At 69.7% G+C, this 53374-nt stretch overlaps 7 pseudogenes; all 7 read right to left on the bottom strand.

The window, feature by feature from the left end:
- Positions 1 to 4650: 4650 nt before the first annotated feature.
- LOC141569863 (5S ribosomal RNA) lies at positions 4651 to 4769 on the bottom strand (annotated as a pseudogene).
- Positions 4770 to 16427: 11658 nt separating this feature from the next.
- On the bottom strand, positions 16428 to 16547 carry LOC141569865 (5S ribosomal RNA; annotated as a pseudogene).
- A 1317-nt stretch (positions 16548 to 17864) lies between these two features.
- On the bottom strand, positions 17865 to 17982 carry LOC141569866 (5S ribosomal RNA; annotated as a pseudogene).
- Positions 17983 to 21996: 4014 nt separating this feature from the next.
- On the bottom strand, positions 21997 to 22116 carry LOC141569862 (5S ribosomal RNA; annotated as a pseudogene).
- A 10446-nt stretch (positions 22117 to 32562) lies between these two features.
- On the bottom strand, positions 32563 to 32685 carry LOC141569861 (5S ribosomal RNA; annotated as a pseudogene).
- Positions 32686 to 38523: 5838 nt separating this feature from the next.
- LOC141569860 (5S ribosomal RNA) lies at positions 38524 to 38643 on the bottom strand (annotated as a pseudogene).
- An 11710-nt stretch (positions 38644 to 50353) lies between these two features.
- On the bottom strand, positions 50354 to 50472 carry LOC141569864 (5S ribosomal RNA; annotated as a pseudogene).
- Positions 50473 to 53374: the final 2902 nt, after the last annotated feature.

Below are 53374 nucleotides of genomic sequence, written 5' to 3'. Positions count from 1 at the left end.
CGAGACGGGCGACGGGGTGGGGGCGGCCTGGGGAACTGGGGACCGGGGACCAGGAGATGGGGACCCGGGAGACGGGGTGGGGGACGGGGGGGGACCAGGCGAAGGAGGGATGGGGACGGGAGATGCTGGGACTGGGGACTGGGGACAGGTGGACTCAGAGGGAGGACCGGGAGACGGGGAAGGGGGTCGGGGACAGGGGGGGACCGGGAGACGAGGGAATGGGGCAACCAGGGGCTGGGGGGACTGGGGGACGGGGAGCGGGGGACGGGGATGGGGCACTGGGGGACGGGGCACCGGGGGACGGGTGGACTGGGAGAGGGTGGATGGGGGTATGGGGGAACAGGGGGTTCAGGGGACGGGGGGAACAGGGGACGGGGGGGGGACCGGAATAGGGGGGATGGTGGAACGTGGGGACGGGGGACCCGGGAGACGGGGGACAGGAAGACGGGGAACCGGGGGAACGGAGACAGGGGTGACGGGGAGACGGGGGTACCGGGGGACGGGGGTGCTGCGTGGGGCTGCACTGACATCAGCTGTTACCGCTTGGCCTTCACCTGTTGCCAGTTGGCCATTGGACACCGGCAGAGGTGGCCAAGCTAGGAAGGGATGGTGGACTGCAAATTGCAGAGGGCGCGGACTGCAGTGGGCCGGCTCGGTGGGTGTGCTGGTTGGCAGAGAATCGGCCAGCAGGTGGGGATCGGGCGGCGCGCCGTGCTGCCAGCCTGTGAGACATGGTGAGCCCCTATCCGTGGCTCTGTGGTGTTCCCTCTGGCCTCGCCAAATCCTGCGTTCTTGCGGGCAGAGGGACTAGAGTCCCCTGCAGGACAGACAGACAGAACGGGAGGAGGAGTAAGAGGGAGCGAGATGGAAATATACACGTATATGTACATGTATGTGTCTAGACATACAGAGAGACATGGACAGAGACAGAGAAAGAGGGGCTGGCACCCGGGGAGAGAGCTCCTGAGCCAGAGCCAGAGCCCAACAGGCACGTCACAGAGCCAGACAGACATGGGGTGGGGAGGGTGGAGGGACGCACATTCGGGCACACGGACTGGGACAGACGCACTGAGGCTGTGTTGAAGTGGTGGCTCCACCGGAGTGTGGTCGTGCCCGGGCTGGGCTCCGCCAAGGAGGCATTGCCCTGGCGTTGGCAGTCACCATTGAAGCCTCGGGCGGGCCGCCAGGGTCTGGAGGGCCAGTGGCTCTGAGCCTGCCCAGGGACCTGCCTGGGAGGAGAGTGGCAGCCCCAGGCACCCTGGTTGTGAGGATTGTGCCTGCGTGCCTGCCCTTGTGGTGGTCTCCTGGAGTCGATGGCGTGGTGTGTTGGGGTGCTGCTGCCCCTGGTTTGTCCCGGCTCTTGTGCCCTGTGTCGGGGACACCGTGGCTGCGGGAAGGGAGGGCTCCTGGCTCTTGTGGGAGACGGAGGACGCGGGGTGGGGAGGTGCCTGCCAGCGGAGACAGAAGACTGGGGCGGGCGGTGGGCGTCCTGTTGCCCGAGGACACGCCGATCTGTGTCGGGGCCCAGGGGCAGGGGACAGGGAGACTGTTGGAACTGGGAGAACTGGGGACGGGGGTCTGGGAGACGGGGCATGGGGACGGGGGAAGGGGTGACCGGAAGATGGGGGACGGGAGCACGAGAGGCGGGGGACGGGGGACTGGGGATGGGGACAAGGGGACCGGGGACCGGGGACAGGGGACTGGGTACTGGGAGACAGTGGACCAGGGGACGGGGGACCGGGAGATGGGGGACACGGTACCAGGGAAAGGGAGACCGGGGAATTGGGGGACAGGGAGACTGGGGACTGGGGGATTGGGGAATGAGAGTGGGACTGGCGGACGGTGGGACGGAGGGACCAGGAGACCGTGGATGGAGGGACAGGAGCACGAGGGTACTGGGGACGAGGGACATGGGGAGGGGGGACCGGGGAACGGGGACCGTGAGACGGGGGACCGGGAGATGGGGACCTGGGGCGGGGGACGGGGTGACGGGGGACCGGGAGACAGAGGGACGAGGTCGGGGACTGGGGACGGGGGGCGGGGGAGGGGACGGGCAACGGAGACGGGGGGACCGGGGAACGGCGGATGGGGGACCAGGGGACCGGACCGGGGACCGGAGGTTGGGGGGCGGGGCAGGGACGGGTGACCAGGGGCATGAGGACTGGGGGACGGGGTACCAGTGGACCGGGAGATGGGGGCCTGGGGACCGGGGTGGGGCGGGGACCGGGGTTGGGGGACTGGGGATGAGGGGACCGGGAGACGGGGGGGACGGGGGGAGACGGGGACGAGCGGGGACTGGGACGGGTGACCGGGAGATGGGACACCGGGAGACGGGAGACTGGGGACGGGAGGACCGAAGACGGGCGAACGGAGAACTGGGGATGGTAGACGGGGCCAGGGCGATGGGGAACTGGGGACTGGGGACTGGGGACCAGGGACCGGGGTTGGGGGTCCAGGGATGAGGGGACCGGGAGACCTGGGGACCGGGCGACCGGGAGACGGGGACCGGGAGACGGGGATGGGTGCGGACCGGGAGACAGAGGGACAGGGAGATGGGGGACCGGGGACCGGGGAAGGGGTAACACTGGACGGAGGACTGGGGACCGGAAGACCGGCGACCGGGAGACAGGGGACCGGGAGACTGGGGACCGGGAGACGGGCGACCGGGGGACTGGTAGAAGGGCGCTGGGCGCTGGGGAACTGGGGACTGGGGACCAGGAGACGGGGACCGGGAACGGGAGACCGGGGTAGGGGGACGGGGGACCAGGCGAAGGAGGGACGGGGGATGGGGAGACGTGGGACTGGGGGACTGGGGACAGGTGGACGCGAGACGGAGGACCGGGAGACGGGGAACGGGGTCGGGGACCCGGGAGGGGGGGACCGGGAGACGAGGGAATGGGGACGGTGGACCAGGGGCGGGGGACTGGGGGACGGGGAGCGGGGACGGGGATGGGGCACTGGGGGGGGGCACGGGGGACGGGTGGACTGGGAGAGGGTGGATGGGGTGGGGAACAGGGGATCAGGGGACGGGGGAACAGGGGACGGGGGACCGGAATAGGGGGATGGTGGAACGGGGGGACGGGAGACGGGGACAGGAAGACGGGGAACCGGGGAACGGAGACAGGGGTGACGGGGAGACGGGGCGGGGTACTGCGTGGGGCTGCACTGACATCAGCTGTTACCGCTTGGCCTTCAGCTGTTGCCAGTTGGCCATTGGACACCGGCAGAGCTGCGGTGGCCAAGCTAGGAAGCGCGGATGGTGGACTGCAAATTGCAGAGGGGCGCGGACTGCAGTGGGCCGGCTTGGTGGGTCTGTTGGTTGGCAGAGAATCGGCCAGCAGGTGGGGGATCGGGCGGCTCCGGCTTGCCGTGTCTCCAAGCCAGCCGCCCGTGAGACATGGTGCTATGAGCCCCCTATCCGTGGCTCTGTGGGTGTCCCTTCTTGGCCTCGCCAAATCCTGCGTTCTTGTGCGGGCAGAGGGACTAGAGTCCCCGCAGGACAGGGACAGACAGACAGAACGGGAGGAGGAGTAAGAGGGAGCGAGATGGAAATATACACGTATATGTACATGTATGTGTCTAGACATACAGAGAGACATGGACAGAGACAGAGAAAGAGGGGCTGGCACGCGGGAGAGAGCTCCTGAGCCAGAGCCAGAACCCAACAGGCACGTCACAGAGCCAGACAGACATGGGGTGGGGAGGGGAGGGACGCACATTCGGGCACACGGACTGGGACAGACGCACTGAGGCTGTGTTGAAGTGGTGGCTTCCACCGGAGTGTGGTCGTGCCTGGGCTGGGCTCCAAGGAGGCATTGCCCTGGCGTTGGCAGTCACCATTGAAGCCCCGGGCGGGCCGCCAGGGTCTCCGGAGTGGGCTCTGAGCCCCGCCCAGGGACCCGCCCGCGGGAGGAGAGTGGCAGCCCCCAGGCACCCTGGTTGTGAGGATTGTGTGCCTGCGTGCCTGCTCTTCCCTTGTGGCGGTCTCCCCTGGAGTCGATGGCGCGTGGTGTGTTGGGGTGCTGCTCCCCCCCTCCCCCGGTTTGTCCCGCCTTCTTGTGCCCTTTGTGTCGGGGACACCGTGGCCGGCGGGAAGGGAGGGCTCTGGCTCTTGTGGGAGACGGGAGGGGACGCGGGGTGGGGAGAGGTGCCTGCCCGCGGAGACAGAAGACCTGGTGGGCGGGGCGGTGGGCGTCCTGTTGCCCGAGGACACGCCGATCCTGTGGCCCAGGGGCAGGCGCAGGGATGGGCCCCTGCTGCCGAGGTGCAAAGGACCGCACGTCCTGGGATGGAGAGAGCCTGGTGGAAGCCTGCGCCGCAGGCAGCCCTGGGCTTGGGCGTGGGGGGGCGGCAGGGTCGGGAGCGAGAGGGAGCCCTGCGATGGCGGTGGCGGCGGCGGCGACCCAGACGCGGCTGACTGCTGCAGGCTGACGGCCTGCCTCGGCGAAGAGCACTAAGAAGAGGGAGGGGGGGGGAGCCCTGGCCGACAGGCCTGGTGTGCGGCCGGGGATGCGAGCTTGTAGTGCTGGGCGGCTGTCCCTCCTCTGGCCAGGGGGACCTTCGGCTGGCTGGGCGGCTGCAGGCAGAGGGCAAGGGGCGGCAGGGGTTCGGAGGGAGCCACGCCGGGGCGGCGGCGCCAAAGGAGAGGCGAGCAAAACCCTACAGGTATTCCCAGGCGGTCTCCCATCCAAGTACTAACCAGGCCCCTCCCTGCTTAGCTCCCGAGATCAGAGGAGATCGGGCGCATTCAGGGTGGTATGGCGGTAGACGCTGGGACCCGGCTCCCGCGCCCAAGAGCCTGCTCCCGGCCTGTCGTGAGCGCCCGCCATGCAGATGAGCCGCCCGTGGCGAGCATCGACCTGCGGGCCGGCTGCCAGCACCGCCCCCCAGTCCGCCCGCCTTCCAATGCCCCTGGCGTGGGCGGCGGGCTACCCTGGCCGACAGCGAGGCCCTTCGCGCCACCCGAGGCTCCATGGGACACTGCCACTTCTGATGGTGCCAGAAGTCGTGGAACTCTGGCATCCTGGGACTCCGCACCCAGACCCACAACCCCGCCCCTACCGCCACCAGGTTTACCTCAACCGCAGCCCTGCTGGTGGAGGCCTGCACCAGCAGGCAACCCTGCCTGGGAGTTGGGAGGACCCGCGGGGCGGCGGGGGGCGGCTGCGGCGGCGGTGGCGGCGGGAGGCAGGGGAGGGGAGGTAGGCGATGGCAACTGCGTGGATGGCGCCAGGGCGGCGATGGCGGCGGCGACAATGGGGCTTTGACGGTGGGCGCTGGGACACGGGGCCGATGGCGGCGGCGGTGGCGGCGGGGGCTGGGGAGGGCGTGAGGGCGGTGCTGGCGGCGGAGGCCGGGAGAGCAGAGGCGGGAGACTGAGGAGTATGGCATTGGTGGCGGGGGCTGGGGGGGGCGGGAAGATGGCGGTGCTGGAGGCGGGGAGAGCAGAGGAGGGAATTGAGGGAGTGCGGCAATGGCGGCAGCGGGGCGGGGAGGGCGTGAGGGCGGTGCTGGCGGCGGAGGCCGGGAGAGCAGAGGCGGGAGACTGAGGGAGTATGGCGATGGTGGCTGGGTCTGGGGCGGGGGAGATGGCGGTGCTGGAGGCGGGAGAGCGGAGGAGGGAATTGAGGGAGTACGGATATGGCGGCGGCGGGGGGGGTGGGGGAGAGGGCAGCACTGGTGGCGGAGATGGGGAGCGCGGTGCTGGCGGCCGAGGTGGGGAGAGCACAGGAGGGAGTTTGAGGGAGTTTGGCGGTGGCGGCGGGGGACAGGGCGGGGCGAGGGCAGCGCTGGCGGGGGTGGGGGGTGGGGAGCCCGGTGGTGGCGGTGGCTTTGGCGCAGGCGGCGGTGGCGGCGACGCCGGCGAAGGATTCGCGATGACGGCCTGCGGGACCGAAGAGGACTGAGAGGAGGGTGTGGGGGAGCCCTGGCCCACGGGCCTGGTGTGCGGCCGGGCTGCCAGCTTGTAGTGCCGGGCGGCTGACCCTCTGCTGGTCAGGGGACCTGCGGCTGGCTGGGAGGCTGCAGAGGGCAAGGGGCGGCAGGGGTTCGAGGGAGCCACGCCGAGCGGCGATGCAAAAGGAGACGCTAGCAAAGCCAACAGGTATTCCCAGGCGGTCTCCCATCCAAGTACTAACCAGGACAGACCCTGTGCTTCCGAGATCAGACGAGATCTGCTGCGCTCAGGGTGGTATGGCCTTAGGCACTGGGACCCGCCCCGCACTCCAAGAGCCTGCTCCCGACTTGCCTCCTGAGCGCACGCGCCATGCTGCTGGGCCGCCGGGTGGCGAGCATGTCTGCCCGAGTGCCTGCCGCCCCCCGCCTCGTCGCCGCTGGTGTGGGCGACGGGCTACCCTGGCCCGCAGCGAGGCCCTTCGCGCCCCCAGTGGCTCCACAGGCCTCTGTCACTTCCCTGACTGTGACATATGTCTGGGCGCCCTGGCATCCTGGGACCCCACGCCCGAATGGACACGCCCCTACCCCAACCCCTTCATCCCCCGCCCCACAACCGCACACCCCTTTGCTGTGCTGTCCCCACCACTCAGGGCCACCGAGGGGGTCTCAGTCCCCTCCACCCTAGGGACGTGCAACCCAGGCCCTGGCCCTGGCCGGCCCCACCCACTGGCCCAAAGCCAGGGAGAGCCACCCGCGACCAGGGGGCAGCACCTCCAGACTGCCGCCACCCTTCGTCACACAGCCTTCTGTCTGGGCCCTCGCCCCTCATCAGCGACCGGCGTCCCGCCTGATCACTGGTCACTGCTGGCTACACATCACCTCTCCTGACCCAGGGTGTTGAGAGAGAGGATGAGAGAAGGCCAGAGACGGAGCAAGAGGTAGGCGGAGAGAGACAGACGGGGACTGTGGGGACAGACTTGCAGAGAGCACTTTCCAGGCTCTGGGCCTCGCGTGGAGGGGTGCTGCGTGGGGCTGCACGGACATCAGCTGTTACCGCTGGCCATCAGCTGTTGCCAGTTGGCCATTGGCCACTGGCAGAGCTGCGTGGCCAAGCTAGGAAGCGCGGATGGTGGACTGCAAATTGCAGAGGGCGGACTGCAGTGGGCCGGCTTGGTGGGTCTGTTGGTTGGCAGAGAATCGGCCGGCAGGTTGGGGATCGGGCGGCGCTTGCCGTGTCTCCAAGCCAGCTGCCCGTGAGACATGGGCGAGCCCCTATCCGTGGCTCTGTTGGTGTTCCTTCTGGCCTCGCCAAATCCTGCTCTTGTGCGGCAGAGGGACCAGAGTCCCTGCAGGACAGGGACCGACAGACAGAACGGGGGGACAGGGGACCGGGGACGGGAGGACCGGGGACAGGGGACCGGGAGACGGGTGGGGGGGACAGGGAGAATGGTGGGACTGTAGGAACTAGGGGGGTACTGGGGACGGGGTACCAGGAGATGGGGAAGGGGGGCAGGGGGACAGGGAGACTGTTGGAACTGGGAGAACTGGGGACGGGGGTCTGGGAGACGGGGCATGGGGACGGGGGAAGGTGACCGGAAGATGGGGGACGGGAGTACGAGAGGGCCGGGGGACGGGGGACTGGGGATGGGGACAAGGGGACCGGGGACCGGGGGACAGGGGACTGGGTACTGGGAGACAGTGGACCAGGGGACGGGGGACCGGGAGATGGGGGACACGGTACCAGGGAAAGGGAGACCGGGAATTGGGGGACAGGGAGACTGGGGACTGGGGATTGGGGAATGAGAGGACGGTGGGACTGGCGGACGGACGGAGGGACCAGGAGACCGGTGGATGGAGGGACAGGAGCACGAGGGTACTGGGGACGAGGGACATGGGGAGGGGGGACCGGGGAACGGGGGACCGTGGAGACGGGGGACCGGGAGATGGGGACCTGGGGGCGGACGGGGGGGCGGGAGACAGGGACAGGGGGACTGAGGGTGGACGGGGGACGGGGGACTGGGGACGGGGACCGGGCAACGGAGACGGGGGACCGGGGAACGGCGGATGGGGGACCAGGGGACCTGGACCGGGGACCGGAGGTTGGGGGACCGGGGATGGGGACCGGACGGGTGACCAGGGCATGAATGGACTGGGGGACGGGGTACCAGTGGACCGGGAGATGGGGGCCTGGGGACTGGGGACGGGGACCGGGGACCGGGGTTGGGGGACTGGGGATGAGGGGACCGGGAGACGGGCCGGGGACGGGGGACCGGAGGGGGACGGGGACGGGTGACCGGGAGATGGGACACCGGGAGACGGGAGACTGGGGACGGGAGGACCGAAGACGGGCGAACGGAGAACTGGGGATCGGTAGACGGGGCCAGGGCGAACTGGGGACTGGGGACTGGGGACCAGGGACCGGGGTTGGGGGTCCAGGGATGAGGGGACCGGGAGACGGGGACGGGGAGACGGGGACCGGGAGACGGGGATGGGTGCCGGGAGACAGAGGGACAGGGAGATGGGGGCTGGGGACCGGGGAAGGGGTAACACTGGACGGAGGACTGGGGACCGGAAGACCGGCCGGGAGACAGGGGACCGGGAGACTGGGGACCGGGAGACGGGCGACCGGGGACTGGTAGAAGGGCGCCTGGGCGCTGGGGAACTGGGGACTGGGGACCAGGAGACGGGGGACCGGGGAACGGGAGACCGGGGTATGGGGGGACGGGGGACCAGGCGAAGGAGGGACGGGGGATGGGGAGACGTGGGACTGGGGGACTGGGGACAGGTGGACTGCACGGAGGACCGGGAGACGGGGAACGGGGTCGGGGGACCCGGGAGGGGGGACCGGGAGACGAGGGAATGGGGACGGTGGACCAGGGGCGGGGGGACTGGGGGACGGGGAGCGGGGACGGGGATGGGGCACTGGGGACGGGGCACTGGGGACGGGTGGACTGGGAGAGGGTGGATGGGGTATGGGGAACAGGGGATCAGGGGACGGGGGAACAGGGACGGGGGACCGGAATAGGGGGATGGTGGAACGTGGGGACGGGGACCCGGGAGACGGGGACAGGAAGACGGGGAACCGGGGAACGGAGACAGGGGTGACGGGGAGACGGGGTACTGGGGACGGGGTACTGGGGCTGCACTGACATCAGCTGTTACCGCTTGGCCTTCAGCTGTTGCCAGTTGGCCATTGGACACCGGCAGAGCTGCGGTGGCCAAGCTAGGAAGCGCGGATGGTGGACTGCAAATTGCAGAGGGGCGGACTGCAGTGGGCCGGCTTGGTGGGTCTGTTGGTTGGCAGAGAATCGGCCAGCAGGTGGGGATCGGGCGGCTTGCCGTGTTCCAAGCCAGCCGCCCGTGAGACATGGTGCCATGAGCCCCTATCCGTGGCTCTGTGGGTGTTCCTTCTGGCCTCGCCAAATCCTGCGTTCTTGTGCGGGCAGAGGGACTAGAGTCCCTGCAGGACAGGGACAGACAGACAGAACGGGAGGAGGAGTAAGAGGGAGCGAGATGGAAATATACACGTATATGTACATGTATGTGTCTAGACATACAGAGAGACATGGACAGAGACAGAGAAAGAGGGGCTGGCACGCGGGGAGAGAGCTCCTGAGCCAGAGCCAGAACCCAACAGGCACGTCACAGAGCCAGACAGACATGGGGTGGGGAGGGTGGGAGGGACGCACATTCGGGCACACGGACTGGGACAGACGCACTGAGGCTGTGTTGAAGTGGTGGCTTCCACCGGAGTGTGGTCGTGCCTGGGCTGGGCTCCGCCAAGGAGGCATTGCCCTGGCGTTGGCAGTCACCATTGAAGCCCCGGGCGGGCCGCCAGGGTCTCCGGAGGGCCAGTGGGCTCTGAGCCCTGCCCAGGGACCTGCCTGGAGGAGAGTGGCAGCCCCAGGCACCCTGGTTGTGAGGATTGTGTGCCTGCGTGCCTGTTTTCCCTTGTGGCCCCTGGAGTCGATGGCGCGTGGTGTGTTGGGGTGCTGCCCGCCGCCCCTGGTTTGTCCCTCTTGTGCCCTTTGTGTCGGGGACACCGTGGCCGGCGGGAAGGGAGGGCTCTGGCTCTTGTGGGAGACGGGAGGACGCGCGGGGTGTGGGGAGAGGTGCCTGCCCGCGGAGACAGAAGACCTGGTGGGCGGGGCGGGTGGGCGTCCTGCTTGCCCGAGGACACGCCGATCCTGTGTCTCGGGGCCCAGGGGCAGGCGCAGGGATGGGCGTCCCCTGCTCGGGCCGAGGTGCAAAGGACCGGCACGTCCTGGGATGGAGAGAGCCTGGTGGAAGCCTGCCGGCAGGCAGCCCTGGGCTTGGGCGTGGCGGCGGCGGCAGGGTCGGGAGCGAGAGGGAGCCCTGCGATGGCGGTGGCGGCGGCGGCGACCCAGACGCGGCTGACTGCTGCAGGCTGACGGCCTGCCTCGGCGAAGAGCACTAAGAAGAGGGAGGGGGGGAGCCCTGGCCGACAGGCCTGGTGTGCGGCCGGGATGCGAGCTTGTAGTGCTGGGCGGCTGTCCTCCTCTGGCCAGGGGGACCTTCGCTGGCTGGGCGGCTGCAGGGGTTGCAGAGGGCAAGGGGCGGCAGGGATTCGAGGGAGGCACGCCGGGCGGCGGCGCAAAAGGAGAGGCGAGCAAAGCCTACAGGTATTCCCAGGCGGTCTCCCATCCATTAACCAGGCCCTCCCTGCTTAGCTCCCGAGATCAGAGGAGATCGGGCGCGTTCAGGGTGGTATGGCGGCAGACGCTGGGACCTGCCTCGCGCCCAAGAGCCTGCTCCGCCTGCCTCGTGAGCGCCCGCCATGCAGATGAGCCGCCCGTGGCGAGCATCGACCTGCGCGCTGCCAGCACCGCGCCCAGTCCGCTGCCCCTGGCGTGGGCGGCGGGCTACCCTGGCCGACAGCGAGGCCCTTCGCGCCACCCGAGGCTCCATGGGACACTGCCACTTCTGATGGTGCCAGAAGTCGTGGAACTCTGGCATCCTGGGACTCCGCACCCAGACCGGCATAACCGCCCCTACCGCCACCAGGTTTACCTCAACCGCAGCCCTGCTGGTGGAGGCCTGCACCAGCAGGCAACCCTGCCTGGGAGTTGGGGAGGACCGCGGCGGCGGTGGCGGCTGGGCGGGCGGGCGGGCGGCGGCGGAGGCAGGGGAGGGTGGCGAGGTAGGCGATGGCAACGGATGGCGCCAGGGCGGCGATGGCGGCGGCGACAATGGGGCTTTGACGGTGGGCGCTGGGGCGATGGCGGCGGCGGTGGCGGCGGGGGCTGGGGAGGGCGTGAGGGCGGTGCTGGCGGCGGAGGCCGGGAGAGCAGAGGCGGGAGACTGAGGAGTATGGCATTGGTGGCGGCGGGGCTGGGGCTGGGGCGGGGAAGATGGCGGTGCTGGAGGCGGGAGAGCAGAGGAGGGAATTGAGGGAGTGCAATGGCGGCAGCGGGGCGGGGAGGGCGTGAGGGCGGTGCTGGCGGCGGAGGCCGGGAGAGCAGAGGCGGGAGACTGAGGGAGTATGGCGATGGTGGCTGCGGGGGGCTGGGGCGGGGGGGGGGGAGATGGGGGTGGGGGGGGGGGGGAGAGGGGAGGAGGGAATGGAGGGAGTGGGGATAGGGCGGGGGGGGGGGGGGGGGTGGGGGAGAGGGCAGCACTGGTGGCGGAGATGGGGAGCGCGGTGCTGGCGGCCGAGGTGGGGAGAGCACAGGAGGGAGTTTGAGGGAGTTTGGCGGTGGCGGCGGCGGGGGCGGGGACAGGGGCGGGGGCGAGGGCAGCGCTGGCGGGGGGTGGGGGGGGTGTGGGGAGCCCGGTGGTGGCGGTGGCTTTGGCGCAGGCGGCGGTGGCGGGACGCGCCGGGCGAAGGATTCGCGATGACGGCCTGCGGGACCGAAGAGGACTGAGAGGAGGGTGTGTGGGGGGAGCCCTGGCCCACGGGCCTGGTGTGCGGCCGGGGCTGCCAGCTTGTAGTGCCGGGCGGCTGACCCTCTGCTGGTCAGGGGGACCTGCGGCTGGCTGGGAGGCTGCAGAGGGGCAAGGGGCGGCAGGGGTTCGGAGGGAGCCACGCCGGAGCGGCGATACAAAAGGAGACGCTAGCAAAGCCAACAGGTATTCCCAGGCGGTCTCCCATCCAAGTACTAACCAGGACAGACCCTGCTTAGCTTCCGAGATCAGACGAGATCTGCTGCGTCAGGGTGGTATGGCCTTAGGCACTGGGACCCGCCCGCACTCCAAGAGCCTGCTCCGACTTGCCTGAGCGCACGCGCCATGCTGCTGGGCCGCCGGGTGGCGAGCATGTCTGCCCGAGTGCCTCCCCGCCCGCCTCCCGGTCGCCGCTGGTGTGGGCGACGGGCTACCCTGGCCCGCAGCGAGGCCCTTCGCGCCCCCAGTGGCTCCACAGGCCTCTGTCACTTCCCTGACTGTGACATATGTCTGGGCGCCTGGCATCCTGGGACCCCACGCCGAACACGCCCACCCCAACCCTCATCCCCCAGCCCCACAACCGCACACCCCTTGTTGCTGTGCTGTCCCCACCACTCAGGGCCACCGAGGGGTCGCAGGGTCTCTCAGTCCCTCCACCCTAGGGACGTGCAACCCAGGCCCTGGCCCTGGCCGGCCCCACCCACTGGCCCAAAGCCAGGAGAGCCACCAACCAGGGGCAGCACCTCCAGACTGCCGCCACCCTTCGTCACACAGCCTTCTGTCTGGGCCTCGCCTCATCAGCGCCGCCCGATCACTGGTCACTGGCTACACATCACCTCTCCTGACCCAGGGTGTTGAGAGAGAGGATGAGAGAAGGCCAGAGACGGAGCAAGAGGTAGGCGGAGAGAGACAGACGGGGACTGTGGGGACAGACTTGCAGAGAGCACTTTCCAGGCTCTGGGCCTCGCGTGGAGGGGTGCTGCGTGGGGCTGCACGGACATCAGCTGTTACCGCTGGCCATCAGCTGTTGCTGTTGGCCATTGGCCACTGGCAGAGCTGCGGTGGCCAAGCTAGGAAGCGCGGATGGTGGACTGCAAATTGCAGAGGGCGCGGACTGCAGTGGGCCGGCTTGGTGGGTCTGTTGGTTGGCAGAGAATCGGCCGGCAGGTTGGGGATCGGGCGGCGCTTGCCGTGTCCAAGCCAGCTGCCCGTGAGACATGGGCGAGCCCCTATCCGTGGCTCTGTTGGTGTTCCTTGGCCTCGCCAAATCCTGCTTCTGTGCGGGCAGAGGGACCAGAGTCCCTGCAGGACAGGGACCGACAGACAGAACGGGGGACAGGGGACCGGGGACGGGAGGACCGGGGACAGGGGACCGGGAGACGGGTGTGGGGGGGACAGGGAGAATGGTGGGACTGTAGGAACTGGGGTACTGGGGACGGGGTACCAGGAGATGGGGAAGGGGGGCAGGGGACAGGGAGACTGTTGGAACTGGGAGAACTGGGGACGGGGGTCTGGGAGACGGGGCATGGGGACGGGGGAAGGGGTGACCGGAAGATGGGGGACGGGAGTACGAGAGGGCCGGGGGACGGGGGACTGGGGATGGGGACAAGGGGACCGGGGACCGGGGGACAGGGGACTGGGTACTGGGAGACAGTGGACCAGGGGACGGGGGACCGGGAGAGGGGGACACGGTACCAGGAAAGGGAGACCGGGGAATTGGGGGACAGGGAGACTGGGGACTGGGGATTGGGGAATGAGAGGACGGTGGGACTGGCGGACGGTGGGACGGAGGGACCAGGAGACCGTGGATGGAGGGACAGGAGCACGAGGGTACTGGGGACGAGGGACATGGGGAGGGGGGGACCGGGAAACGGGGGGACCGTGAGACGGGGGACCGGGAGATGGGGGACCTGGGGCGGGGACGGGGTGACGGGGGACCGGGAGACAGAGGGACAGGGGACTGGAGGGTGGGGGACCGGGGACGGGGACCGGGGACGGGGGACCGGGCAACGGAGACGGGGGACCGGGGAACGGCGGATGGGGGGACCGGGGACCAGGGACCGGAGGTTGGGGGACCGGGGATAGGGGACGACGGGTGACCAGGGCATGAATGGACTGGGGGACGGGGGACCAGGACCGGGAGATGGGGGCCGGGGACCGGGTGGGGGGACTGGGGACCGGGGTTGGGGGACTGGGGAGGGAGAGGGACCGGCGGGGCGGGAGACGGGGACTGCGAGACGGGGACTGGGACGGGTGACCGGGAGATGGGACACCGGGAGACGGGAGTGGGACGGGAGGACCGAAGACGGGCGAACGGAGAACTGGGGGATCGGTAGACGGGGGCCAGGGCGATGGGGGAACCGGGGGACTGGGGGACCGGGGGACCAGGGACCGGGGGTTGGGGGTCCAGGGGATGAGGGGACCGGGAGACGGGGGACCTGGGAGACGGGGGGATGGGTGTGCGCCTGGACCGGGAGACAGAGGGACAGGGAGATGGGGGGACCGGGGGACGGGGGGAAGGGGGTAACACTGGACGGAGGACTGGGGACCGACCGGCCGAGACAGGGGACCGGGAGACTGGGGACCGGGAGACGGGCGACTGGGGACGGGGACTGGTAGAAGGGCGCCGCTGGGGAACTGGGGACTGGGGACCAGGAGACGGGGACCGGGAACGGGAGACCGGGGTGGGGGACGGGGGACCAGGCGAAGGAGGGACGGGGGATGGGGAGACGGGGACTGGGGGACTGGGGACAGGTGGACTGCGACGGAGGACCGGGAGACGGGGAACGGGGTCGGGGACCCGGGAGGGGGGGACCGGGAGACGAGGGAATGGGGACGGTGGACCAGGGGCGGGGGGACTGGGGGACGGGGAGCGGGGAACGGGGGATGGGGCACTGGGGGGAACGGGGGCACCGGGGGACGGGTGGACTGGGAGAGGGTGGATGGGGGTATGGGGGAACAGGGGGATCAGGGGACGGGGGGAACAGGGGACGGGGGGGACCGGAATAGGGGGGATGGTGGAACGTGGGGACGGGGGACCCGGGAGACGGGGGACAGGAAGACGGGGAACCGGGGAACGGAGACAGGGGTGAGGGGGAGACGGGGTACTGGGGACGGGGGTACTGCGTGGGGCTGCACTGACATCAGCTGTTACCGCTTGGCCTTCAGCTGTTGCCAGTTGGCCATTGGACACCGGCAGAGCTGCGGTGGCCAAGCTAGGAAGCGCGGATGGTGGACTGCAAATTGCAGTGGGCCGGCTTGGTGGGTCTGTTGGTTGGCAGAGAATCGGCCAGCAGGTGGGGGATCGGGCGGCTCCGGCTTGCCGTGTCTCCAAGCCAGCCGCCCGTGAGACATGGTGCCATGAGCCCCCTATCCGTGGCTCTGTGGGTGTTCCTCCTTGGCCTCGCCAAATCCTGCGTTCTTGTGCGGGCAGAGGGACTAGAGTCCCCGCAGGACAGGGACAGACAGACAGAACGGGAGGAGGAGTAAGAGGGAGCGAGATGGAAATATACACGTATATGTACATGTATGTGTCTAGACATACAGAGAGACATGGACAGAGACAGAGAAAGAGGGGGCTGGCACGCGGGGAGAGAGCTCCTGAGCCAGAGCCAGAACCCAACAGGCACGTCACAGAGCCAGACAGACATGGGGTGGGGGAGGGTGGGAGGGACGCACATTCGGGCACACGGACTGGGACAGACGCACTGAGGCTGTGTTGAAGTGGTGGCTTCTCCACCGGAGTGTGGTCGTGCCCGGGGCTGGGCTCCGCCAAGGAGGCATTGCCCTGGCAGTCACCATTGAAGCCCCGGGCGGGCCGCCAGGGTCTCCGGAGGGCCAGTGGGCTCTGAGCCCTGCCCAGGGACCTGCCTGCGGGAGGAGAGTGGCAGCCCCAGGCACCCTGGTTGTGAGGATTGTGTGCCTGCGTGCCTGCCCTTGTGGCGGTCCCCTGGAGTCGATGGCGCGTGGTGTGTTGGGGTGCTGCCCCGCCGCCCCTGGTTTGTCCCGGCTCTTGTGCCCTTTGTGTCGGGGACACCGTGGCCGGCGGGAAGGGAGGGCTCTGGCTCTTGTGGGAGACGGGAGGGGACGCGGGGGTGTGGGGAGAGGTGCCTGCCCGCGGAGACAGAAGACCTGGTGGGCGGGGCGGTGGGCGTCCTGCTTGCCCGAGGACACGCCGATCCTGTGTCTCGGGGCCCAGGGGCAGGCGCAGGGATGGGCGCCCTGCTCGGGCCGAGGTGCAAAGGACCGCACGTCCTGGGATGGAGAGAGCCTGGTGGAAGCCTGCGCCGCAGGCAGCCCTGGGCTTGGGCGTTGGGGGGGCGGCGGCAGGGTCGGGAGCGAGAGGGAGCCCTGCGATGGCGGTGGCGGCGGCGGCGACCCAGACGCGGCTGACTGCTGCAGGCTGACGGCCTGCCTCGGCGAAGAGCACTAAGAAGAGGGAGGGGGGGGAGCCCTGGCCGACAGGCCTGGTGTGCGGCCGGGGATGCGAGCTTGTAGTGCTGGGCGGCTGTCCCTCCTCTGGCCAGGGGGACCTTCGGCTGGCTGGGCGGCTGCAGGGGTTGCAGAGGGGCAAGGGGCGGCAGGGATTCGGAGGGAGGCACGCCGGGCGGCGGCGCAAAAGGAGAGGCGAGCAAAAGCCTACAGGTATACCCAGGCGGTCTCCCATCCAAGTACTAACCAGGCCCCTCCCTGCTTAGCTCCCGAGAACAGAGGAGATCGGGCGCGTTCAGGGTGGTATGGCCGTAGACGCTGGGACCCGCCCCAAGAGCCTGCTCCGCCTGTCTCGTGAGCGCCCGCCATGCAGATGAGCCGCCCGTGGCGAGCATCGACCTGCGGGCTTCCAGCACCGCGCCCCCAGTCCGCCCTAATGCCCCTGGCGTGGGCGGCGGGCTACCCTGGCCGACAGCGAGGCCCTTCGCGCCACCCGAGGCTCCATGGGACACTGCCACTTCTGATGGTGCCAGAAGTCGTGGAACTCTGGCATCCTGGGACTCGCACCCAGACCGGATACACCGCCTACCGCCACCAGGTTTACCTCAACCGCAGCCCTGCTGGTGGAGGCCTGCACCAGCAGGCAACCCTGCCTGGGAGTTGGGGAGGACCCGCGGCGGCGGCGGGCGGCTGCGGGCGGGCGGGCGGCGGAGGCAGGGGAGGGTGGCGAGGTAGGCGATGGCAACTGCGTGGATGGCGCCAGGGCGGCGATGGCGGCGGCGACAATGGGGCTTTGACGGTGGGCGCTGGGACACGGGGCCGATGGCGGCGGCGGTGGCGGCGGGGGCTGGGGAGGGCGTGAGGGCGGTGCTGGCGGCGGAGGCCGGGAGAGCAGAGGCGGGAGACTGAGGAGTATGGCATTGGGCTGGGGCTGGGGCGGGGAAGATGGCGGTGCTGGAGGCGGGGAGAGCAGAGGAGGGAATTGAGGGAGTGCGGCAATGGCGGCAGCGGGGGCGGGGAGGGCGTGAGGGCGGTGCTGGCGGCGGAGGCCGGGAGAGCAGAGGCGGGAGACTGAGGGAGTATGGCGATGGTGGCTGCGGGGGTCTGGGGCGGGGGCGGGGGAGATGGCGGTGCTGGAGGCGGGGAGAGCGGAGGAGGGAATTGAGGGAGTACGGATATGGCGGCGGCGGGGGCGGGGGTGGGGGAGAGGGCAGCACTGGTGGCGGAGATGGGGAGCGCGGTGCTGGCGGCCGAGGTGGGGAGAGCACAGGAGGGAGTTTGAGGGAGTTTGGCGGTGGCGGCGGGGGGACAGGGCGGGGCGAGGGCAGCGCTGGCGGGGGTGGGGGGTGGGGAGCCCGGTGGTGGCGGTGGCTTTGGCGCAGGCGGCGGTGGCGGCGACGCGCGCCGGGCGAAGGATTCGCGATGACGGCCTGCGGGACCGAAGAGGACTGAGAGGAGGGTGTGGGGGAGCCCTGGCCCACGGGCCTGGTGTGCGGCCGGGCTGCCAGCTTGTAGTGCCGGGCGGCTGACCCTCTGCTGGTCAGGGACCTGCGGCTGGCTGGGAGGCTGCAGAGGGCAAGGGGCGGCAGGGGTTCGAGGGAGCCACGCCGAGCGGCGATGCAAAAGGAGACGCTAGCAAAGCCAACAGGTATTCCCAGGCGGTCTCCCATCCAAGTACTAACCAGGACAGACCCTGCTTAGCTTCCGAGATCAGACGAGATCTGCTGCGCTCAGGGTGGTATGGCCTTAGGCACTGGGACCCGCCCGCACTCCAAGAGCCTGCTCCGACTTGCCTCCTGAGCGCACGCGCCATGCTGCTGGGCCGCTGGGTGGCGAGCATGTCTGCCCGTGCGCCCGCCCGCCCCGCCTCCGTCGCCGCTGGTGTGGGCGACGGGCTACCCTGGCCCGCAGCGCCTTCGCGCCCCCAGTGGCTCCACAGGCCTCTGTCACTTCCCTGACTGTGACATATGTCTGGGCGCCTGGCATCCTGGGACCCCCGAATGGCACACGCCTCCCAACCCTCATCCCCAGCCCCACAACCCCCCTTGCTGTGCTGTCCCCACCACTCAGGGCCACCGAGGGGTCGCAGGGTCCTCAGTCCCTCCACCCTAGGGACGTGCAACCCAGGCCCTGGCCCTGGCCGGCCCCACCCACTGGCCCAAAGCCAGGAGAGCCACCACCAGGGGCAGCACCTCCAGACTGCCGCCACCCTCACACAGCCTTCTGTCTGGGCCTCGCCTCATCAGCGACTGCCCGATCACTGGTCACTTCACTGGCTACACATCACCTCTCCTGACCCAGGGTGTTGAGAGAGAGGATGAGAGAAGGCCAGAGACGGAGCAAGAGGTAGGCGGAGAGAGACAGACGGGGACTGTGGGGACAGACTTGCAGAGAGCACTTTCCAGGCTCTGGGCCTCGCGTGGAGGGGTGCTGCGTGGGGCTGCACGGACATCAGCTGTTACCGCTGGCCATCAGCTGTTGCTGGCCATTGGCCACTGGCAGAGCTGCGTGGCCAAGCTAGGAAGCGCGGATGGTGGACTGCAAATTGCAGAGGGGCGCGGACTGCAGTGGGCCGGCTTGGTGGGTCTGTTGGTTGGCAGAGAATCGGCCGGCAGGTTGGGGATCGGGCGGCCTGCTTGCGGTTCCAAGCCAGCTGCCCGTGAGACATGGCATGAGCCCCTATCCGTGGCTCTGTTGGTGTTCCTTCTGGCCTCGCCAAATCCTGGTCTTGTGCGGAGAGGGACCAGAGTCCCTGCAGGACAGGGACCCACAGACAGAACGGGGGACAGGGGGACCGGGGACGGGAGGACCGGGGACAGGGGACCGGGAGACGGGTGTAAGGGGGGGACAGGGAGAATGGTGGGACTGTAGGAACTGGGGGGTACTGGGGACGGGGTACCAGGAGATGGGGGAGGGGGGGGGACAGGGAGACTGTTGGAACTGGGAGAACTGGGGACGGGGGTCTGGGAGACGGGGCATGGGACGGGGGAAGGGGACCGGAAGATGGGGGACGGGAGTACGAGAGGGACGGGGGACTGGGGATGGGGACAAGGGGACCGGGGGGACAGGGGACTGGGTACTGGGAGACAGTGGACCAGGGGACGGGGGACCGGGAGATGGGGGACACGGTACCAGGGAAAGGGAGACCGGGAATTGGGGGACAGGGAGACTGGGGACTGGGGGATTGGGGAATGAGAGGACGGTGGGACTGGCGGACGGTGGGACGGAGGGACCAGGAGACCGTGGATGGAGGGACAGGAGCACGAGGGTACTGGGGACGAGGGACATGGGGAGGGGGGACCGGGAAACGGGGAACGGGGACCGTGAGACGGGGGACCGGGAGATGGGGACCTGGGGACGGGGGACGGGGGGACCGGGAGACAGAGGGACAGGGGGACTGAGGGTCGGGGGACCGGGGGACGGGGGACTGGGGACGGGGACCGCAACGGAGACGGGGGGGGACGGCGGATGGGGGACCAGGGGACCTGGACCGGGGACCGGAGGTTGGGGGACCGGGGACGGCGACGGGTGACCAGGGGCATGAATGGGACTGGGGTACCAGTGGACCGGGAGATGGGGGGGCTGGGACCGGGGACGGGGACCGGGGTTGGGGGACTGGGGATGAGGGGACCGAGCGGGCGGGCAGGAGACGGGGAGGAGACGGGGACTGGGACGGGTGACCGGGAGATGGGACACCGGGAGACGGGAGACTGGGGACGGGAGGACCGAAGACGGGCGAACGGAGAACTGGGGACGGTAGACGGGGCCAGGGCGATGGGGAACTGGGGACTGGGGACTGGGGACCAGGGACCGGGGTTGGGGGTCAGGGATGAGGGGACCGGGAGACGGGGACTGGGGACCGGGCCGGGAGACGGGGACCGGGAGACGGGGATGGGCGGCACCGGGAGACAGAGGGACAGGGAGATGGGGGACTGGGGACCGGGGAAGGGGGTAACACTGGACGGAGGACTGGGGACTGGAAGACCGGCGACCGGGAGACAGGGGACCGGGAGACTGGGGACCGGGAGACGGGCGACTGGGGAACGGGGACTGGTAGAAGGGCCTGGGCGCCGGGGAACTGGGGACTGGGGACCAGGAGACGGGGACCGGGGAACGGGAGACCTGGGGGGACGGGGGACCAGGCGAAGGAGGGACGGGGGATGGGGAGACGGGACTGGGGGACTGGGGACAGGTGGACTGCAGACGGAGGACCGGGAGACGGGGAACGGGGTCGGGGGGGAGGGGGGACCGGGAGACGAGGGAATGGGGACGGTGGACCAGGGGCGGGGGACTGGGGGACGGGGAGCGGGGACGGGGATGGGGCACTGGGGGACGGGGCACCGGGGACGGGTGGACTGGGAGAGGGTGGATGGGGGTGGGGAACAGGGGATCAGGGGACGGGGGAACAGGGACGGGGGACCGGAATAGGGGGATGGTGGAACGTGGGGACGGGGACCCGGGAGACGGGGACAGGAAGACGGGGAACCGGGGAACGGAGACAGGGGTGACGGGGAGACGGGGTACCGGGGACGGGGTACTGCGTGGGGCTGCACTGACATCAGCTGTTACCGCTTGGCCTTCAGCTGTTGCCAGTTGGCCATTGGACACCGGCAGAGCTGCGGTGGCCAAGCTAGGAAGCGCGGATGGTGGACTGCAAATTGCAGAGGGCGCGGACTGCAGTGGGCCGGCTTGGTGGGTCTGTTGGTTGGCAGAGAATCGGCCAGCAGGTGGGGATCGGGCCCGCTTGCCGTGTCCAAGCCAGCCGCCCGTGAGACATGGTGCTATGAGCCCCTATCCGTGGCTCTGTGGGTGTTCCTTCTGGCCTCGCCAAATCCTGCGTTCTTGTGCGGGCAGAGGGACTAGAGTCCCTGCAGGACAGGGACAGACAGACAGAACGGGAGGAGGAGTAAGAGGGAGCGAGATGGAAATATACACGTATATGTACATGTATGTGTCTAGACATACAGAGAGACATGGACAGAGACAGAGAAAGAGGGGCTGGCACGCGGGAGAGAGCTCCTGAGCCAGAGCCAGAACCCAACAGGCACGTCACAGAGCCAGACAGACATGGGGTGGGGAGGGTGGAGGGACGCACATTCGGGCACACGGACTGGGACAGACGCACTGAGGCTGTGTTGAAGTGGTGGCTTCCACCGGAGTGTGGTCGTGCCTGGGCTGGGCTCCGCCAAGGAGGCATTGCCCTGGCGTTGGCAGTCACCATTGAAGCCCCGGGCGGGCCGCCAGGGTCTCCGGAGGGCCAGTGGGCTCTGAGCCCTGCCCAGGGACCTGCCTGCGGGAGGAGAGTGGCAGCCCCAGGCACCCTGGTTGTGAGGATTGTGTGCCTGCGTGCCTGTTTTCCCTTGTGGCGGTCCCCCTGGAGTCGATGGCGCGTGGTGTGTTGGGCTGCTGCCCCCGGCCTGTCCCTGCTCTTGTGCCCTTTGTGTCGGGGACACCGTGGCCGGCGGGAAGGGAGGGCTCTGGCTCGAGAGGGAGCCCTGCGATGGCGGTGGCGGCGGCGGCGACCCAGACGCGGCTGACTGCTGCAGGCTGACGGCCTGCCTCGGCGAAGAGCACTAAGAAGAGGGAGAGGGGGGGAGCCCTGGCCGACAGGCCTGGTGTGCGGCCGGGATGCGAGCTTGTAGTGCTGGGCGGCTGTCCTCCTCTGGCCAGGGGGACCTTCGCTGGCTGGGCGGCTGCAGGGGTTGCAGAGGGCAAGGGGCGGCAGGGATTCGAGGGAGGCACGCCGGGCGGCGGCGCAAAAGGAGAGGCGAGCAAAGCCTACAGGTATTCCCAGGCGGTCTCCCATCCAAGTACTAACCAGGCCCTCCTGCTTAGCTCCCGAGATCAGAGGAGATCGGGCGCGTTCAGGGTGGTATGGCCAGACGCTGGGACCCGCCCGCGCCCAAGAGCCTGCTCCCTGCCTGCGTGAGCGCCCGCCATGCAGATGAGCCGCCCGTGGCGAGCATCGACCGGGGCCGTCTGCCAGCACCGCGTCCCCCGCCTCCCAATGCCCCTGGCGTGGGCGGCGGGCTACCCTGGCCGACAGCGAGGCCCTTCGCGCCACCCGAGGCTCCATGGGACACTGCCACTTCCTGATGGTGCCAGAAGTCGTGGAACTCTGGCATCCTGGGACTCCCAGACCGAGATACACCCCCCTACCGCCACCAGGTTTACCTCAACCGCAGCCCTGCTGGTGGAGGCCTGCACCAGCAGGCAACCCTGCCTGGGAGTTGGGGAGGACCGCGGCGGCGGCGGGGCGGGAGGCAGGGGAGGGTGGCGAGGTAGGCGATGGCAACTGCGTGGATGGCGCCAGGGCGGCGATGGCGGCGGCGACAATGGGGCTTTGACGGTGGGCGCTGGGACACGGGGCCGATGGCGGCGGCGGGGGCTGGGGAGGGCGTGAGGGCGGTGCTGGCGGCGGAGGCCGGGAGAGCAGAGGCGGGAGACTGAGGAGTATGGCATTGGTGGCGGCTGGGGCTGGGGGGGAAGATGGCGGTGCTGGAGGCGGGGAGAGCAGAGGAGGGAATTGAGGGAGTGCGGCAATGGCGGCAGCGGGGCGGGGAGGGCGTGAGGGCGGTGCTGGCGGCGGAGGCCGGGAGAGCAGAGGCGGGAGACTGAGGGAGTATGGCGATGGTGGCTGCGGGGGTCTGGGGGGGGGGGGGGAGATGGCGGGGCTGGAGGCGGGGAGAGCGGAGGAGGGAATTGAGGGAGTACGGATATGGCGGCGGCGGGGGGGGGTGGGGGGAGAGGCAGCACTGGTGGCGGAGATGGGAGCGCGGTGCTGGCGGCCGAGGTGGGGAGAGCACAGGAGGGAGTTTGAGGGAGTTTGGCGGCGGGGACAGGGCGGGGCGAGGGCAGCGCTGGCGGGGGGGGGGTGGGGGGCCCGGTGGTGGCGGTGGCTTTGGCGCAGGCGGGGGTGGCGGCGCCCGCGCGCCGGGCGAGGGATTCGCGATGACGGCCTGCGGGACCGAAGAGGACTGAGAGGAGGGTGGGGGGGGGGAGCCCTGGCCCACGGGCCTGGTGTGCGGCCGGGCTGCCAGCTTGTAGTGCCGGGCGGCTGACCCTCTGCTGGTCAGGGACCTGCGGCTGGCTGGGAGGCTGCAGAGGGCAAGGGGCGGCAGGGGTTCGAGGGAGCCACGCCGAGCGGCGATGCAAAAGGAGACGCTAGCAAAGCCAACAGGTATTCCCAGGCGGTCTCCCATCCAAGTACTAACCAGGACAGACCCTGCTTAGCCGAGATCAGACGAGATCTGGCGCTCAGGGTGGTATGGCCTTAGGCACTGGGACCCGCCCGGCACTCCAAGAGCCTGCTCCGACTTGCCTCCTGAGCGCACGCGCCATGCTGCTGGGCCGCCGGGTGGCGAGCATGTCTGCCCGAGTGCCTCCGCCCCGCCCGTCGCCGCTGGTGTGGGCGACGGGCTACCCTGGCCCGCAGCGAGGCCTTCGCGCCCCCAGTGGCTCCACAGGCCTCTGTCACTTCCCTGACTGTGACATATGTCTGGGCGCCCTGGCATCCTGGGACCCCACGCCCGAATGGCACACGCCCCAACCCCCTCTCCAGCCCCACAACCGCACACCCCCCTTGCTGCTGTGCTGTCCCCACCACTCAGGGCCACCGAGGGGGTCGCAGGGTCCTCTCAGTCCCCTCCACCCTAGGGACGTGCAACCCAGGCCCTGGCCCTGGCCGGCCCCACCCACTGGCCCAAAGCCAGGGAGAGCCACCCGCGACCAGGGGGCAGCACCTCCAGACTGCCGCCACCCTTCGTCACACAGCCTTCTGTCTGGGCCCTCGCCCCTCATCAGCGACCGGCGTCCCGCCCGATCACTGGTCACTTCACTGGCTACACATCACCTCTCCTGACCCAGGGTGTTGAGAGAGAGGATGAGAGAAGGCCAGAGACGGAGCAAGAGGTAGGCGGAGAGAGACAGACGGGGACTGTGGGGACAGACTTGCAGAGAGCACTTTCCAGGCTCTGGGCCTCGCGTGGAGGGGTGCTGCGTGGGGCTGCACGGACATCAGCTGTTACCGCTGGCCATCAGCTGTTGCCAGTTGGCCATTGGCCACTGGCAGAGCTGCGGTGGCCAAGCTAGGAAGCGCGGATGGTGGACTGCAAATTGCAGAGGGGCGGACTGCAGTGGCCGGCTTGGTGGGTCTGTTGGTTGGCAGAGAATCGGCCGGCAGGTTGGGGATCGGGCGCGCTTGCCGTGTTCCAAGCCAGCTGCCCGTGAGACATGAAATGAGCCCCTATCCGTGGCTCTGTTGGTGTTCCTTCTGGCCTCGCCAAATCCTGCTCGGGCAGAGGGACCAGAGTCCCTGCAGGACAGGGACCGACAGACAGAACGGGGGACAGGGGACCGGGGACGGGAGGACCGGGGACAGGGGACCGGGAGACGGGTGTAAGGGGGGGACAGGGAGAATGGTGGGACTGTAGGAACTGGGGGGGTACTGGGGACGGGGTACCAGGAGATGGGGGAGGGGGGCAGGGGGACAGGGAGACTGTTGGAACTGGGAGAACTGGGGACGGGGGTCTGGGAGACGGGGCATGGGGACGGGGGAAGGGGACCGGAAGATGGGGGACGGGAGTACGAGAGGGCCGGGGGGACTGGGGGATGGGGGACAAGGGGACCGGGGACCGGGGGACAGGGGACTGGGTACTGGGAGACAGGGGACGGGGGACCGGGAGATGGGGGACACGGTACCAGGAAAGGGAGACCGGGAATTGGGGGACAGGGAGACTGGGGACTGGGGATTGGGGAATGAGAGGACGGTGGGACTGGCGGACGGTGGGACGGAGGGACCAGGAGACCGTGGATGGAGGGACAGGAGCACGAGGGTACTGGGGACGAGGGACATGGGGAGGGGGGACCGGGGGGGAACGGGGACCGGAGACGGGGGACCGGGAGATGGGGACCTGGGGCGGGGGACGGGGTGACGGGGGGGAGACAGAGGGACAGGGGGACTGAGGGTCGGGGACCGGGGGACGGGGGACGGGGATGGGGACGGGGACGGGCAACGGAGACGGGGGACCGGGGAACGGCGGATGGGGGACCAGGGGACGGACCGGGGACCGGAGGTTGGGGGACCGGGGATAGGGCAGGGGCGGACCAGGGGCATGAATGGACTGGGGGACGGGGTACCAGTGGACCGGGAGATGGGGACTGGGGGGGACCGGGGACGGGGGACCGGGGACCTTGGGGGACTGGGGATGAGGGGACCGGGAGACGGGGGGGCGGGCGAGGACGGGGACGGAGACGGGGACGGGACGGGTGACCGGGAGATGGGACACCGGGAGACGGGAGACTGGGGACGGGAGGACCGAAGACGGGCGAACGGAGAACTGGGGATCGGTAGACGGGGCCAGGGCGATGGGGAACTGGGGACTGGGGACCGGGGACCAGGGACCGGGGTTGGGGGTCCAGGGATGAGGGGACCGGGAGACGGGGACTGGGGACCGGCCGGGAGACGGGGACCGGGAGACGGGGATGGGTGGACCGGGAGACAGAGGGACAGGGAGATGGGGACTGGGGACCGGGGAAGGGGTAACACTGGACGGAGGACTGGGGACCGGAAGACCGGGACCGGGAGACAGGGGACCGGGAGACTGGGGACCGGGAGACGGGCGACTGGGGGGGGACTGGTAGAAGGGCCTGGGCTGGGAACTGGGGACTGGGGACCAGGAGACGGGGGACCGGGAACGGGAGACCGGGGTGGGGGACGGGGGACCAGGCGAAGGAGGGACGGGGGATGGGGAGACGTTGGGACTGGGGGACTGGGGACAGGTGGCGAGACGGAGGACCGGGAGACGGGGAACGGGGTCGGGGACCCGGGAGGGGGGGACCGGGAGACGAGGGAATGGGGACGGTGGACCAGGGGCGGGGACTGGGGGACGGGGAGCGGGGACGGGGATGGGGCACTGGGGACGGGGGCACCGGGGACGGGTGGACTGGGAGAGGGTGGATGGGGTATGGGGAACAGGGGATCAGGGGACGGGGGAACAGGGACGGGGGACCGGAATAGGGGGATGGTGGAACGTGGGGACGGGGACCCGGGAGACGGGGACAGGAAGACGGGGAACCGGGGAACGGAGACAGGGGTGACGGGGAGACGGGGTACCGGGGACGGGGTACTGCGTGGGGCTGCACTGACATCAGCTGTTACCGCTTGGCCTTCAGCTGTTGCCAGTTGGCCATTGGACACCGGCAGAGCTGCGGCCAAGCTAGGAAGCGCGGATGGTGGACTGCAAATTGCAGAGGGGCGCGGACTGCAGTGGGCCGGCTTGGTGGGTCTGTTGGTTGGCAGAGAATCGGCCAGCAGGTGGGGGATCGGGCGGCTCCGGCTTGCCGTGTCTCCAAGCCAGCCGCCCGTGAGACATGGTGCCATGAGCCCCCTATCCGTGGCTCTGTGGGTGTTCCTTCTGGCCTCGCCAAATCCTGCGTTCTTGTGCGGGCAGAGGGACTAGAGTCCCTGCAGGACAGGGACAGACAGACAGAACGGGAGGAGGAGTAAGAGGGAGCGAGATGGAAATATACACGTATATGTACATGTATGTGTCTAGACATACAGAGAGACATGGACAGAGACAGAGAAAGAGGGGCTGGCACGCGGGGAGAGAGCTCCTGAGCCAGAGCCAGAACCCAACAGGCACGTCACAGAGCCAGACAGACATGGGGTGGGGAGGGTGGAGGGACGCACATTCGGGCACACGGACTGGGACAGACGCACTGAGGCTGTGTTGAAGTGGTGGCTTCCACCGGAGTGTGGTCGTGCCCGGGCTGGGCTCCGCCAAGGAGGCATTGCCCTGGCGTTGGCAGTCACCATTGAAGCCCCGGGCGGGCCGCCAGGGTCTCCGGAGGGCCAGTGGGCTCTGAGCCCTGCCCAGGGACCTGCCTGCGGGAGGAGAGTGGCAGCCCCAGGCACCCTGGTTGTGAGGATTGTGTGCCTGCGTGCCTGCCCTTGTGGCTCCCCTGGAGTCGATGGCGCGTGGTGTGTTGGGTTGCTCCCGCCCCTGGTTTGTCCCGGCTCTTGTGCCCTTTGTGTCGGGGACACCGTGGCCGGCGGGAAGGGAGGGCTCCTGGCTCTTGTGGGAGACGGGAGGGGACGCGGGTGTGGGGAGAGGTGCCTGCCCGCGGAGACAGAAGACCTGGTGGGCGGGGCGGTGGGCGTCCTGTTTGCCCGAGGACACGCCGATCCTGTGTCTCGGGGCCCAGGGGCAGGCGCAGGGATGGGCGCCCTGCTCGGGCCGAGGTGCAAAGGACCGCACGTCCTGGGATGGAGAGAGCCTGGTGGAAGCCTGCGCCGCAGGCAGCCCTGGGCTTGGGCGTTGGGGCGGCGGCAGGGTCGGGAGCGAGAGGGAGCCCTGCGATGGCGGTGGCGGCGGCGGCGACCCAGACGCGGCTGACTGCTGCAGGCTGACGGCCTGCCTCGGCGAAGAGCACTAAGAAGAGGGAGGGGAGCCCTGGCCGACAGGCCTGGTGTGCGGCCGGGATGCGAGCTTGTAGTGCTGGGCGGCTGTCCCTCCTCTGGCCAGGGGGACCTTCGGCTGGCTGGGCGGCTGCAGGGGTTGCAGAGGGGCAAGGGGCGGCAGGGATTCGGAGGGAGGCACGCCGGGGCGGGGGCGCAAAAGGAGAGGCGAGCAAAAGCCTACAGGTATTCCCAGGCGGTCTCCGCATTAACCAGGCCCTCCCTGCTTAGCTCCCGAGATCAGAGGAGATCGGGCGCGTTCAGGGTGGTATGGCCAGACGCTGGGACCTGCCCGCGCCCCAAGAGCCTGCTGCCTGCCTGAGCGCCCGCCATGCAGATGAGCCGCCCGTGGCGAGCATCGACCGGGGGCCTGCCAGCACCGCGTCCCCCAGTCCGCCCCGCCTCCAATGCCCTGGCGTGGGCGGCGGGCTACCCTGGCCGACAGCGAGGCCCTTCGCGCCACCCGAGGCTCCATGGGACACTGCCACTTCTGATGGTGCCAGAAGTCGTGGAACTCTGGCATCCTGGGACTCCGCACCCAGACCGGCATACACCGCCCCCTCCGCCACCAGGTTTACCTCAACCGCAGCCCTGCTGGTGGAGGCCTGCACCAGCAGGCAACCCTGCCTGGGAGTTGCCGGCGGGTGGCGGGCGGGAGGCAGGGGAGGGTGGCGAGGTAGGCGATGGCAACTGCGTGGATGGCGCCAGGGCGGCGATGGCGGCGGCGACAATGGGGCTTTGACGGTGGGCACTGGGTCACCGGGGGAGATGGCAGCGGCGGTGGGGACCGGGCGGGGGGTGGCGTGAGGGCGGTGCTGGCAGCGGGGGCCGGGAGGGGAGAGGCGGGAGACTGAGGAGTAGGGCATTGGTGGCGGGGCTGGGGCGGGGAAGATGGCGGTGCTGGAGGCGGGGAGAGCAGAGGAGGGAATTGAGGGAGTGCGGCAATGGGGGGGGGGGAGGGCGTGAGGGCGGTGCTGGCGGCGGAGGCCGGGAGAGCAGAGGCGGGAGACTGAGGGAGTATGGCGATGGTGGCTGGGGCGGGGGATGGCGGTGCTGGAGGCGGGAGAGCGGAGGAGGGAATTGAGGGAGTACGGATATGGCGGCGGGGGGGGGGTGGGGAGAGGGCAGCACTGGTGGCGGAGATGGGAGCGCGGTGCTGGCGGCCGAGGTGGGGAGAGCACAGGAGGGAGTTTGAGGGAGTTTGGCGGTGGCGGCGGGGGGGGACAGGGGCGAGGGCAGCGCTGGCGGGGTGGGGGGGTGGGGAGCCCGGTGGTGGCGGTGGCTTTGGCGCAGGCGGCGGTGGCGGCGACGCGGCCGGGCGAAGGATTCGCGATGACGGCCTGCGGGACCGAAGAGGACTGAGAGGAGGGTGTGGGGGAGCCCTGGCCCACGGGCCTGGTGTGCGGCCGGGCTGCCAGCTTGTAGTGCCGGGCGGCTGACCCTCTGCTGGTCAGGGGACCTGCGGCTGGCTGGGAGGCTGCAGAGGGCAAGGGGCGGCAGGGGTTCGAGGGAGCCACGCCGAGCGGCGATGCAAAAGGAGACGCTAGCAAAGCCAACAGGTATTCCCAGGCGGTCTCCCATCCAAGTACTAACCAGGACAGACCCTGCTTAGCTCGAGATCAGACGAGATCTGGCGCGTCAGGGTGGTATGGCCTTAGGCACTGGGACCCGGCACTCCAAGAGCCTGCTCCCGACTTGCCTCCTGAGCGCACGCGCCATGCTGCTGGGCCGCCGGGTGGCGAGCATGTCTGCCCGAGTGCCTCCCCGCCCCGCCTCCGTCGCCGCTGGTGTGGGCGACGGGCTACCCTGGCCCGCAGCGAGGCCCCCCCCCAGTGGCTCCACAGGCCTCTGTCACTTCCCTGACTGTGACATATGTCTGGGCGCCCTGGCATCCTGGGACCCCACGCCCGAATGGACACGCCCCTACCCCAACCCTTCATCCCCCAGCCCCACAACCGCACACCCCTTGCTGCTGTGCTGTCCCCACCACTCAGGGCCACCGAGGGGTCGCAGGGTCCTCTCAGTCCCTCCACCCTAGGGACGTGCAACCCAGGCCCTGGCCCTGGCCGGCCCCACCCACTGGCCCAAAGCCAGGAGAGCCACCATGACCAGGGGGCAGCACCTCCAGACTGCCGCCACCCTTCGTCACACAGCCTTCTGTCTGGGCCTCGCCTCATCAGCGACCAGCGTCCCGCCCGATCACTGGTCACTTCACTGGCTACACATCACCTCTCCTGACCCAGGGTGTTGAGAGAGAGGATGAGAGAAGGCCAGAGACGGAGCAAGAGGTAGGCGGAGAGAGACAGACGGGGACTGTGGGGACAGACTTGCAGAGAGCACTTTCCAGGCTCTGGGCCTCGCGTGGAGGGGTGCTGCGTGGGGCTGCACGGACATCAGCTGTTACCGCTGGCCATCAGCTGTTGCTGTTGGCCATTGGCCACTGGCAGAGCTGCGTGGCCAAGCTAGGAAGCGCGGATGGTGGACTGCAAATTGCAGAGGGCGCGGACTGCAGGGCCGGCTTGGTGGGTCTGTTGGTTGGCAGAGAATCGGCCGGCAGGTTGGGGATCGGGCGGCTGCCGTGTCTCCAAGCCAGCTGCCCGTGAGACATGGCTATGAGCCCCTATCCGTGGCTCTGTTGGTGTTCTCTGGCCTCGCCAAATCCTGCTCTGTGGCAGAGGGACTAGAGTCCCTGCAGGACAGGGACCACAGACAGAACGGGGGACAGGGGACCGGGGACGGGAGGACCGGGGACAGGGGACCGGGAGACGGGGACCGGGAGACGGGGACTGGGGACTGGGGACTGGGGACTGGGGACTGGGGACCAGGAGACGGGGACCGGGAGACGGGGACTGGGGACTGGGGACTGGGGACTGGGGACTGGGGACGGGGACCGGGGACGGGGATGGGGGACTGGGGACGGGGACCAGGCGAAGGAGGGACGGGGGATGGGGAGACGGGGACTGGGGACTGGGGACAGGTGGACCGGGAGACGGAGGACCGGGAGACGGGGAACGGGGTCGGGGACCCGGGAGGGGGGACCGGGAGACGAGGGAATGGGGACGGTGGACCAGGGGCGGGGGACTGGGGGACGGGGAGCGGGAGACGGGGATGGGGCACTGGGGACGGGGGACGGGGGCACTGGGGACGGGTGGACTGGGAGAGGGTGGATGGGGAAGGGGAACAGGGGATCAGGGGACGGGGGAACAGGGACGGGGGGGACCGGAATAGGGGGGATGGTGGAACGTGGGGACGGGGGACCCGGGAGACGGGGGACAGGAAGACGGGGAACCGGGGGAACGGAGACAGGGGTGACGGGGAGACGGGGGTACCGGGGGACGGGGGTACTGCGTGGGGCTGCACTGACATCAGCTGTTACCGCTTGGCCTTCAGCTGTTGCCAGTTGGCCATTGGACACCGGCAGAGCTGCGGTGGCCAAGCTAGGAAGCGCGGATGGTGGACTGCAAATTGCAGAGGGGCGCGGACTGCAGTGGGCCGGCTTGGTGGGTCTGTTGGTTGGCAGAGAATCGGCCAGCAGGTGGGGGATCGGGCGGCTCCGGCTTGCCGTGTCTCCAAGCCAGCCGCCCGTGAGACATGGTGCTATGAGCCCCCTATCCGTGGCTCTGTGGGTGTTCCTTCTTGGCCTCGCCAAATCCTGCGTTCTTGTGCGGGCAGAGGGACTAGAGTCCCCGCAGGACAGGGACAGACAGACAGAACGGGAGGAGGAGTAAGAGGGAGCGAGATGGAAATATACACGTATATGTACATGTATGTGTCTAGACATACAGAGAGACATGGACAGAGACAGAGAAAGAGGGGCTGGCACCCGGGGAGAGAGCTCCTGAGCCAGAGCCAGAACCCAACAGGCACGTCACAGAGCCAGACAGACATGGGGTGGGGGAGGGTGGGAGGGACGCACATTCGGGCACACGGACTGGGACAGACGCACTGAGGCTGTGTTGAAGTGGTGGCTTCTCCACCGGAGTGTGGTCGTGCCCGGGGCTGGGCTCCGCCAAGGAGGCATTGCCCTGGCGTTGGCAGTCACCATTGAAGCCCCCGGGGCGGGCCGCCAGGGTCTCCGGAGGGCCAGTGGGCTCTGAGCCCCGCCCAGGGACCTGCCTGGGAGGAGAGTGGCAGCCCCAGGCACCCTGGTTGTGAGGATTGTGTGCCTGCGTGCCTGCCCTTGTGGCGGTCCCCTGGAGTCGATGGCGCGTGGTGTGTTGGGGTGCTGCCTGCCGCCCCTGGTTTGTCCCGCTCTTGTGCCCTTTGTGTCGGGGACACCGTGGCCGGCGGGAAGGGAGGGCTCCTGGCTCTTGTGGGAGACGGGAGGGGACGCGCGGGGGTGTGGGGAGAGGTGCCTGCCCGCGGAGACAGAAGACCTGGGCGGGGCGGGTGGGCGTCCCGTTTGCCCGAGGACACGCCGATCCTGTGTCTCGGGGCCCAGGGGCAGGCGCAGGGATGGGCGTCCCCTGGGCTCGGGCCGAGGTGCAAAGGACCGGCACGTCCTGGGATGGAGAGAGCCTGGTGGAAGCCTGCGCCGGCAGGCAGCCCTGGGCTTGGGCGTTGGGGGTTGCGGCGGCGGCAGGGTCGGGGAGCGAGAGGGAGCCCTGCGATGGCGGTGGCGGCGGCGGCGACCTAGACGCGGCTGACTGCTGCAGGCTGACGGCCTGCCTCGGCGAAGAGCACTAAGAAGAGGGAGGGGGGGGAGCCCTGGCCGACAGGCCTGGTGTGCGGCCGGGGATGCGAGCTTGTAGTGCTGGGCGGCTGTCCCTCCTCTGGCCAGGGGGACCTTCGGCTGGCTGGGCGGCTGCAGAGGGGCAAGGGGCGGCAGGGATTCGGAGGGAGGCACGCCGGGGCGGCGGCGCAAAAGGAGAGGCGAGCAAAAGCCTACAGGTATACCCAGGCGGTCTCCCATCCAAGTACTAACCAGGCCCCTCCCTGCTTAGCTCCCGAGAACAGAGGAGATCGGGCGCGTTCAGGGTGGTATGGCCAGACGCTGGGACTGCCCCGCGCCCAAGAGCCTGCTCCGCCTGCTCGTGAGCGCCCGCCATGCAGATGAGCCGCCCGTGGCGAGCATCGACCTGCGGGCCGGTTCTGCCAGCACCGCGTCCCCCAGTCCGCCCCGCCTTCCTAATGCCCCTGGCGTGGGCGGCGGGCTACCCTGGCCGACAGCGAGGCCCTTCGCGCCACCCGAGGCTCCATGGGACACTGCCACTTCTGATGGTGCCAGAAGTCGTGGAACTCTGGCATCCTGGGACTCGCACCCAGACCGGCATACAACCCGCCCCTACCGCCACCAGGTTTACCTCAACCGCAGCCCTGCTGGTGGAGGCCTGCACCAGCAGGCAACCCTGCCTGGGAGTTGGGGAGGACCCGCGGCGGCGGCGGGGGCGGCGGCGGCGGGCGGAGGCAGGGGAGGGTGGCGAGGTAGGCGATGGCAACTGCGTGGATGGCGCCAGGGCGGCGATGGCGGCGACAATGGGGGCTTTGACGGTGGGCGCTGGGACACGGGGGCCGATGGCGGCGGCGGTGGCGGCGGGGGCTGGGGAGGGCGTGAGGGCGGTGCTGGCGGCGGAGGCCGGGAGAGCAGAGGCGGGAGACTGAGCGAGTATGGCATGGTGGCGGGGGGGGGGGGGGGGGAAGATGGCGGTGCTGGAGGCGGGGAGAGCAGAGGAGGGAATTGAGGGAGTGCGGCAATGGCGGCAGCGGGGGCGGGGGAGGGCGTGAGGGCGGTGCTGGCGGCGGAGGCCGGGAGAGCAGAGGCGGGAGACTGAGGGAGTATGGTGATGGTGGCTGCAGGGGTCTGGGCCTGGGGCGGGGAGATGGCGGTGCTGGAGGCGGGGAGAGCGGAGGAGGGAATTGTGGGAGTACGGATATGGCGGCGGGGGGGGGGGGGTGGGGGAGAGGGCAGCACTGGTGGCGGAGATGGGGAGCGCGGTGCTGGCGGCCGAGGTGGGGAGAGCACAGGAGGGAGTTTGAGGGAGTTTGGCGGTGGCGGCGGCGGGGGCGGGGACAGGGGCGGGGGCGAGGGCAGCGCTGGCGGGGTGGGGAGCCCGGTGGTGGCGGTGGCTTTGGCGCAGGCGGCGGTGGCGGCGACGCGGCGGGATTCGCGATGACGGCCTGTGGGACCGAAGAGGACTGAGAGGAGGGTGTGCGGGGGAGCCCTGGCCCACGGGCCTGGTGTGCGGCCGGGGCTGCCAGCTTGTAGTGCCGGGCGGCTGACCCTCTGCTGGTCAGGGGGACCTGCGGCTGGCTGGGAGGCTGCAGAGGGCAAGGGGCGGCAGGGGTTCGAGGGAGCCACGCCGAGCGGCGATGCAAAAGGAGACGCTAGCAAAGCCAACAGGTATTCCCAGGCGGTCTCCCATCCAAGTACTAACCAGGACAGACCCTGCTTAGCTTCCGAGATCAGACGAGATCTGCTGCGTTCAGGGTAGGCACTGGGACCCGCCCGGCACTCCAAGAGCCTGCTCCGACTTGCCTCCTGAGCGCACGCGCCATGCTGCTGGGCCGCCGGGTGGCGAGCATGTCTGCCCGAGTGCCTCCCGCCCGCTCCCCGCCTCCGGTCGCCGCTGGTGTGGGCGACGGGCTACCCTGGCCCGCAGCGAGGCCCTTCGCGCCCCCAGTGGCTCCACAGGCCTCTGTCACTTCCCTGACTGTGACATATGTCTGGGCGCCCTGGCATCCTGGGACCCCACGCCCGAATGGCACACGCCCCCTACCCCAACCCCTCTCATCCCCCCCCCAGCCCCACAACCGCACACCCCCCTTGCTGCTGTGCTGTCCCCACCACTCAGGGCCACCGAGGGGGTCGCAGGGTCCTCTCAGTCCCCTCCACCCTAGGGACGTGCAACCCAGGCCCTGGCCGGCCCCACCCACTGGCCCAAAGCCAGGGAGAGCCACCCGCGACCAGGGGGCAGCACCTCCAGACTGCCGCCACCCTTCGTCACACAGCCTTCTGTCTGGGCCCTCGCCCCTCATCAGCGACCGGCGTCCCGCCCGATCACTGGTCACTTCACTGGCTACACATCACCTCTCCTGACCCAGGGTGTTGAGAGAGAGGATGAGAGAAGGCCAGAGACGGAGCAAGAGGTAGGCGGAGAGAGACAGACGGGGACTGTGGGGACAGACTTGCAGAGAGCACTTTCCAGGCTCTGGGCCTCGCGTGGAGGGGTGCTGCGTGGGGGCTGCACGGACATCAGCTGTTACCGCTTGGCCATCAGCTGTTGCCAGTTGGCCATTGGCCACTGGCAGAGCTGCGGTGGCCAAGCTAGGAAGCGCGGATGGTGGACTGCAAATTGCAGAGGGGCGCGGACTGCAGTGGGCCGGCTTGGTGGGTCTGTTGGTTGGCAGAGAATCGGCCGGCAGGTTGGGGATCGGGCGGCTCCGGCTTGCCGTGTCTCCAAGCCAGCTGCCCGTGAGACATGGTGCTATGAGCCCCCTATCCGTGGCTCTGTTGGTGTTCCTTCTTGGCCTCGCCAAATCCTGGGTTCTTGTGCGGGCAGAGGGACTAGAGTCCCCGCAGGACAGGGACCGACAGACAGAACGGGGGGACAGGGGGACCGGGGGACGGGAGGACCGGGGGACAGGGGACCGGGAGACGGGTGTAAGGGGGGGACAGGGAGAATGGGGGACTGTAGGAACTGGGGGTACTGGGGACGGGGTACCAGGAGATGGGGAGGGGGCAGGGGACAGGGAGACTGTTGGAACTGGGAGAACTGGGGACGGGGGTCTGGGAGACGGGGCATGGGGACGGGGGAAGGGACCGGAAGATGGGGGACGGGAGTACGAGAGGGCCGGGGGACGGGGGACTGGGGATGGGGACAAGGGGACCGGGGACCGGGGGACAGGGGGACTGGGTACTGGGAGACAGTGGAACCAGGGGACGGGGGGACCGGGAGATGTGGGGACACGGTACCAAGGGAAAGGGAGACCAGGGAATTGGGGGACAGGGAGACTGGGGGACTGGGGATTGGGGAATGAGAGGACGGTGGGACTGGCGGACGGGGGACGGAGGGACCAGGAGACCGGGGATGGAGGGACAGGAGACGAGGGTACTGGGGACGAGGGACATGGGGAGGGGGGACCGGGAACGGGGACGGGGGACCGGGAGACGGGGGACGGGGGACTGGGGACGGGGACGGGGGACGGGGGACCGGGAGACGGGGACAGGGACGGGGACTGGGGACGGGGGACCGGGGACGGGGGACGGGGACGGGGGACAGGGGGAAAGGGAGACGGGGGACCGGGGACCGGGGACTGGGGACCGGGGGACCGGGGACCGGGGGATGGGGACAGGGGACCGGGGACGGGGTGACCAGGGGCATGAATGGACTGGGGGACGGGGTACCAGTGGACCGGGAGATGGGGACCGGGGACCGGGGACGGGGACCGGGGACGGGGGACCGGGGTTGGGGGACTGGGGATGGGGGACGGGGGGACCGGGGACGGGGGACCGGGAGACGGGGACTGGGGACGGGGACCGGGACGGGTGACCGGGAGATGGGACACCGGGAGACGGGAGACTGGGGGACGGGAGGACCGGAAGACGGGCGAACGGGAGACGGGGAGACGGGGCCAGGGGATGGGGGACTGGGGACTGGGGACCGGGGACCAGGGACCGGGGTTGGGGGTCCGGGAGAGGGGACCGGGAGACGGGGACTGGCGGGGACCGGGGACCGGGAGACGGGGACCGGGAGACGGGGGACCGGGAGACAGAGGGACAGGGAGATGGGGACTGGGGACCGGGGAAGGGGGACCGGGAGACTGGGGACTGGGAGACGGGAGACAGGGGACCGGGAGACTGGGGACCGGGAGACGGGCGACGGGGACGGGGACTGGTAGAAGGGCGCCGCGCTGGGGAACTGGGGACTGGGGACCAGGAGACGGGGACCGGGGAACGGGAGACCGGGGGATGGGGACGGGGGACCAGGCGAAGGAGGGACGGGGACTGGGGACGGGGGACTGGGGACTGGGGGACAGGTGGACTGCGAGACGGAGGACCGGGAGACGGGGAACGGGGTCGGGGACCCGGGAGGGGGGGACCGGGAGACGAGGGAATGGGGGACGGGGGACCAGGGGCTGGGGACTGGGGACGGGGAGCGGGGACGGGGATGGGGCACTGGGGACGGGGGACCGGGGACGGGTGGACTGGGAGAGGGTGGATGGGGAATGGGGAACAGGGGATCAGGGGACGGGGGAACAGGGACGGGGGACCGGAATAGGGGGATGGTGGAACGTGGGGACGGGGACCCGGGAGACGGGGACAGGAAGACGGGGAACCGGGGAACGGAGACAGGGGTGACGGGGAGACGGGGGTACCGGGGACGGGGGTACTGCGTGGGGCTGCACTGACATCAGCTGTTACCGCTTGGCCTTCAGCTGTTGCCAGTTGGCCATTGGACACCGGCAGAGCTGCGGTGGCCAAGCTAGGAAGCGCGGATGGTGGACTGCAAATTGCAGAGGGGCGCGGACTGCAGTGGCCCGGCTTGGTGGGTCTGTTGGTTGGCAGAGAATCGGCCAGCAGGTGGGGGATCGGGCGGCTCCGGCTTGCCGTGTCTCCAAGCCAGCCGCCCGTGAGACATGGTGCTATGAGCCCCCTATCCGTGGCTCTGTGGGTGTTCCTTCTTGGCCTCGCCAAATCCTGCGTTCTTGTGCGGGCAGAGGGACTAGAGTCCCCGCAGGACAGGGACAGACAGACAGAACGGGAGGAGGAGTAAGAGGGAGCGAGATGGAAATATACACGTATATGTACATGTATGTGTCTAGACATACAGAGAGACATGGACAGAGACAGAGAAAGAGGGGGCAGGCACGCGGGGAGAGAGCTCCTGAGCCAGAGCCAGAACCCAACAGGCACGTCACAGAGCCAGACAGACATGGGGTGGGGGAGGGTGGGAGGGACGCACATTCGGGCACATGGACTGGGATGGACGCACTGAGGCTGTGTTGAAATGGCATCTTCTCCACCTGAGTGTGGTCGTGCCCGCCGCTAAGGAGGCATTGCCTGGGCGTTGGCAGTCACCATTGAAGCCCCCGGAGCGGGCCGCCAGGGTCTCTGGCGGTCCAGTGGGCTCTGAGCCCCGCCCAGGGACCTGCCCGCGGTAGGAGAGTGGCAGCCCCAGGCACCCTGGTTGTGAGGATTGTGTGCCTGCGTGCCTGTTTTCCCTTGTGGCGGCTCCCTGGAGTCGATGGCGCGTGGTGTGTTGGGGTGCTGCTCTGCCGCCCCTGGTTTGTCCCGGCTCTTGTGCCCTTTGTGTCGGGGACACCGTGGCCGGCGGGAAGGGAGGGCTCCTGGCTCTTGTGGGAGACGGGAGGGGAGGGGTGTGGGGAGAGGTGCCTGCCCGCGGAGACAGAAGACCTGGTGGGGCGGGTGGGCGTCCTGCTTGCCCGAGGACACGCCGATCCTGTGTCGGGGCCCAGGGGCAGGCGCAGGGATGGGCGCCCCTGCTCGGGCCGAGGTGCAAAGGACCGCACGTCCTGGGATGGAGAGAGCCTGGTGGAAGCCTGCGCCGCAGGCAGCCCTGGGCTTGGGCGGTTGCGGCAGGGTCGGGAGCGAGAGGGAGCCCTGCGATGGCGGTGGCGGCGGCGGCGGCCGAGACGCGGCTGACTGCTGCAGGCTGACGGCCTGCCTCGGCGAAGAGCACTAAGAAGAGGGAGTGGGGGGGAGCCCTGGCCGACAGGCCTGGTGTGCGGCCGGGGATGCGAGCTTGTAGTGCTGGGCGGCTGACCCTCTTCTGGCCAGGGGGACCTTCGGCTGCCTGGGCGGCTGCAGAGGGGCAAGGGGCGGCAGGGGTTCGGAGGGAGCCACGCCGGGGCAGCGGCGCCAAAGGAGAGGCGAGCAAAAGCCTACAGGTATTCCCAGGCGGTCTCCCATCCAAGTACTAACCAGCCCCCTCCCTGCTTAGCTCCCGAGATCAGAGGAGATCGGGCGCATTCATGGTGGTATGGCCGTAGACGCTGGGACCTGCCCCGCCCCAAGAGCCTGCTCCGCCTGTCTCGTGAGCGCCCGCCATGCAGATGAGCCGCCCGTGGCGAGCATCGACCTGCGGGCCGGTCTGCCAGCACCGCGTCCCCCAGTCCGCCTCCGAATGCCCCTGGCGTGGGCGGCGGGCTACCCTGGCCGACAGCGAGGCCCTTCGCGCCACCCGAGGCTCCATGGGACACTGCCACTTCCTGATGGTGCCAGAAGTCGTGGAACTCTGGCATCCTGGGACTCCACACAGAGCATACACCTACCGCCACCAGGTTTACCTCAACCGCAGCCCTGCTGGTGGAGGCCTGCACCAGCAGGCAACCCTGCCTGGGAGTTGGGAGGACCGGGCGGGCGGCGGGGCGTGGCGGGCGGCGGGAGGCAGGGGAGGGTGGCGAGGTAGGCGATGGCAACTGCGTGGATGGCGCCAGGGCGGCGATGGGGGCGACAATGGGGGCTTTGACGGTGGGCGCGGGGACACGGGGGCCGATGGCGGCGGCGGTGGCGGCGGGGGCTGGGGAGGGCGTGAGGGCGGTGCTGGCGGCGGAGGCCGGGAGAGCAGAGGCGGGAGACTGAGGGAGTATGGCGATGGTGGCTGCGGGGGTCTGGGGCTGGGGGAAGATGGCGGTGCTGGAGGCGGGGAGAGCAGAGGAGGGAATTGAGGGAGTGCGGCAATGGCGGCAGCGGGGGCGGGGGAGGGCGTGAGGGCGGTGCTGGCGGCGGAGGCCGGGAGAGCAGAGGCGGGAGACTGAGGGAGTATGGTGATGGTGGCTGCAGGGGTCTGGGCCTGGGGCGGGGAGATGGCGGTGCTGGAGGCGGGGAGAGCGGAGGAGGGAATTGTGGGAGTACGGATATGGCGGCGGCGGGGGCGGGGTGGGGGAGAGGGCAGCACTGGTGGCGGAGATGGGGAGCGCGGTGCTGGCGGGCGAGGTGGGGGGAGCACAGGAGGGAGTTTGAGGGGGGTTGGCCGTGGCGGCGGGGGGGGGGGGGACAGGGGCGGGGGCGGGGGCAGCGCTGGCCGGGGGTGGGGAGCCCGGTGGTGGCGGTGGCTTTGGCGCAGGCGGCGGTGGCGGCGACCGCGCGTCGGGCGAAGGGATCGCGATGACGGCGGGACCGAAGAGGACTGAGAGGAGGGTGTGTGGGGGGAGCCCTGGCCCACGGGCCTGGTGTGCGGCCGGGGCTGCCAGCTTGTAGTGCCGGGCGGCTGACCCTCTGCTGGTCAGGGGGACCTGCGGCTGGCTGGGAGGCTGCAGAGGGGCAAGGGGCGGCAGGGGTTCGGAGGGAGCCACGCCGGAGCGGCGATGCAAAAGGAGACGCTAGCAAAAGCCAACAGGTATTCCCAGGCGGTCTCCCATCCAAGTACTAACCAGGACAGACCCTGCTTAGCTCGAGATCAGACGAGATCTGCTGCGTTCAGGGTGGTATGGCCTTAGGCACTGGGACCCGCCTCCGCACTCCAAGAGCCTGCTCCCGACTTGCTGAGCGCACGCGCCATGCTGCTGGGCCGCTCGGGTGGCGAGCATGTCTGCCCGAGCCCGCCCGCCTCGCCCGGTCGCCGCTGGTGTGGGCGACGGGCTACCCTGGCCCGCAGCGAGGCCCTTCGCGCCCCCAGTGGCTCCACAGGCCTCTGTCACTTCCCTGACTGTGACATATGTCTGGGCGCCCTGGCATCCTGGGACCCCCCGAATGGCACACGCCTACCCCAACCCCTTCATCCCCAGCCCCACAACCGCACCCCCTCCTTGCTGCTGTGCTGTCCCCACCACTCAGGGCCACCGAGGGGTACGCAGGGACCTCTCAGTCCCCTCCACCCTAGGGACGTGCAACCCAGGCCCTGGCCCTGGCCGGCCCCACCCACTGGCCCAAAGCCAGGGAGAGCCACCATGACCAGGGGCAGCACCTCCAGACTGCCGCCACCCTTCGTCACACAGCCTTCTGTCTGGGCCTCGCCTCATCAGCGACCGCGTCCCCGCCCGATCACTGGTCACTTCACTGGCTACACATCACCTCTCCTGACCCAGGGTGTTGAGAGAGAGAGAGGATGAGCGAAGGCCAGAGACGGAGCAAGAGGTAGGCGGAGAGAGACAGACGGGGACTGTGGGGACAGACTTGCAGAGAGCACTTTCCAGGCTCTGGGCCTCGCGTGGAGGGGTGCTGCGTGGGGGCTGCACGGACATCAGCTGTTACCGCTTGGCCATCAGCTGTTGCCAGTTGGCCATTGGCCACTGGCAGAGCTGCGGTGGCCAAGCTAGGAAGCGCGGATGGTGGACTGCAAATTGCAGAGGGGCGCGGACTGCAGTGGGCCGGCTTGGTGGGTCTGTTGGTTGGCAGAGAATCGGCCGGCAGGTTGGGGATCGGGCGGCTCCGGCTTGCCGTGTCTCCAAGCCAGCTGCCCGTGAGACATGGTGCTATGAGCCCCCTATCCGTGGCTCTGTTGGTGTTCCTTCTTGGCCTCGCCAAATCCTGGGTTCTTGTGCGGGCAGAGGGACTAGAGTCCCCGCAGGACAGGGACCGACAGAACGGGGGACAGGGGGACCGGGGACGGGAGGACCGGGGACAGGGGACCGGGAGACGGGGTGGGGGGGGACAGGGAGAATGGGGACTGGACGGGACCGGGGGGGTACTGGGGACGGGGTACCAGGAGATGGGGAAGGGGGGCAGGGGGACAGGGAGACTGTTGGAACTGGGAGAACTGGGGACGGGGGTCTGGGAGACGGGGCATGGGGACGGGGAAGGGGGACCGGAGATGGGGGACGGGGACGAGAGGGGCCGGGGGACGGGGGACTGGGGATGGGGACAAGGGGACCGGGGACCGGGGGACAGGGGACTGGGTACTGGGAGACAGTGGACCAGGGGACGGGGGACCGGGAGATGGGGGACACGGTACCAGGAAAGGGAGACCGGGAATTGGGGGACAGGGAGACTGGGGACTGGGGATTGGGGAATGAGAGGACGGTGGGACTGGCGGACGGTGGGACGGAGGGACCAGGAGACCGTGGATGGGGGACAGGGGCACGAGGGTACTGGGGACGGGGGACATGGGGACGGGGGACCGGGGAACGGGGACCGGGAGACGGGGACGGGGACCGGGAGATGGGGACCTGGGGACTGGGGACGGGGGACGGGGGACGGGGACCGGGAGACAGAGGGACAGGGGACTGGGGACGGGGGACCGGGGACGGGGGACTGGGGACGGGGGACCGGGCAACGGAGACGGGGGACCGGGGACCGGGGATGGGGACCGGGGACCGGGGACCGGGGACCGGGGACTGGGGACCGGGGACCGGGGACCGGGGACTGGGGACCGGGGACTGGGGACTGGGGACCGGGGACCGGGGACCGGGGACTGGGGACCGGGGACTGGGGACTGGGGATGAGGGACCGAGACGGGGACTGGGGACGGGGACCGGGAGACGGGGACCGGGAGACGGGGACCGGGACGGGTGACCGGGAGATGGGACACCGGGAGACGGGAGACTGGGGACGGGAGGACCGGAGACGGGCGAACGGAGAACTGGGGACTGGGGACAGGGGATGGGGACTGGGGACTGGGGACTGGGGACCAGGGACCGGGGTTGGGGGTCCGGGGATGAGGGGACCGGGAGACGGGGACTGGGGACCGGGCGACCGGGAGACGGGGACCGGGAGACGGGGATGGGGGACCCGGGAGACAGAGGGACAGGGAGATGGGGACCGGGGACCGGGGAAGGGGTAACTGGACTGGGGACGGGGGACTGGGGACCGGGAGACCGGGGACCGGGAGACAGGGGACCGGGAGACTGGGGACCGGGAGACGGGCGACTGGGGACTGGGGACTGGGGACTGGGGACTGGGGACTGGGGACCGGGGACCGGGGACCGGGGACCGGGGACTGGGGACGGGGGACCAGGCGAAGGAGGGACGGGGGATGGGGACGTGGGGACTGGGGGACTGGGGACAGGTGGACTGCGAGACGGAGGACCGGGAGACGGGGAACGGGGTCGGGGGACCCGGGAGGGGGGGACCGGGAGACGAGGGAATGGGGACGGTGGACCAGGGGACTGGGGACTGGGGAGCGGGGACGGGGATGGGGCACTGGGGACGGGGGCACCGGGGACGGGTGGACTGGGAGAGGGTGGATGGGGTATGGGGAACAGGGGATCAGGGGACGGGGGAACAGGGACGGGGGACCGGAATAGGGGGATGGTGGAACGTGGGGACGGGGACCCGGGAGACGGGGACAGGAAGACGGGGAACCGGGGAACGGAGACAGGGGACGGGGACGGGGAGACGGGGACTGGGGACGGGGGGCTGCACTGACATCAGCTGTTACCGCTTGGCCTTCAGCTGTTGCCAGTTGGCCATTGGACACCGGCAGAGCTGCGGTGGCCAAGCTAGGAAGCGCGGATGGTGGACTGCAAATTGCAGAGGGGCGCGGACTGCAGTGGGCCGGCTTGGTGGGTCTGTTGGTTGGCAGAGAATCGGCCAGCAGGTGGGGGATCGGGCGGCTCCGGCTTGCCGTGTCTCCAAGCCAGCCGCCCGTGAGACATGGTGCTATGAGCCCCCTATCCGTGGCTCTGTGGGTGTTCCTTCTTGGCCTCGCCAAATCCTGCGTTCTTGTGCGGGCAGAGGGACTAGAGTCCCCGCAGGACAGGGACAGACAGACAGAACGGGAGGAGGAGTAAGAGGGAGCGAGATGGAAATATACACGTATATGTACATGTATGTGTCTAGACATACAGAGAGACATGGACAGAGACAGAGAAAGAGGGGGCTGGCACGCGGGGAGAGAGCTCCTGAGCCAGAGCCAGAACCCAACAGGCACGTCACAGAGCCAGACAGACATGGGGTGGGGGAGGGGGAGGGACGAACAGGCGGGCACACGGACTGGGACAGACGCACTGAGGCTGTGTTGAAGTGGTGGCTTCTCCACCGGAGTGTGGTCGTGCCTGGGCTGGGCTCCAAGGAGGCATTGCCCTGGCGTTGGCAGTCACCATTGAAGCCCCGGGCGGGCCGCCAGGGTCTCCGGAGGGCCAGTGGGCTCTGAGCCCTGCCCAGGGACCTGCCTGGGAGGAGAGTGGCAGCCCCAGGCACCCTGGTTGTGAGGATTGTGTGCCTGCGTGCCTGCTTTCCCTTGTGGCGGCCCCTGGAGTCGATGGCGCGTGGTGTGTTGGGGTGCTGCCCCCCGCCCCTGGTTTGTCCCGCTCTTGTGCCCTTTGTGTCGGGGACACCGTGGCCGGCGGGAAGGGAGGGCCTGGCTCTTGTGGGAGACGGGAGGGGACGCGCGGGGTGGGGAGAGGTGCCTGCCCGCGGAGACAGAAGACTGGGCGGGGCGGGTGGGCGTCCTGTTGCCCGAGGACACGCCGATCCTGTGTCTCGGGGCCCAGGGGCAGGCGCAGGGATGGGCGTCCCTGCTCGGGCCGAGGTGCAAAGGACCGGCACGTCCTGGGATGGAGAGAGCCTGGTGGAAGCCTGCGCCGCAGGCAGCCCTGGGCTTGGGCGTTGGGGGGCGGCGGCGGCAGGGTCGGGAGCGAGAGGGAGCCCTGCGATGGCGGTGGCGGCGGCGGCGACCCGACGCGGCTGACTGCTGCAGGCTGACGGCCTGCCTCGGCGAAGAGCACTAAGAAGAGGGAGGGGGGAGCCCTGGCCGACAGGCCTGGTGTGCGGCCGGGATGCGAGCTTGTAGTGCTGGGCGGCTGTCCTCCTCTGGCCAGGGGGACCTTCGCTGGCTGGGCGGCTGCAGGGTGCAGAGGGCAAGGGGCGGCAGGGATTGAGGGAGGCACGCCGGGCGGCGGCGCAAAAGGAGAGGCGAGCAAAGCCTACAGGTATTCCCAGGCGGTCTCCCATCCATACTAACCAGGCCTGCTTAGCTCCCGAGATCAGAGGAGATCGGGCGCGTTCAGGGTGGTATGGCCAGACGCTGGGACCCGCCTCGCGCCCAAGAGCCTGCTCCGCCTGCCTCGTGAGCGCCCGCCATGCAGATGAGCCGCCCGTGGCGAGCATCGACCTGCGGGGTTTCTGCCAGCACCGCGTCCCCCAGTCCGCCTCTTCCTAATGCCCCTGGCGTGGGCGGCGGCTACCCTGGCCGACAGCGAGGCCCTTCGCGCCACCCGAGGCTCCATGGGACACTGCCACTTCTGATGGTGCCAGAAGTCGTGGAACTCTGGCATCCTGGGACTCGCACCCAGACCGGCATACACCCTACCGCCACCAGGTTTACCTCAACCGCAGCCCCAAGGCTGGTGGAGGCCTGCACCAGCAGGCAACCCTGGGCCTGGGAGTTGTGGGAGGACCCCGCGGCGGCGGCGGGGGCGGAGGCAGGGGAGGGTGGCGAGGTAGGCGATGGCAACCGCGTGGATGGCGCCAGGGCGGCGATGGCGGCGGCGACAATGGGGGCTTTGACGGTGGGCGCTGGGACACGGGGGCCGATGGCGGCGGCGGTGGCGGCGGGGGCTGGGGAGGGCGTGAGGGCGGTGCTGGCGGAGGCCGGGAGAGCAGAGGCGGGAGACTGAGGGAGTATGGCATTGGTGGCGGGGCTGGGGCGGGGAAGATGGCGGTGCTGGAGGCGGGGAGAGCAGAGGAGGGAATTGAGGGAGTGCGGCAATGGCGGCAGCGGGGGCGGGGAGGGCGTGAGGGCGGTGCTGGCGGCGGAGGCCGGGAGAGCAGAGGCGGGAGACTGAGGGAGTATGGCGATGGTGGCTGCGGGGGTCTGGGGCGGGGGCGGGGGAGATGGCGGTGCTGGAGGCGGGGAGAGCGGAGGAGGGAATTGAGGGAGTACGGATATGGCGGCGGCGGGGGCGGGGGTGGGGAGAGGGCAGCACTGGTGGCGGAGATGGGGAGCGCGGTGCTGGCGGCCGAGGTGGGGAGAGCACAGGAGGGAGTTTGAGGGAGTTTGGCGTGGCGGCGGCGGGGCGGGGACAGGGGGGCGAGGGCAGCGCTGGCGGGGGGGGTGGGGAGCCCGGTGGTGGCGGTGGCTTTGGCGCAGGCGGCGGTGGCGGCGACGCGCGTCGGCGGCGATTCGCGATGACGGCCTGCGGGACCGAAGAGGACTGAGAGGAGGGTGTGGGGGAGCCCTGGCCCACGGGCCTGGTGTGCGGCCGGGCTGCCAGCTTGTAGTGCCGGGCGGCTGACCCTCTGCTGGTCAGGGGACCTGCGGCTGGCTGGGAGGCTGCAGAGGGCAAGGGGCGGCAGGGGTTCGAGGGAGCCACGCCGAGCGGCGATGCAAAAGGAGACGCTAGCAAAGCCAACAGGTATTCCCAGGCGGTCTCCCATCCAAGTACTAACCAGGACAGACCCTGCTTAGCTCGAGATCAGACGAGATCTGGCGCGCAGGGTGGTATGGCCTTAGGCACTGGGACCCGCCCGCACTCCAAGAGCCTGCTCCGACTTGCCTCCTGAGCGCACGCGCCATGCTGCTGGGCCGCTCGGGTGGCGAGCATGTCTGCCCGAGTGCCCCGCCCCCGCCTCCGGTCGCCGCTGGTGTGGGCGACGGGCTACTCCTGGCCCGCAGCGAGGCCCCTTCGCGCCCCCCAGTGGCTCCACAGGCCTCTGTCACTTCCCTGACTGTGACATATGTCTGGGCGCCCTGGCATCCTGGGGCTCCCCCCGCCCCGAATGGCTTTTACCACGCCCCCCTACCCCAACCCCTCTCATCCCCCCCCCAGCCCCACAACCGCACACCCCCCTTGCTGCTGTGCTGTCCCCACCACTCAGGGCCACCGAGGGGGTCGCAGGGTCCTCTCAGTCCCCTCCACCCTAGGGACGTGCAACCCAGGCCCTGGCCCTGGCCGGCCCCACCCACTGGCCCAAAGCCAGGGAGAGCCACCCGCGACCAGGGGGCAGCACCTCCAGACTGCCGCCACCCTTCGTCACACAGCCTTCTGTCTGGGCCCTCGCCCCTCATCAGCGACCGGCGTCCCGCCCGATCACTGGTCACTTCACTGGCTACACATCACCTCTCCTGACCCAGGGTGTTGAGAGAGAGGATGAGAGAAGGCCAGAGACGGAGCAAGAGGTAGGCGGAGAGAGACAGACGGGGACTGTGGGGACAGACTTGCAGAGAGCACTTTCCAGGCTCTGGGCCTCGCGTGGAGGGGTGCTGCGTGGGGCTGCACGGACATCAGCTGTTACCGCTGGCCATCAGCTGTTGCCAGTTGGCCATTGGCCACTGGCAGAGCTGCGGTGGCCAAGCTAGGAAGCGCGGATGGTGGACTGCAAATTGCAGAGGGCGGACTGCAGTGGGCCGGCTTGGTGGGTCTGTTGGTTGGCAGAGAATCGGCCGGCAGGTTGGGGATCGGGCGGCTGCTTGCCGTGTCCCAAGCCAGCTGCCCGTGAGACATGGTGCTATGAGCCCCTATCCGTGGCTCTGTTGGTGTTCCTCTGGCCTCGCCAAATCCTGCTTCTGTGCGGCAGAGGGACTAGAGTCCCTGCAGGACAGGGACCGACAGACAGAACGGGGGACAGGGGGGACGGGAGGACCGGGGACAGGGGACCGGGAGACGGGTGGGGGGGGACAGGGAGAATGGTGGGACTGTAGGAACTGGTACTGGGGACGGGGTACCAGGAGATGGGGAGGGGGCAGGGGGACAGGGAGACTGTTGGAACTGGGAGAACTGGGGACGGGGGTCTGGGAGACGGGGGCATGGGAGGGGGAAGGGGACCGGAAGATGGGGGACGGGAGTACGAGAGGGCCGGGGGACGGGGGACTGGGGATGGGGACAAGGGGACCGGGGACCGGGGGACAGGGGACTGGGTACTGGGAGACAGTGGACCAGGGGACGGGGGACCGGGAGATGGGGGACACGGTACCAGGGAAAGGGAGACCGGGAATTGGGGGACAGGGAGACTGGGGACTGGGGATTGGGGAATGAGAGGACGGTGGGACTGGCGGACGGGGGACGGAGGGACCAGGAGACCGTGGATGGAGGGACAGGAGCACGAGGGTACTGGGGACGAGGGACATGGGGAGGGGGGGCCCGGGAAACGGGGAACGGGGACCGTGAGACGGGGGACCGGGAGATGGGGACCTGGGGCCGGGGGACGGGCGGGGGTGGGACGGGGGACCGGGGACCGGGCGGAGGGACGGGGGACTGAGGGACGGGGGACCGGGGACGGGGGACCGGGGACGGGGGACCGGGGAGGGGACCAGGACGGAGACGGGGGACCGGGGAACGGCGGATGGGGGACCAGGGGACCGGACCGGGGACCGGAGGTTGGGGGACCGGGGATGGGGACCGACGGGGTGACCAGGGGCATGAGGACTGGGGGACGGGGGGGGGAGACGGGGACTGGGGACTGGGGGACTGGGGATGAGGGGACCGGGAGACGGGGGACCCGGCGACGGGGGACCGGGGACGGGGTGACCGGGAGATGGGACACCGGGAGACGGGAAACTGTGGGACGGGAGGACCGGAAGACGGGGCGAACGGGGAACTGGGGGATCGGTAGACGGGGGCCAGGGCGATGGGGGAACCGGGGGACTGGGGGACCGGGGGACGAGGGACCGGGGGTTGGGGGTCCAGGTGATGAGGGGACCGGGAGACGGGGACTGGGGACCGAGCCGGGAGACGGGGACCGGGAGACGGGGATGGGTGGACCGGGAGACAGAGGGACAGGGAGATGGGGGACCGGGGACCGGGGAAGGGGTAACACTGGACGGAGGACTGGGGACCGGAAGACCGGCGACCGGGAGACAGGGGACCGGGAGACTGGGGACCGGGAGACGGGCGGGGCGGGGGACTGGTAGAAGGGCGCCTGGGCGCCGGGGGAACTGGGGACTGGGGACCAGGAGACGGGGACCGGGGAACGGGAGACCGGGGTATGGGGGGACGGGGGACCAGGCGAAGGAGGGACGGGGGATGGGGAGACGTTGGGACTGGGGGACTGGGGACAGGTGGACTGCGAGACGGAGGACCGGGAGACGGGGAACGGGGTGGGGGACCCGGGGGGGGGACCGGGAGACGAGGGAATGGGGACGGTGGACCAGGGGCGGGGGGGGACGGGGAGCGGGGACGGGGATGGGGCACTGGGGGACGGGGGCACCGGGGACGGGTGGACTGGGAGAGGGTGGATGGGGTATGGGGAACAGGGGATCAGGGGACGGGGGAACAGGGACGGGGGACCGGAATAGGGGGATGGTGGAACGTGGGGACGGGGACCCGGGAGACGGGGACAGGAAGACGGGGAACCGGGGAACGGAGACAGGGGTGACGGGGAGACGGGGTACTGGGGACGGGGTACTGTGGGGCTGCACTGACATCAGCTGTTACCGCTTGGCCTTCAGCTGTTGCCAGTTGGCCATTGGACACCGGCAGAGCTGCGGTGGCCAAGCTAGGAAGCGCGGATGGTGGACTGCAAATTGCAGAGGGGCGCGGACTGCAGTGGGCCGGCTTGGTGGGTCTGTTGGTTGGCAGAGAATCGGCCAGCAGGTGGGGATCGGGCGGCCCGCTTGCCGTGTTCCAAGCCAGCCGCCCGTGAGACATGGTGCTATGAGCCCCTATCCGTGGCTCTGTGGGTGTTCCTCTCGCCAAATCCTGCGTTCTTGTGCGGGCAGAGGGACTAGAGTCCCTGCAGGACAGGGACAGACAGACAGAACGGGAGGAGGAGTAAGAGGGAGCGAGATGGAAATATACACGTATATGTACATGTATGTGTCTAGACATACAGAGAGACATGGACAGAGACAGAGAAAGAGGGGCTGGCACGGGGAGAGAGCTCCTGAGCCAGAGCCAGAACCCAACAGGCACGTCACAGAGCCAGACAGACATGGGGTGGGGAGGGTGGGAGGGACGCACATTCGGGCACACGGACTGGGACAGACGCACTGAGGCTGTGTTGAAGTGGTGGCTTCCACCGGAGTGTGGTCGTGCCCGGGCTGGGCTCCCAAGGAGGCATTGCCCTGGCGTTGGCAGTCACCATTGAAGCCCCGGGCGGGCCGCCAGGGTCTCCGGAGGGCCAGTGGGCTCTGAGCCCTGCCCAGGGACCTGCCTGGGAGGAGAGTGGCAGCCCCAGGCACCCTGGTTGTGAGGATTGTGTGCCTGCGTGCCTGCCTTGTGGCGGCCCCCTGGAGTCGATGGCGCGTGGTGTGTTGGGGTGCTGCCGCCCCTGGTTTGTCCGGCTCTTGTGCCCTTTGTGTCGGGGACACCGTGGCCGGCGGGAAGGGAGGGCTCTGGCTCTTGTGGGAGACGGGAGGGGACGCGCGGGGTGGGGAGAGGTGCCTGCCCGCGGAGACAGAAGACCTGGTGGGCGGGGCGGTGGGCGTCCTGCTTGCCCGAGGACCCTGTGTCTCGGGGCCCAGGGGCAGGCGCAGGGATGGGCGTCCCTGCTCGGGCCGAGGTGCAAAGGACCGCACGTCCTGGGATGGAGAGAGCCTGGTGGAAGCCTGCGCCGCAGGCAGCCCTGGGCTTGGGTGGGGGCGCGGCGGCAGGGTCGGGAGCGAGAGGGAGCCCTGCGATGGCGGTGGCGGCGGCGGCGACCCAGACGCGGCTGACTGCTGCAGGCTGACGGCCTGCCTCGGCGAAGAGCACTAAGAAGAGGGAGGGGGGAGCCCTGGCCGACAGGCCTGGTGTGCGGCCGGGATGCGAGCTTGTAGTGCTGGGCGGCTGTCCTCCTCTGGCCAGGGGACCTTCGCTGGCTGGGCGGCTGCAGGGTGCAGAGGGCAAGGGGCGGCAGGGATTCGGAGGGAGGCACGCCGGGGCGGCGGCGCAAAAGGAGAGGCGAGCAAAAGCCTACAGGTATTCCCAGGCGGTCTCCCATGCAAGTACTAACCAGGCCCCTCCCTGCTTAGCTCCCGAGATCAGAGGAGATCGGGCGCGTTCAGGGTGGTATGGGCGGAGACGCTGGGACCTGCCCCGCGCCCAAGAGCCTGCTCCGCCTGTTCGTGAGCGCCCGCCATGCAGATGAGCCGCCCGTGGCGAGCATCGACCTGCGGGCCGGTTCTGCCAGCACCGCGTCCCCCAGTCCGCCCCGCCTTCCAATGCCCCTGGCGTGGGCGGCGGCTACCCTGGCCGACAGCGAGGCCCTTCGCGCCACCCGAGGCTCCATGGGACACTGCCACTTCCTGATGGTGCCAGAAGTCGTGGAACTCTGGCATCCTGGGACTCGCACCCAGACCGGCATACACCGCCCCTACCGCCACCAGGTTTACCTCAACCGCAGCCCTGCTGGTGGAGGCCTGCACCAGCAGGCAACCCTGCCTGGGAGTTGGGGAGGACCCGCGGCGGCGGGGGCGGCGGGCGGCGGAGGCAGGGGAGGGTGGCGAGGTAGGCGATGGCAACTGCGTGGATGGCGCCAGGGCGGCGATGGCGGCGGCGACAATGGGGCTTTGACGGTGGGCGCTGGGACACGGGGTGGCGGCGGGGGCTGGGGAGGGCGTGAGGGCGGTGCTGGCGGCGGAGGCCGGGAGAGCAGAGGCGGGAGACTGAGGAGTATGGCATTGGTGGAGGTGGGGCTGGGGCGGGGGAAGATGGCGGTGCTGGAGGCGGGGAGAGCAGAGGAGGGAATTGAGGGAGTGGCAATGGCGGCAGCGGGGGCGGGGAGGGCGTGAGGGCGGTGCTGGCGGCGGAGGCCGGGAGAGCAGAGGCGGGAGACTGAGGGAGTATGGCGATGGTGGCTGCGGGGGCGGGGCGGGGAGATGGCGGTGCTGGAGGCGGGAGAGCGGAGGAGGGAATTGAGGGAGTACGGATATGGCGGCGGCGGGGCGGGGTGGGGAGAGGGCAGCACTGGTGGCGGAGATGGGGAGCGCGGTGCTGGCGGGGGAGAGCACAGGAGGGAGTTTGAGGGAGTTTGGCGTGGCGGCGGCGGGGGACAGGGCGGGGCGAGGGCAGCGCTGGCGGGGGTGGGGAGCCCGGTGGTGGCGGTGGCTTTGGCGCAGGCGGCGGTGGCGGCGCGCGTCGGCGAAGGATTCGCGATGACGGCCTGCGGGACCGAAGAGGACTGAGAGGAGGGTGTGGGGGAGCCCTGGCCCACGGGCCTGGTGTGCGGCGGGGACTGCCAGCTTGTAGTGCCGGGCGGCTGACCCTCTGCTGGTCAGGGGGACCTGCGGCTGGCTGGGAGGCTGCAGAGGGGCAAGGGGCGGCAGGGGTTCGGAGGGAGCCACGCCGGAGCGGCGATGCAAAAGGAGACGCTAGCAAAGCCAACAGGTATTCCCAGGCGGTCTCCCATCCAAGTACTAACCAGGACAGACCCTGCTTAGCTTCCGAGATCAGACGAGATCTGCTGCGTCAGGGTGTGGCCTTAGGCACTGGGACCCGGCTCCGCACTCCAAGAGCCTGCTCCGACCTTTCCTGAGCGCACGCGCCATGCTGCTGGGCCGCCGGGTGGCGAGCATGTCTGCCCGCCGCCCCCGCCTCCTCCGGTCGCCGCTGGTGTGGGCGACGGGCTACCCTGGCCCGCAGCGAGGCCCTTCGCGCCCCCAGTGGCTCCACAGGCCTCTGTCACTTCCCTGACTGTGACATATGTCTGGGCGCCCTGGCATCCTGGGACCCCACGCCCGAATGGACCACGCCCCCCTACCCCAACCCCTCTCATCCCCCCCCCAGCCCCACAAAAGCACACCCCCCTTGCTGCTGTGCTGTCCCCACCACTCAGGGCCACCGAGGGGGTCGCAGGGTCCTCTCAGTCCCCTCCACCCTAGGGACGTGCAACCCAGGCCCTGGCCCTGGCCGGCCCCACCCACTGGCCCAAAGCCAGGGAGAGCCACCCGCGACCAGGGGGCAGCACCTCCAGACTGCCGCCACCCTTCGTCACACAGCCTTCTGTCTGGGCCCTCGCCCCTCATCAGCGACCGGCGTCCCGCCCGATCACTGGTCACTTCACTGGCTACACATCACCTCTCCTGACCCAGGGTGTTGAGAGAGAGGATGAGAGAAGGCCAGAGACGGAGCAAGAGGTAGGCGGAGAGAGACAGACGGGGACTGTGGGGACAGACTTGCAGAGAGCACTTTCCAGGCTCTGGGCCTCGCGTGGAGGGGTGCTGCGTGGGGGCTGCACGGACATCAGCTGTTACCGCTTGGCCATCAGCTGTTGCCAGTTGGCCATTGGCCACTGGCAGAGCTGCGGTGGCCAAGCTAGGAAGCGCGGATGGTGGACTGCAAATTGCAGAGGGGCGCGGACTGCAGTGGGCCGGCTTGGTGGGTCTGTTGGTTGGCAGAGAATCGGCCGGCAGGTTGGGGATCGGGCGGCCGCTTGCCGTTCTCAAGCCAGCTGCCCGTGAGACATGGTGCTATGAGCCCCTATCCGTGGCTCTGTTGGTGTTCCTTCTGGCCTCGCCAAATCCTGCTGTGCGGCAGAGGGACTAGAGTCCCTGCAGGACAGGGACCACAGACAGAACGGGGGACAGGGGGACCGGGGACGGGAGGACCGGGGACAGGGGACCGGGAGACGGGTGTAGGGGGGGACAGGGAGAATGGTGGGACTGTAGGAACGGGGGTACTGGGGACGGGGTACCAGGAGATGGGGAAGGGGGCAGGGGACAGGGAGACTGTTGGAACTGGGAGAACTGGGGACGGGGGTCTGGGAGACGGGGCATGGGGAGGGGAAGGGGTGACCGGAAGATGGGGGACGGGAGCGAGAGGCCGGGGGACGGGGGACTGGGGGATGGGGGGACAAGGGGACCGGGGGACCGGGGGGACAGGGGGAGTGGGTACTGGGAGACAGTGGAACCAGGGGACGGGGGGACCGGGAGACGGGGGGACACGGTACCATGGGAAAGGGAGACCGGGAATTGGGGGACAGGGAGA

This window comes from Rhinolophus sinicus, unplaced genomic scaffold, assembly GCF_036562045.2.
Source record: "Rhinolophus sinicus isolate RSC01 unplaced genomic scaffold, ASM3656204v1 Contig26, whole genome shotgun sequence".
NCBI classification, from domain to species: Eukaryota; Metazoa; Chordata; class Mammalia; order Chiroptera; family Rhinolophidae; genus Rhinolophus; species Rhinolophus sinicus.
The sequence above is the reverse complement of the archived record's forward strand: the minus strand, read 5'-3'. Positions and strand labels throughout refer to the sequence as shown.